At 34.3% G+C, this 72089-nt stretch overlaps 2 protein-coding genes across 2 annotated transcripts; both read right to left on the bottom strand.

Moving 5' to 3' along the window:
* Nucleotides 1-5676: 5676 nt before the first annotated feature.
* On the bottom strand, nt 5677-26491 carry LOC131152681 (uncharacterized). Its single transcript, XM_058104482.1, has 6 exons — nt 26241-26491; nt 26105-26144; nt 25906-25986; nt 11047-11233; nt 6842-7109; nt 5677-6189 (listed from the first exon to the last, which is right to left on the bottom strand). Exons 1-6 carry the CDS (start codon nt 26298-26300, stop codon nt 5983-5985), a joined length of 843 nt encoding a protein of 280 aa, XP_057960465.1. The 5' UTR covers nt 26301-26491; the 3' UTR covers nt 5677-5982.
* Nucleotides 26492-41632: 15141 nt separating this feature from the next.
* Nucleotides 41633-48024, bottom strand: LOC131152682 (peroxisomal adenine nucleotide carrier 1-like). The gene is made up of 5 exons (XM_058104483.1): nt 47753-48024; nt 43028-43259; nt 42627-42773; nt 42325-42482; nt 41633-42226 (listed from the first exon to the last, which is right to left on the bottom strand). Exons 1-5 carry the CDS (start codon nt 47893-47895, stop codon nt 41947-41949), a joined length of 960 nt encoding a protein of 319 aa, XP_057960466.1. The 5' UTR covers nt 47896-48024; the 3' UTR covers nt 41633-41946.
* Nucleotides 48025-72089: the final 24065 nt, after the last annotated feature.

Here is a 72089-nt window from a genome sequence, read left to right on the forward strand (position 1 = left end):
ATATATTAAATTGATATACGCTTAGATTTAAGGTACATTCATATAATTAATCTTATGCATTTATGAAATACATGAATGAATGACCTAATTAAATGTAGATACATAACTCAATCCAAGGTACATGCTCTTTTTCAAGGTAATAAATAAAATAATAATATTATAATACACTTACAATATAGTTAATAAAATAATAATATTAAAATACACTAACAATTCTCCCCCTTATTTTAATATTATGTATGCACCATGCATATTGAGAGTTTAACAATCAAAGATGAACAATTATGCATAATGAAGGTGTATTCTGCATTGAACATTCACTTAATAAACAATAATCTTTACTTCAGAGTTAGTAGTGGTCTCCAACTTGAACTATGACTGCTTAAGGGAAATAAAGTATTACTACTTACACATAATCATTCAAGTGTTGACATGAGCTTTATTAGCCAGCACGTTTTGGCTGTGTGCTAATCCTAATTTTATGAGCATATTTGAGAATAAACCCAACATAGAGAGCGGTCACACTCTTATGCTCACATAGGTGAAATATATCAAGGGTGCTCTTGTAACTTTGACACCCCACTTATAAGAGATACATATTAACATTAAGAGTTTTTAAAACTCAACCTCCTCCTTTACAGAATAAATGCACTTACACCATAGGGATGAGTTTAAAAATAATAATGCATTTCTTACGACAACCATATGATTCGTTCTTCCCATTGAACCTAATTATAAGATCTCTGGTCTTTGGGTTGGGTGTCATCATATGTGGTTCATGATTTTACAAAATTTAATCTCATCCCCCTTGATGTATTCTAGACACTTTCTCTTGTTAAGGCCTTAGTTAATAGATTCGCAAAATTTTTAGAAGATTTTATATAACTCACATTCATGATGCCACTACTCAAATATGATCTCACAGTACTGCGTTTTCTTCTTATGGGTTTAAATTTACCTTTATAATAATGGTTATTCCCTCTACCAATTGCAACAGTACTATCACAATTAATTAGGATAGGTGGTATTGGTTTTTCCCAAAATGGGATTTCATACAACATATCTCTTAACCAACTTCCTTCTTCACTAGCTAACACTAAAGCAATAAGCTTAGCTTCCATAGTTGAGTTAGCAATTATTATTTGTTTTCTAGATTTCCAGAAAATAACACCACCACCTAAAGTAAGAATATAACGAATGGTAGAAAGAAAATCACCTGATAAAGTATTTCAATCAGCATCATAAAAACCTTAAGTACAACATGATACTCAATAAAAAAAATAAACCATAGTTTTGGTACCAACTAAATATTCATTACACGTTCAAGAGCATTCCAATGTTCTCTACCCGGCTTGCTCAAAAATTCTCTACTGCGTATTCCTACTGCATATGCAATGTCATGTTTAAATCAGTTGCATATCTTAGTCTACCAATAATGCTATTATATTCCTTTTGATTAACCACTTTGTTTTCATTCTCAATAAGTGATTGCTAGAATCAAAAGGAGTAGTAACATACTTGCAATTATTATAACCATATTTATTCAAAAAAAATTCAATGTAACGCGAGTGATCAAGAAATATACCATTGCACGATCTTATAGTTTTCATGCCTAAAATGACATTAGTCTCTCTTAAATCTTTCTTCTCAAAATGTTTTTGGAGCATAGTTTTTGTTTTATTTATGACATGTAAATTTGAATAAAAAATGAGCAAGTCATTCACATAAAGGCTGGTAACATGTGAATCCTCAAGTATAATATATAGTTTTAGATTCCTTAAAAGGAGTGTACACCTTGAACCAAAATTTATCATAACAGACATACCTATTAGCACTTGAGTCAGTCTGCCTACCACCTCTCAATAATGTGGAACATATTTATATCATTTAGCATCGTCACAAACGATTCCTCAACTATATTAGCTTGAAGAATATGTCCACATTTTTTTACATTTACAAATTCGAGCAATATGGCCACTTTTGCCACAAACATAACAAACATTGTTGTTTTGCTTTTAAAGGGGTCTGTGGTTCAAACTCTTTTGATTAGGGTTATCCCTATTCATTTTGTAAGGTCTATTGTTATTTTTCATATTTCTCCTCTTAGACTTTAATTGAGGGTTTTTAGGAAAAAAGACCTTTGAGCAAAGTATTATGTTCGGAAGCAATTAAATTTACCTTTGTGGTATTACCATTATTGGTATTACCACTTTCTTGCATAATTGCATCTTGCCCTCTTGCTTCCTCGATATCATACTTATTCTGCAAAACCTTTTAGATTTTCTTAACTTTCCATCTCTTGAAGTGGACTCCTTTAAACTGAAATGGCATGTTAAGATCTCCAATATTTTCACCCGATTTCTCAACTGTAGGCTCCATATATTGAATCTCTTTAAAAACACGGATATGCCACTCTCTTTAAGGAGTTCAAACCCACTATGGGTTTTTAGCTTAGTCCACGAACCGATGCAGCAGAATTTCTCAAGACTTGTCTCCCCCAGGATATAATAGCCGATTTGAATCATATGACTCTCTCTAATTATGCACAAACAAAGAAGTCCAAAACTCCACTAAAAACGCCTTTCTTTGCTTATCAAACTCTCTAGACTCAAAAGAATAATGATTTGATGAGAATGAAGAGAAGAGATTGATGTGTTATGCTAATGCCTCAAGGGTCTATTTATAGGCATAAAATGACTCATCATTCTCCATGTACTTAATAAATAAGATGTGTATATATTAAATATATTTACACCTAGATTTAGAGTACATTCATGTAATTAATCTTATGCATTTATGAAATACATGAATGAATGATCTAATTAAATGTAGATATATAACTCAATCCAAGGTACATGCTCTTTTCCAAGATAATAAATAAAATAATAATATTATAATACACTAACATACATACTGTATGCAATGTGCATGAATTTGTGTGAAGTGTCTCAAAATAGATTTTTCAAGGAGCATGCATATTGTGGCGAACATATATTAACATTTGATAATAAAAATGCACCAACATCATTTGCAAGGAGTCAAAGATTCATTCGACCATGGGGTGGGATTAGGCTCAACCCACGACTTCATTGTTCTTGAAAAATCAATTAATGGACATGATTAGAAAGTTGAATATTGTTCCAATCGTGATTATTATGACAGTAAATCCATAAGTGTTAATCATCATGTTCTTAGAACTTAACTACTTAAGGTCCCAAACAAGGCTTAGCAAAGTCCAAATATTTGACTGGAAAATGAATAGAAAATTAGTGAACTCCCAAGGAAATAAATCGACCACTAAAATTAAAGTCAAATAACCCATTTCATTTGTCTTCTTGAAGTCATTGTGAAAATGAAAATAGAATCTAATGCATGTGCCTCTTTTGAGCCTAAATTTTCAATTTAGTTTAATAAGCATGTACCTTGAAATGCTTGGAATTGTAGAAAAATTGTCACTTGTTAAGAGTTTTATATATATATATATGCGCGCGCGTGTGTGTGTGTGTGTATTTTTATTTTTTTTATATAATATGTGGATTCCAACCACCAACGCGTCACTTTGGACACTATGCTGACCTTGGGGTCACCAAAGTCACAAGTTGCTCTTACCGAACTCAAGTCACCTCATTCAGAAATGTAGGATACCCCTAACTAATAAGGGAATAGTGCACTAGATAAGAGTAATGAGAATGTGAAATCACAGAAACATGGAATTTATGCAATGAGAGAGAAAAGAGGAAAGTGGAAGGATTTAAATTAGAAGAGATAAGGAGAAGGGATAGAAAGAAAGAGAGATAGATAGAGATTACAGATATGAAAGGTAGGAGAGAGAAAGAAGATAGAGTGGCATAGAGGTCAAAATCGGTGTATTGGTCACTTTGCATGTATTTTTGAAGAGGTTGGTCCTTTCACTGTTTGTTACATATCTATATAAACATAATTTGATCAACCATCACCTTGGTATTTAAGGAATTTATCATATTCTAACCTATTAAGACGGGTAACAAATGAGTCCTACTCTTCCATGGTGTTCATATGACTATTTTTAGGATGTAAAATACGAGAAAAATGAGTTCCACTCCTCATGCATTCAATTCTAATAAATGTAAAAACCTCCGCCACATGTTTCACATCCAAAAAACAAGCATTTTAGACAAGTGAAAGGACAGGTCACCTATATAATTTCTCCTATTCTCTTATTAATTCAAATTCAAACATACATTTACCCCAAATGGATAAATCTTGAAGATTTTTGTCATTATTACAAATTTGAGCCCATTTGACACAAGATGACTTTTAAATTAACTATCTCCAACAAAATCCCAAATTATTTCAATTAAGGCTACAAATGAACCAAATTTCTTATGAGCAGCTCAGAAGCTCAACTCAGTACATGTTTGCTCGGATTCATTCATTATGTAAACAAGTGATTCTCAAGCCTAATTTTATGGCTAATTTAATAAATGAGTCGAGCTTAGACATGGATGGGCTTGGCTCGTTTGCACCCATAAGTGGCTTGATTATAGGCTTAATTTGAATTCGTTTAATAGGTTTGAATCATAATCATTTATGTTTGTTTAATAAAGTCGAATTAGGCTTAATAGATTGTAGTCGGCTTAAAAGCAGGGACTATTTGTGAATAAAACTATTTTGCTTAAACTTTATTCATTAATTTAGTGATTAGGCTAATGCCCAAGGCCAATAAGCTAGGTTGGTGTAGCAAAGAAAACTCTAGAGTAATTTTAATAAGAGCATATTTTTACATTTTTTTACCTAACAAAATCTCTCATCCTTCAAAATAAGAGGTTAGAAAAGAATGGTAAAAGACACTCACCTCCCCTGAAATTTGATAAAAAGACAAAAACCTCCGCTGTGGTTTCAAAAATGTCATAGACCTCCCCTATGGTTTTAAAAATGTCACAAACCTCTTTTGAGGTTTGACAAAAAGATACAAACCTACCCTTAAAAAACTTTTCTTTTGCAAAATATAAATAAAGATTTGTCTTTTTGACAAATCTCAAGAGAGCTCTATAGAATTCTTAAAATCTCAAGGAAGATTCTTAGAATTTTGAAACCTCAAAAGAGATTATTGCCTTTTTGTCAAACCTCGAGGGAAGTCAATGGTTTTTACCCTAAAAGAATTAAACTCTTAATGACAATCTTGGTACTTTGACGGGATAAGGGCTTATGATCTCCTTCACTTGCATAACAAACAAGTTTGAGTCAGTATATTAAAGTTCAATCTGAGCACAACTGGAGTTTGATTAAAAATTTAATGAACAAGTTTGAGCAAAATAAAGCTCAACTCGAAATCAAGTTTTTAGTTAAAAATTTAATGAACAAGTTTGAATAATGCAAAGTTTGACTTATTTATACTCCTAATTTCAATTGCAAGATTTTAACTAGATTTTGATACACATTATCCTAGTTTTTTTCTAAAGATTCATCAATCTTTATGCAATATCTACCATGACAAGGTGATGATTTCACAAGCTTACTGAACTTGGACGATCTTGCATGTTCACGCGATGACCAAGCTTTTAGGTTTTAGTTGAGCTACATTCATTGATTGACATGCAACCAACCAAGGCCACCATAACGATGTTGGAGGACCAATCATATAACTATATGTTCAATACGAATGAATAGAATCAAATCAAGTGGTATAGAATCGAATTTATAACTTCATTTTGTCATGCTTCTCATATAAATTTTTATGTCATTTCTTTCCTACACCTATTCCATCAGCAAACTAAACATGATGTTTGACATTTATACTTCCATGTTTCCACTTTTCAGTCCACTTCATAAACAATGCTTGAAATGATTACATAAGAAGATTGTCACTAGTTTATTTTGCTATAAACGAAAGAATACAAGTAGGCTTTAATCGATGAATGTAAAACCCGAAGGACCAAAAAGCTCTCTCTGTGCGATCTACAATTTGTTCAAGCCACCTTGGTGAGAAACCAAATTTACTTGCTATACTGTGACCTTGAACAAATACAACTTCAGTACCACAGACAAAGCCAGCTGCAGTAGAAAGATCATGGCCACTATGAGGAACCACCTCTCACCTGCTGACTTAATGTGGGCTCGGAGATTAAGTGCCACAAATGTAGCTGACATGAACCCCGCAATGCCTGCAACCACCCAACGAAACAATTCCAAGGGCACAACAGAGAGACACTGCAACCGAATACACAGCAGGAATTATGGGAAACCATCCAATAACCATAGTTGATGTGTCATGACATTTTTCATCAATGAAATGAAATAGGAATGGAATGACATAAAAATTGAATGAAGAACAAGAAAGAAACCAAGTGGCAAGTTCCAATCCATTCCATTTTTCCAAACTAAATGTATAGTTTCCATATCAATGCTTGGACAGGCAGTTTTCATGGACATTTTCTATAGATATTAATCCGGCTGAAGGGAAATATGCAGAGTGCATGGTTAACCATCACTAACTAGATTTCCCTCAAAAACATATTTTACACAAAATATTTAATCTGATGAATGATTTGGAGAAGAGTATTTGATATCTCAAAGTTCAAAATAGAGAGAAAAAAAATCAGAAGGTCCAACAATGAGAACACCAAACATGAAAACTATAGCAATTAGAGCACGAGAATGAATTTGGGTTTGAATTTTTAGTGCAGTTCAAATGCCTGTTGAGTAACTACTAAACCTAAAAGCTTAACTCAATAAATGAGGGCTTATGAATAAGTTTTATTTCTAATAATAGAAATAGTCTGACATGCCTTTAATGGTAAGCCTACCATGCAAAGAAGTGATTTTCGTTGCACAAAACAGGCATATCTGTAAAAGAACTTACCAAGGCTGGAACGAAGATGAAGAGGGAGTAGCCATAAAGACAAAACAACTGGACGAGGCCGGACGGTGCTGAGAAATACTTGAGGATTACATACAAGCCTAGAGGAACAATTGTCACATAACCATAGAACAAACCCGCAGACCAAGTCACCAGATTAATGTCATAGTCCCATTCTTTTTTCTGTAGCTTGTGTGCCAAGTATGTAACAAATGTTCCAATCGAAGCTGCAACAAATATCAAGGTAGTACATATCCAGAATGGTCCATACCTGCTCAGGTGAAAGAGAGAAAATTGTACCGTGCATTCCATAACCATAAGAAAGAAAGCGACGAAGAAAATATAAGGGGGGATGGCATTGTAATTATGACAATTAACAAGCTTGGGAAAAAAAAAACAGGTAGTAAAGCTACCTATGATAAGATGGAGAAAAATGATCCTTACTCCTTAGTTTCCCAACACCTAGAAAAATTATTTTTCAAACCACAATTTCATATTTACTCCTGGATTAAACTTGACCTCAATTTTATCAATGTTATCAAAAGGACACCGAAGTAAAAACAAAATAAAATGCATAAATTTTCATATATCAGGCCTGATAGTATCTAGTAATGGTTGGTACATGCAATAATCATCACTATGTGTCATCTCCTGACATTTACTCCTGACATTGAATCCCATTTCAATTGTTTCTTGCACTATTGTCGCACTTGGGGTTCATGAAATTATATTGTTTTATTTGTTTGGAGGGCAGTAGGTTTGGCCAAACTCTTTTCTGTATCTTTTAAGCTTTACTTCGTTTGGGGGTTTTGGGGGGAACACAACAGCAAGAAGTTATGGATGTCTCCTGCATTTGTGATCTGTGGTGTTTGCTGTAATTTGGGGTGCTTGGCAGCTTCCGAGGGAGGGGAATCACCCGAATCTTCAATGTTCACCTTTGTGACAGCTTTGAGAGAAGATAGGTGTTAATGTGTTATGCTTCCTGGGGGATTATGCTTTTAAGGCTTTTAAGGAAGCGGTTTGACTAATTTCCAGCATGATTGGAAAGCTTTTCAGATTTCAAACTGATGATTCTTGTTTCTCAGTTTTGTTAATGAATAGGACAATGTCTCCATTTCTTACTTTCCTGTTCTTCTGCCTTCTCTCTTTAATAAAACTTCTATCAAATCCTAATCTTCACCTAATCAGACTTGAGGCTTGGTTGTTGTAATAATGGTTTCGATGCAGCACAAGTGTGTGCAAGCACACACATAGATATTTTATTTCACTCTTTTTTTCAACAGAGAAGTTCCTTCAAAAAATGATATTATTTTTTAAAAAAAAACAAAAGCCTTCCTTTTGAACAAACAGTTAAAAACAGTTGCTTGATAGTGAGCCATGTCTGACTCAGTAAAAAAGGAAAATTTTGCAATGAGACTAAATTGTTTAGTTTTTGCTTGCATGCAACTGGGTGTGAGTGAGTGAATTTTTTCCTCCCCCCCCTCCCCCAACCAAAAAAAAAAACCACCTAAGACAGTAATGAATCACTTTTCTGAACATTCCTTTTACTATGAAACAAGTGACAGGGACCCATGTTAAAACTACTACTTTTCAATAAACAAAAAATAGACTTTGAATTCTTTTACTGCATCCCTGATGGTGATTATCAAGTTTGTCACATGCTATTGAGCATCAATGGCAGCATTTTACAGAGCCCATGAACCTCTTCACAACTTGCTATATCTTTCACAGCTCTGGATACTGCCCACGCAAGATATGTTCAAAAACCCCCAATTGCCTGTGTAAATAGCTAAGGAGAAGGCACACTGTTATCTGTTTAAAAGACTAATACTACAAAACTATAACAGTATGGCCAATAACTAAGGATTTTCAAAAAATATTTGAAAACCGAATCGATCCAAAAAACCAAACCGAACAGAACCAAAAATTTGGTAAACCAATTTGTTCAGTTCGGTTTCGATTCAGATTTTTTTCGATTTTCAGTTATCGCTTCGGTTTCAGTTTATATTAATCCTGTACCGACAGTTACCCAAAGTGAATCGATATGTATATATATTTATAATACAACTATATTAATATAAATAATTAATGTCTTTCAAGATTAAAAATTAAAAAGAAACTTGGCTATATTTGATTGGTTGTTTAGGTAAAGATAGTGTGTGCTAACCACACCAAATCATAACTCAAAAGAAAGAAAAATTAAACCCCCAAGTCCCCAGCCCTATCTCACGATTCTTTCTCTTCTCATTCTCTCAACTACTCTCAAACCTGAAGCCTCCACAGTCGCCTCCTCTCTTTTGCTCCAAATCTCTGTCAGGCTACTAAGATCTCCACCACACTGCTCTCAGATCTCCACTGCTGCCTGCTGCCCTCCACAATGCCACCGCCTGCAATGGCGCTGAGCCCTTCCCTGACCACCTCCTCCTCTGCCTCGCAACTCCTCCAACAACCTCAACCTCTCCATCACAACCCTCGAGCCCCCCTTCGCCTTAAAATACTTGTAGATCTAACCTCAGCTCTCCATCAGACTCGGACCTCCCCTTCAACACTCCTTCCCCACTTTAAAATACTTGTAGATCTGGATCTCTTTTTGTCAAATGCCACTTCTTTGATTCTTCAGTTCATTGTGTAGATAAAGGAACAATTGGCATTCGGTTCAGATCAGATATCCGAACCAAACCATCAGTTAACCATGCTTCAGTTAACTGAAGTGTTCAGTTTGGTTTTGGTCAGAAAATCTTAAAACCAATGGGATTGGTTCAGTTCAGCACATTCAGGTTTGGCTTAGATACCCGAACCATGACCAACCCTACCGATAACTACTCAAAACAATCATTCATGGGTGGTTACTGAAGCACGACAGTATCTAATTTTTTTATTCCAAGTCAGACTTTGGCAGAACTTTCCACTTATTAACAAAAACCCTAAGAACATGCTCTCAAGACCAAGGTAAGATGATGAATGCTATCAAAAGTTTTGAAAAATTAATGCTTAAGATATCATGAATGAACAGACAGCTGAAGGAACCTTAAATCATCAGCACTACACAAATTTTACCCATTACAAAAACTCAATATTCCTGCACTAGCAAACATAACACGCACGCAAGCAAGAATAAATTCAAGAACTCTTCTACAGTTTTTTTTTTCTTTTTTTAAATCATGAAAAGAGAAACAGTAGTCATTTTACAGCTTCACTTAATAGGAAACACCTCTCTACGACATGTGGTCTTATTCTACCTGTAACGCCACTCACAACCACAAGCCCACACACAAGCTGTTACACTATTTGTCAGCTATGGTATAAATTCCTTATTTGTTTCTTTCTTCTTAATAGATTTTAAAAATGACATAATTTGTAGCAAGCTTCAATCTTGCATTAATCAATGCTTCCAGCAGTCTAAAATTTTAAATTTTCATGGTTCAGTTTACACTTTGAGGGGGAGGAGGCTGAGGGAGGGGGTGGATGCTAGGAATTACAGCTAGCAACCCAGACCTGTAAGATGCCTTGCTGTGGTTCCTATTTTGCCTCTCAATCATTCATTACTGGGAAAAATATTTCATTTAAAAAGCATATGAGTTTATGCCCATAGAATTAGAAAACAAAACGTGAATGTTACCCTAAGATGGGGCAAAAAGAAAATACAGAAGAAGCCACAATAAAAGTTACAACTGCACACTGCACCATGTCACATGCACACACACACACATATTGTCTTCATCTGTAAAACTTGTGAATTCTTGAGACCCCCATGGTTCCCACGCTACTAGGGATCTATGGAGGGCAGAAAATATGCAGTCTTACATCCATGCTTGGGCAGACTGATTCAGTGATTTGAACCTCTGACATTCTGGTTTGGATGTAACACCCTGACATTATCTTAATTTAGGAAGTCTCAGTATACACGTACGCCAATCTACTAGCATCTGGGAGCCAGAAATAACATGGCTTAAGGGCCCCAATTGTGGTTTAAAAATATGCAATGTCTCTATTTATGTTTTTTAACAATTCTCCATGAATTTCACCCTTAAAGACCACAAGATAATTACATAAATAGTGATATCAAATTTTCCAACCAGATAAGGAAATTCAGTCTCAGGCCAAAGTTTCCCAGTTAAGCATACTATTGAAATATTTAAATTTTCATAAAAATAAATAAATACGCATTCAGTAAATAGAAAATTGGGAATTACGGCAAGGCATCTTACAGGTCTGGGTTGCTAGCTGTCTTTTCAGAAAAGCTTCCACTGAATGGGAAGAGTGAATCTTTAATCCTCTCTACAACATCTGAAGTGTCAACATCAAAGTAGGGCTTGTAAGCAGCAACTGTGAATGTCTTAAACCAACCACTTTGCTGAGGCTCCTCAGAACCAGATACAGGTTTGGAAAAGGTATCTGCATTAATAGAAAATTAACTACATACCATCTGCAGAACTTAAAAAATTCAATATGACTCAAGTAAGTCATGTTATAGTGGGTAAAACTAAGTGAGAACGTTAATAACTTCAACACCTTCTAGTGAGCATGCCTCCATCCTTCATCAAAATTACATAATAAAAATGGTATAAAGAAAATCATCCTGAGCCTTGTACCAGTTGTTTGGAAGTTGACATACAGAACCTGTTCTGCCAATGACAACCCATTATATTTCAATTCCACTTTGACCGGTGGTGTAGGATGGGGAGTCAGCCATTGGGTGGATCACTTTGACCCTTTCCAAAGAATAGGATCAAAGGCTTTTTCAGTCTTAAAACCAAATGTGTTGAGCTTAACTATTAATTAGGTTTTTGCGTATGGGTGGGAGGGGTTCTAAATAAATGTGTCTTCAAGGATTTATTTGTAATTTTCTGTATTTCGTCTTTGCTAAAAGTTTCTTGTGTTCAGGCCAACTGTTGGGTGAATTTGATATTTGGAAGCTAGGACCCCCACCCCCTCAAACGACAGAATCTTCTTCTTCTTCATCATCTCTCTCCTCTCTTCTCTCCTCTCTCCCTTCCCTACTTGATGCCATATCATTTGGTATCAAAGAAAAAATTTGATCTCTTAAAACTTCTAACCACCCATCTTCCCTTCTCTCATTCTGCCTCTTCCCCACTCTTGTTTTATGTTAAGTCTTCTTTTACCTATAATACGTCTTCTCATCAGCAAGTTCCATCATAAAGCACTATACAATCTTCAGCTTATGTCCTTTTCCCTTACTCTTTCTTCACTGGCCTCAGCCATCAAATATCAAATATCCTTGGGCTCTATTTGGTATTGCTTCTATTTTGTTTCTATATAGTGAAGAAACAGATTATAAAAACATGTTTGTTTACATTGTCAGTTTCTATTTCTGTTGTCAATTTTTATCTGTTTGCAAAAAACAGAAAACCAAATTTTATAGTTTTCAATTGTTTGGCAACCTGTTGCTAGAATAGTTAATATCCAGAATTTATTTTTTTTTAGATTAATTCATTCATATTTTTAATTAAAATTAAATGGCTATGTGAATTTAAAATATAATTAAAATAAAAAATGTCCATAAATTTTCAAAAAAATTTAAAAATAATAAGTCATTTAAAAAAACATTTTTAAAATTTTTCAATCGTCATGTATAATAAATAAAATTATTCTTGTAAAGTGAATTTTCAAATATAATAAATTAAGTAAAATAATTATAATAATTTTTAGTTTATTATAGTATTTTCAATTTTTATTATTTTGTGCTTTCATTATTTTAATCATATTTTTTTATTGTTATTTGATTCAAGGACAAAAATGAACAGTTGCTTAATCAAGTATTTAATTTGTTTTAGCTCTAGAAATATTACCCAAACAAGTTGCTAGTTTTCGGTAGATTTTAATTTACTTTTTGGATTTTGTTTGCTTAATTTTTTACAGTGATACCAAAAGGCCCTTACATTACCAAAGTTCTTTTAAAAATGATAAAATGCCTAGAACTATCACAAGTCCCCTTGTTGTTCCCCTTCTCAAGCCAACATCACTCCACACAAAATTTCCAACACCAACACAATCAAAGATCGCCAATTGTCCCAAATCAAAGCCATTGCTGCCTGCCACTACTCTTCTTGATTGCACCGCCAACAAGTCCACCTGCCACCACTCTTCTTGGTTGCTAATTTTGTCAGAGTTTTCAGGACACACCATTGGCACCACTGAGTTTCCCATCTTCCAATCTACCATCTCACCGAATGTTGTCGCCAGAATCCACCAGAGAACCCTGCATGAGCCACGCATGCCAGCATCTGCACATGACCCCTGTGGTAACAGATTTCGCAGGTTCCCTCTCCTTTTCATTTCTGCCCCTTTGTTTTCTCTCCCTTCCCAGCCAACACATTCATCCAGGCCAATATCACCCAAAAAAAAAAGGCCCTTCCCAGGGGGCAGGGAGGAGCAACAGCAGCAGCAAAAAAAGAAAAAGACAAAGTAAACAAAATTGAAGTGTCTGGAAAGCTAAAAGGTTATCCCAGCCAGTGCAGAACATGAAAAAAAAAATGCTTTGCAACTATTACTGACACTTTGGAAATTCACATGGTGGGATCCAACTTATTCAAATAAAACATAATTATTAAAATATTTATAAAAAAAAAAAAAGGAATTTCTTACAAGGGAAGTTGAACCTTGCATGCAAATGCATACAAGACTTATATTTATGCATTACTGGGGACTGGTATTTCAAAGGCGCACATGGTTAACCTTTTGTAGCATGGCGGTTATCTTCCTTGAAGAGTCCTTATAGGATAATGTGCCTGGCTACTCTTCCCATGACTGCAAGAACATATTCTCAAAGCCATGTCTTGGCTTTGGAGACAATGATTGTCACTCGTTATTTTGGTCATTTAACATTACTACTATGGTAGTAAGTGTGAGTCAATAGGGTATTATGGTCATCATAAACATATATTATAAATAGAGGGAGAGACTTATCATTGTGGTCAGGTCTTCTGATTTACCCAATTTTTCTACAATGTATCAGAGCAAAATCAGACCTAAACCTAAGGGCGTAGCCAACTCCAAACCAAGCCCTAAACCTCATAATCCTATGCAAACCTACCACTATTGTAGGATCATCCACACACTAGAGACCAGAAAGAACTCCAAGAGCATCGGAAAACATTGTAGTGGCCGACTGGACATTACTGTCATTTCAGCATCTCAAGAACCCTTTAAATTTTGCAAAAACCAACCGCACATACCAACACTGAACCTGCTGATATAAGTCTTTGAAATTTCATCACTGGAGGGGCCCCCATGCATCACCACATGTCAGCCAAATGCCAGCAGCTCCAATCACACACACTAGTGTGTGAGAGATTTTTTAGCACGGTTTTCACTCAATTTCTTCCCGAATTCCTTAAATACTTCCTAATTCCATAATATCAATTTGTTGGTCATGTCTTCTGTTCAAAGATCCAAAAATTTCTAGTCGTCTCTCATGGCACTTCGTTAATGGTTGTTTGGTAACATTAAGGTTGCGAGTTAGTTTCTTAAGCCAAGGTAGTGTTATATAAGTTTTTTTGTGACTCATTCATGGTCATTTCAATTGTTCACCTTGTTTATGTTTGTTCTAGTTGTTCCAGCTATTGACCTTGTTCATTATTGGTCTCTTTTGTGGATGTTGGATGCAGTCCATGAATCCCAAAAGCATGTTTTCTCTATCAATGCCGCAAATAACAACCAAAAAGTTATATGGAAAGAATCATGTGCACTGGCCTAAGGTTGTCAAGGTCTATTTGACATGCTTAGGTAAGGCACTTGTTTCAATCCGAGCCCAGAGACAACAAAATAAAAGAAGCATGGATTCAGGAAGATGCACATTTTTCCTTATTATGGAACCCAAATTACACATATTTGCATGTATCTAGATGTATGCAAGAATATTTGGGATTATGTCAAGCTCTCATGGTTGAGAAACATTACGTGTGTGTACAATATATCCCTTGAGTAGTGGAGACACAAGTGTCGCAAAACACTTGCAAAGATGAAGTGCATCCATGAAAAACTAAAAATCGTGCAACCTATACTATTGATGTCCCTGAGATGCTAAAGCAGAGGGAGCAACTCAAAATTCTTCAGGTCCTGGCAGTTTGAAACCCAAGTTTGAGGCAGTCTGGTCCAAGATCCTTAACCATGCTGAGTTGCCATCCTTTGTGGATGTTTATTTTCGTGTTCTTCATGCTTCCTCCAATACACATTCCTCAGCAGCCCCTATCCAACACTTTAAAATCGATCTGAGGCTAGCAATGGCAACTATCAACCAATAGCAGCTAAATCCTTCAGTTTGTCAAGTTGAATGCTTGACTCCAACTTCTCAATGGACTGCCTCCTTTCTCAAGAAAGCATAGCCACCTCCCCTTCTCTCCCTCTCCCCTGAAAAAAAGTAAGAAATGGGGTACCTTAGCCAATTGTGGGAAACCAGGCATCTTCCCTTATGACATGACTCGGGAATGACTCTTTTCTTTTTTGTCAAAGGAACCAGTTCTTCAACCTCTGGCTGGGACAAGACTGCTTTCATTACACTAGGTGATTCTAGTTTTAAATCTAGTAGTCACAGAAGTTCTCAGGGTGGTTCAAGTGATTATGGTGGAAAGAATGGTTGTGGTAAAGGCCCCCTCGCAAGTGCGCACTCATTAGGAGTTTACAATTTTTCTTGGTTATCAACTTGGTCCATTCAACAATGGCAGTTAACCGAACCGAACCAATATATTATAAATATAAATATATATATAAATATATATATATATTAGATTATATTTAATAATTTAAATAAGAAATTGTTTTCCAACAATTTAGAACTTGGATCAGTTACTTCTATGTTATTTTTTAAGATTTAAAACTTGGATTATTGATTTTGTTTACTTCAATTCATAGGTAGATGTTTTAAGCTTATTTTCAATGCTAATTTAAAATTTATAATTTTTATGACTTCTTATTGATGCTTGAATTCTTAATGTTCGAATTTTAAAACTTCCACTTCAACTACAATAGAAAAAATACTAATTGGCAGTGACTTTAAAATTTTAAATTAAATCCGACAGTTCAGTTCGATTAACCATTGGATATTGGCCTAAAACATGTTAACCAAATTATAGTTAACTGTTTGTAATGGTTTGATTTGAGTTCGCATTTTCTATCAAATCGAAATTTTGCTTCAAGTTAACAATTTGAGGCGTATGTTTCAATTAACCAAACCATGCCCAGCCCTACTTCCTCCTACCCATTTCTTCCTTAGTTTAGAAAAGGATTTGTGAATTTTCACAAATTGTGAGGATTAGTGGTTGTGTCTTCCTAGCAGCCCCGTTGGATAATAACCTACTAGAAAATAAGCATTTGACAAATTCTTTTTGCTGGCCCGTCCATTTCCAACATGCTTATGCTTGCAACTACGTTTTTCAGCAGTGAGTTCATCTTCTTTAATAGAACAACAACAAAAGAAATGAAATTGTAACAAGCAAAGACAAAACTGCAAGGAAAACAAATTTAAATCGCCATGACACAATAAATTTTTGGCCTATTTCCAAGGGCAATCTAACAAGAGTTTTCATTACTATCAAGGTGTAGAGAAAATACAATAAAAAAAATTCCCCTCCCCACAGTTTGTGCTAATCCACAAACCCTCCTAACCCAACAGCAAAAGAAACCCATAAGAGGAAGAACACAAGATGAAGCCCATACTGCAAGCTCTTTGGCTTGTACTTACTCTCCATAAACACATTATAACCTCTTCTTACACAGCCATAAGACACCAACCCTTACATAGATCCAACATGCAATAGATGTTGAGCAACCACCCATTACATAACCACACCACAATTGTTCCCAAAGCAAAGATATGGCTTTGAAAGTATGCTCTAGCATGCTTAGGAAGGGTAGCCATACACATTATCCTATAAAGAGTCTTCAAGGTAAAACACACTATGCTAGAAAGGGACATGCACACCTTTGAAAAACAAGCCCCCTTCTAATGCATAAATAAATGTAAGACAACTTAATTGGTCTCAAAAAAAAACCATGCATATCAAATCATGCCCATTTCAACCAAAAATCTAAGTCATGTATGCATTCCCCATGCAAAGTTCAATTTCCCATGTAACAAGCTCCCTTTCTCACCTTCTCTTTTTTTTTTTTTTTTTTTTTTTAATGGATCCCACTGCATGGTTTGGGTCAACCCAACAAATCCTCACCTCATGCACGTGTGGTGCCATCGCTAAGCCTAACCTCCACTTTGACATAAAACCACCACCTTGCCACCTACCAATAGCACCAAAATTACCATCACTTGAAAAATAGAGAAGTTCCACATGCCCTATCTTTCTTTACAGTTGTTAGAATCTTAAAATTCGCGTTTTGTTTCACACTATTATATCATATTCCAGACCAAATCGATTTGAATCTTATTAGTGAATCTAAAATCAGCTGAATCATTTCCAAATCTGTCGATTCACCTCATAAATCAAGCGAATCAATATGAATCTATCGATTCGCACCATTCTAGATCTATCATATTTTGACATACACAACTGGTTTAAAACATCATTTCTTTTTTTTTTTATTGCTTTTACTTTTACATGATTACCTTCCATTCCTTGTCCGTGTCAATTTTGTGCTAAAGAATCGGAGAAAATAGAAATTTAGGTCTTACATTGCTTTCGCTAAACCATTCTTCACTCTTAGAGGAGTATAATATTCTGCCATTATGAAGGGCAGAACACTCATTGGCTAAGGTGGTACTCAAGTTTTGTCATATAGTTAAGATTTAAAATTTGGTTTTTTTTGTAGTTCGTTCAATTATTATCATTTTTTTATAGTTATTTTTTTTTTTTATTAAGAAGATTGTGTATGAAGTATTATTATTTTTTTAATGGTTTATTAAAAACAAAAGTTCAAGGCCTATTTGGTATCATTGCTGTTGTCTATTTTTTATTTCTGTTTCTCCACAATGAAGAAATGGATTATAAAAACACATTTGTTTACGTTATCAGTTTTCTGTTTTTGTTGCTAGTTTTCTACTATTTGCCAAAAAACTTAAAACCAAATTTTATGATTTTCAATTGTTTTAACAACCTATTGCCAGAAATTTTAATATCCAAAAATAGTTTTTTTCGATTAAATTATTCATTTTATACACTTTTAAATTAAAATCAAAATCAAATAACCATATGAATTGAAATATAATTAAAATAAAAATATACATAAATTTCAAAAAATAATAATAAAGCCAATTACAAAATACCTTTACTATTTTTCAATTGTCATGTCCAATAAATTTTTTATGGCAAAGTAAATTTTGAAAGTAGAACAATAAAGTTAAATAATTATAACAAATTTTATTTTTATTATAGTAATTTTTTTAATGTATATTATTTGTAATTTTATTATTTTAATCATATTTTTATAATATTATTTGATTTAAAGATGAAAATGAGAATTTTTAATTAAGTTTTTAATTTGTATTAGTTTTATAAATGTTAACCAAAGAGGTCACTGGTTTCTAGTTCTTAGTTTCTATTTCTAGTTTTTGGTTTTCGTTTCTACTTTTCGTTTCATTAATTTTTGACAGTGATACCAAACGATCCCTCAGTTTCTTAGTAGTTTTCTTCTTGATTTCTTTCCCTTAAATAGCATAAATTTCACTTTTTTTTAATATTTTTTGACTCATTCCCTGCCTTTTCATTTTTTGCTAAAAGCATACACATGAAATATCCATTTTTTTATTGTTAAAATTTAAATATATTGTACTATTTTACTTCTTATTTATATATCAATATATGCATGTCATTTAGAATTGATTTTGGAAATTTGTACCGAGTCTCAATTCAATTCTCCATCCTCAATTCCAAAAGTTGGAATTTTGATCCATGATTCAAATCTCAATTTGACAATTACGCTTCTTTATTGGAAATCTGTCACCCTTAAAATGGAATTTTGGATTCTTGCTCCCACCAACATCACTTCTTCCTTGGAAAGCACTTTTTCAATGCTCTCAAACCAAAGGTTCCAACTCAAGATCCCTTTAGCTTGTCAAAGTTTCCAACCATGGTTATTAAAATCATAGCAATAAGGATCATAGGATCGTACAATTCTACAATCCAAATTCACCCAAACAATCCAAGTCACAACAAAAATTGGAATCAAGTAGAATTGTGGTAGAATCGTAAAAGAATCGGTAGAATTATAGAATCGGAATCGTAGAATCATAAGTAGAATTGTACAGGTCCTACTTTGTTACCTGGATTGGATTTTTTTCCCTTCCCCTCTGGGCTTCAATAATGTGGGCCAATACATGTTTTTATTCACCCAAAGGCCCCAAAAGGTTTATGTTTGGTCCAAAGTCTTCTAAAACTGGGGCAAAATGACTCCCAGCCTCCCATCAATGAACAGATTCAGCAGAATCGGCACCTGACTTCCCTGGAGTTCAACACCGCAGTCCTCTACTCATTGAAATTCAGCAACCCAGCACCCGAATTTCTGTCCTGTTTGACAACCAGAGAGCCCTCCATCTGGTGACTAGTGTTTGATCAGCAGCAGCTAGCAGTCTTGCTGTTTGATCAAAAGTTCTTTGGTGTTCAACAACCAGGGTTCTTGGGGGTTCAACAAGAACTCAGTCCTCAGTCCTCTTCCTTCTTTCGTGTTCGACCTGAACATGTCAGTTCTCTTCAACACAGACTTCTTGTTTGATCAGCAGCAGCCAAGAAAAGAGCCAAGCCAGCAGGCCCAGCAGAGCTACAGAGGTATGCTTTGAAACAGATTCGCTACTTGAAAAGACTCAATATTGAGCACTGTTTTTCTCCTCCTTCTCCTTTTCTTGCTCTTCTTCTATTTCTTCTTTTTATTGTTTGAACTTTTCATTGTATTTTTAACTTCTTATACTTACTAAGTTAGTTTTTAGTCTTAAGACTTGTCATAAAGTTCCACATATTAATATTTATTTTACATTGAAAGTAGAATCTCACAATTCTTGATCTGATTCTACGATTCCATCCTAGAGACCCCTCCAACGATCCCACTTAGAATCCTGATTCTAACAGCCTTGTTTCCAACACCTACTTTGACTGGTAAATTACCCTCTTGAACCTAATTCTAAGATCGAAAACGAGTTTTTTTTTTCAAGTCGGCTAAGTGCATAACATTTCAAGAGTTCTCCTAACACAATCATACATTTTTATCCGTACACTACCAACTCCCACTACATAAAATTTTGAGTTGTTTCCCATTGTCATTAAAACTATCCTCCCATATATCATAAAAACAAACTGTGATCTATGCAAGTGCATAAGACGAGTTGCGCCACTATCAAGAATTGATTTTTTCACGAGTATTAGAACCTGGCAACATACACTTCATTTTTACTACAAACGACAAAAAACCCTACTGAATTTGCTTCACCTCCATGTTTGTTATCTTAATTCTTTCTATAAGGACATTCCTTCTTGACATGTTCTTTCTTTCCACAATGTTAACAAACAAGTCTACCATTCCTGCCTTTTAAGTAGCTCCTTAATGACGCCCATGTTGACTTGTCCGTCCTCCAGTCTGGTAGCAAGAGCTTTATTTACACTGAACTCAAAACTATTTATGATTGCATTCATACAAATTTTATTCGCCAATAATGCGATCATCACAACAACCAATTTGAGTTTATTTTCATTGGAGTACCCAAAAGACATGATCAAACCAACACTATCCACCAACACATAAAGCAAAAAACATCACCTTGTCTTCATCTTGCACTATCATACCAATACTCTACCATTGAAAATTTGATTGAAGAGATACTTAGATTGATACAAGCTTTCCAATCTTTCCCATAGATAGGATTTCGTCTTCTAAACTTTCACATTGAACATGATATCATCCAATAGACACGAACAAGTTGTAGAAATTGCTCTCATATCTATTTCTTCCCAATCCTCATCAAACATATTTTCCGAACTTCTTCGCCTGAGCAAGGTTTTGTGTTGCTCAAATTATATCAAATGTCATAGACTTTCAACTTTCATCATTCAAAGTTCTTTTTGCTGACAAATTTCTCCACCTCAAACAAAACACTCACAACCTTCTCCATCTTTCCTTTCAATCAATTTCATCAAACTTCACTCCAATGAATTATATAATAAATAATTAAAAAAACACATTTTTTATTTTTATTTTTTTTTTAAAAAAACAACTAGCTATGATACCACTTTGTTAGGCCACAAGGATCACCTGCACTGCAAATGGCAAAGATAAAATTTAAGAAATAAAAAGAATTCAACAAACCACAACACAATAAATTTGTGTGATACAGCAACAAGGCAATATAGCAAGAGTTTAATTAATACAAAGGTGCAAATAAAATACAATAGGAGAGTTTAACAGTTCTCTCCCCTACAATTTGTGAAAACTTGCAAAACTTTCCCAAGTGTAAGAAAAAAAATGGGTAATTGGAACCCTTTAAAAATTCCTTGTCTTCAACTTAAACTTACACTCCACAAAACGCACTCTATCTTCCTCTTCTTATAACACCATAAGCCACCATTCAACCACCCAATAAATGAAATGCTACAATATCTATGCAATTGTCTAAGTCCCCAAAGCCAAGATGTTGCTTTGAGAATATGCTTTCACATTATAGGGAAGAATAGCCATGCACATTATCCTATAACAAGTCTATAAGGGAAAAACCACCGTGCTACAAAAGCAAACCATGCAAACCTTGGAAAGACAGGCCCCTCTTAATGCATAAACAAACCCAAGACAACTTATTGGTCTTGAAAAAAAGCATGCCATGGCAAATAATGCCCATTGCAACAAAAAATTTTAAGTCTTGCATGCATTCCCCATGCAACAAACTCCCTTCTCAACTTCCCATGTAACTCCCTTCTCAACTTCCCATGTAACTCACTTCTTCCTTTTCCCTTCTTATATTATCTTTATAATCTAAAAAAGTTGGAACTCACCACATGAACAAAACCAACCCAACACTCCCTTTGGGTAAGAGAAAAATTGACAATTCGACACTCCTACCACACAACGGAGTGGCATTATTACTCTCAGTCCCCACATTTTTTAGTTGCATGAAGACAAAGTCATCATTCAATGATTGAGTGTATTCTTTTGTGACCTACTTTCAGTTGTATAACAAAAAATGAAGCCCAAAATCTATATTAGGTGGAATCCAAATTAAAAGGAACTCAAATTTGGTGGAGTAAACAAGAAGGGATCTTTAGAAGAAGAAGATATAAATCAGAACAGGGGATGAGATGAAGTGAGTCATGTGGGTACACTTACTGCCTCCCAACTATGTGCAGCATGTTCACTTACGACTTCTAAATTTCAAGCAGGAAAGAAGATGAGGTGACTATTTACAAAGGAAATGATTGAAGGCAACTATTGCCTCCAAGCTGGCAAAAAGTTGCCTCATTGCAATTGGAGATAGAGGAGGATATGTAGCATAATCCTCCAATGGCTACATTAACCATTTGGTTTTAGAAGACTAGCAGTGGAGCTGAGAAAGCCAAGTCCATTATGAAACTAGTTAAAGGTGCTTAAACTAGTAAACTACTATCCCATGGAAGACTCCAAAGCACTCTAAAACTATGTCTAATGTCCAACTAGCAATTAGGTATTTCAAGTGCCAAGGTTTAGGGCATCAAGTTACACAATATCCTAACCAGATAATGAAAATTGCAAAAAAATAAAATGACAATGCCACCAACGTAATTGAAGCTAATATGGAAATCCAAGTGTCTTAGACGAAAATGTCAACATGGGAAATTGTTTAGTAGTTTGACCAACCTTATCTTCCCACAAGGTTGAACACAAGATGAACCAGCACTTTTTAGACTCATCTAATTTGTCACAAGCAACTTCATACTCTAGTTACTAATCCCAACAGTTGTCCAATGTGAAAAGATTGAATTTGACAGTCAAGGTCCATCATGATTCTTACAATGTTGCCTAGGTAAACAAGACCAACTTGAAGGTCCATGATTGTTGCTTGCTCAATTGGTTCGACCATAAAGACAATGCAATATGAGATCCTTTCCTTTTAAGATTCGCCACATTCTTTCCGGGAGTCCATGGTGATTTGATACAAGGATTAAGCATGCTGCGTATGAAAATTTCTATACCATTTCCATAACAAGAAGAAATTCAAGTGAATGCCATCTCACGACCTTCCACTAACCAAGTTGAAATGCAATCTCTTTCCTTATGAAGCGGGATGCTTCCTCTCTTCGTGATGGACTCCTTGGTGATTTCCTCTACTCGACAAAGTCAAGTTCTTTTCAATAGGGGATAATTGATGCAGGCTTGAAAATAGCCATTGGGTGGATCACTTTGACCTTATTTGGGTAGTCAATTCCAAAGAATAGAATTAAAAGCTTGTTGGGTCCTTAACCCAAACGTGCTTATTTTAGTCACTAGTTAGGTTTATGTCTATGTGGGACTTGTTACTGCAATATATGTGTCATTAAAAGTTTATCTGCAATTTTCTTGTGTCTTTGTTATAAGGGTTGAAGCCAAACAAGAACAAGTTGGTTACTTTTGTGGATTTGAAATTTGAGAAATTATATGTGCCCGTATCTTCTTCATCCTCTCCCTTCCTCCTCCATGCTACATCAATTTTTAACAGCCTTTTAGAATTTTTAGAACATTTGATGAAGGAAAAGCCTAGCAGCTAGGGAAAATTTGACCGCAGGCAATAGGATTGGTCAACATAGCTAATCATGGAATAACTCAATGTGACCAAGCATTGCACTTGACTAGAAAAGGAATGACTCACGTATAACACATAAACATGTATGTATGTGTACATGTGTGTGCACGGGGCACCGGCACACATGCACCTAGACACCACTCACTTCTTGAGCACGAGATCTTGCTTGATTCTCGAACAAAAAATTACAAGATCTCCCATAGTTAAGACATCTTAAAAGATACCATGATTAATGGTAGGCAAATGGTTTGAACTATTGAGCTTCCCCTTTTGGGTTGGAAATAATGGCTGCACCATCATCACTTCCATCCATGTTCTTTCCAATCATCCTTCAGATCTTTTAAATATTTCTTGTGAGAGGCCATGCCAAATCACCTGTCATTGTCACCGTCAAAGACATAGCACATACTGCTAAATGCTGCCTTCAAATATCATCCCAGGCACATTCTCAAACCATTTAAGTCACCCCTCCAACACTTACATCCAGCTAGGACAAATTCACATGTATACCCATCTTAAAGCTTTCAAATTGTAACTTCGCAATCTTAACATCCACGTTTAAGGTACAATCAACTGTGTTGAGTTTCAAATACATCTTTCAAGCTGGTTGTCTTATATAGTTTTCTCAAACATGTTCTATACTATCACCTTTCAAACACAATTCCAATAGCAAATCCTCACTCTTAACGCTTCACCTTTAACTCTATGAACACCATCCAATCCAATCCCACATCATACTCAATGATATTTGTTCTCATGTTCGCTTTTTGAGCATCAATTTACAAACAATTATCCCACTCACCAACATCATTGACAAACTGGATAGCCAGTATGAACATTCAATGATAACCAAATATCAACCCAAAAACCAGGAAATAGGTGCAATTTATTTTCTTTCTTAACATTGTAAGGGCAAGATAACAGCTCAAAGCTAACCATAATATCAACCAACAAGCAAAAATGATTTGATACTCACATTTAGTCACACTAGTTGCTTTCTCTTCATGCATGACCTACCCACAACAAAACATTAAATTTCAACCCCTTTTCTTTTCTTTTTTTCAAACCACAATAATAAAACAAAGGTTATACCAAATTCCCAACACTCAAGTTCCACCAACCAAAAACAAAAAAACAAAAATATTTTTTTAACAAGTAAACATTGATCATCCATATAAACGATATAGAACTAAAGACTAAACACATCTAAGATGTCATGAAGCATAGTGTCATCCATTTCAGGGGTGGATTAATGTAACTTTGGCCCCCAAAACTTATTGAAATCATAATTGTACTAGTGCATTTTATTACAATCTTAATAATTTTATTGTTCGGACCCTCCAACTTTGTAAAAAATAAAATACCACGTTTATCATTCACTACAATTAGAAAATTGTGCATCTTTGGCCCCTCAACTATCCTCAAATTCTTGAATGATTAGTTAACCAAAGTTTGGCAACTTCATACTTACATAGTTTGGCTCCACTTTTAAAATTCTAAGTGCCCCTGATACACTTAAATATAGTACATGAGAAAGTCTTTAAAGCATGTCTAAGGCTTTGATGCAGCATTTGGGAGAAAGCGGCTCAAGCCTGAGATTCAGAATCATGCAGATTTGGGCAAAACAGTAATTCAAAATTATATATGAGTTTTGTTGAATTTCACACAATTGGTCCAAGACTCAAACTCATGCTACCAAATGTTGCACGAGTGTATTTAATTTTAATACAAATAGTTTTGAAATTGAAAACTTGAGATGGTTTTTACTATCAAGTGCAAGCAACATTCTTGGCTTGCAGTAACGCTTAATGATCTCAAATCCTTCTGAAGTAACATATGAAGATGATGACCATTTTTATCACCGAAAAATTCTGTCAAAGAGGACTTGGTAGAGTGGAACAAACATGAATAGCATGCCTTCTATACTGTGTAGGTGGCATAACTTATTCCAGCAGAGAAATCGTATTGACTCCAATGCTTGATTAGATTCAAGGATTTGAGGTAGCACAAAAGAAACTCGGTAGTATAAGTGATGTGCGGTTAAAGTTTCGTGCTGTCCAATCAGCATTTTGAAAGTACTTCATTGCCTTCTAGATACAAAATTAATACAATTTCACATTTCAAATACATGTGAAGTCAATCAGAAATGTCTCAACAATAATCCACGTCTTTCCAAATTTCAGAACAGTTTTAAACATCCACTTAGATTTACTCTTATCTACGACTCGATCTAACCCTACTAGGAATGTCCAACACAGAGTAAAAGCTTAACATCTCAAACCAGAGCAGTTTCACGTTGCCATGATGTATAGAACAACAACAAAAAAAACCAAATCAAGCAAAATTGAAATCTCATAGCAGAATATACCATCCGCATCACGGGGCGGGCGCGATCTGCCCGAAATCTTCCCCTGCGTCTCGGACGGTGGAAATGTCTGAAGACTCGAATCTGAACAAGAACGACAACAGCATCGCATTCATGAGTTCTCACAACAATTTGAAGAAACAAAAAACAGTTCATTCCAAAAACAAAAGAGTGATCTGAGACCGTAGAAAAAGAATTGTACCGGAGAACTTGACGGCGACATGACCTGGATCTGAGACAGCCTGGTAGGTTGAATCAGGAGTATTAGAGATTGAAATCGGGAAATTAACGTAGTAGGAAAAAAAAACAGAGAATTAAGGAGAGGAAATGATGATTACAGGTACGGATCCAGAGACTTTCTGGTTGTCGAGGCTTGTGTAGTTGCCTCCGGACATCATCCTGTAAATATTTTAATTTTCGAACACGTTGAGAGCTTGCTCAAGCTTTCTTCGTCTTCTTCTTCTTCTTCTTCAGCTTGCACGTCGCGTTCCCTTTCCTTCTTTGTTTGGTGTTTATTAGGCTTCTCTCTCTACCGATCAGGTGGAAAGCCCAGCGGCTGTGGCTGATTGTGGCCCAAACTGTGGGCCTGAACTCTCGGCCCATTTCTTGTACTTGCCCATTTGGGCTTTGGTCTCGAACTACTAGTATTTTTGCTTGGCTAGCAGATGGGAGTGCTACAAATAAAAGACTGTAATTCCAAAATAATAAAATTATAGCTTTTAAATATAATACTAATATTTAAATATTAATATTATATTCATATCATTAGGAAAATGAACAGTAAGATAATGACTAGAGTTAAAACTATACGTAGAGAATGGGGAATTTCCATTTACAAAAGGTATACAATAAAGACCTGACGTGAACAATCTTTTGCATTAGTAATTGATGAAATTGTTAGGAGTACTAAAATGAGGTTTCATGATATATGTTGTTTACAAATGGTATTATCTTAAATTGTAAATTAGAGGTAGAGTAGAATTTAAGAGGATGTTTGTTTGCACTTAATAGCCTCTAAATAAAGGCTAGACTCTTAACATACTAATATTAAGTAAATTAGTATTGGCTTGGGATAGGCTTGCTTGCTTTCAAGAGTGATCGGTAAATGACAGCTAAAATCCTACTTTCTTGCTCGAAAAGACTAACGGCAGAGACAGAACGAATCATTACACCAATCGTCCTACTGCACTAGGGAGAAAAATAACCTTTCCACCTTCATCACAATATGCTCCCATCGGCCAGTTAGACTTTTGAACTACGTCAAGTAGTTTTGGCTTGAAGTCACCATGGTTTTCAACTTTAGCCAAGCTCTCAATAGGATACCTCAATCTAATTCCAAGATTTAGTTATTTGTTTAGATTCTAAATGGATACTTCTAAACATTAAATGTGCTCCAAATGAACTAGCATCTTTTCTCTATAGTGATTACTTCAGCAACAAACTCATGTCCTCTTTTTTGACACGTTTACCCTTAAAAAAGTTCAAATAACATACAAATTATAGTAGCTCTGATCTTGTCAGAGTTTAGTCTAACAATCCTACCCCCTCCATCAACAAGCAACAGCTCTAGATCGGGGCTTGCACTCATTGGCACAAACCAATAGCAGTTATGAGCGACTAGAAGCAGGAGGTAGGAGCATATTCGAGTTGAGTCGAGCCAACACCATAAAAACTCTAAGCAAGAGGTAAGAGTGTATATCTGAATCAATTCAAGTCGAATCGACACAGCAAAATACTTGAATTCAACTTGACTCGAAAAGTTACATTCGAAACTCAACTCAAACTTGATGGATTTCATAATCGTGAAACTCGAACTCGACTCGACTAAAAGTTCAAGAAACTCGAGCTCGACTCAATTAAGTTTAACTCAATTATAAATTAATATTGAATGCATATATATAATATACATGAAATATTAAATATAATTATAAAATATATATAAATGACATAATATATAAAATTAACAGAACGCGAATTGGGTAATTAAGACCTTTAAAGTTGTTTAAGTAACTCACAAATTATAAGCAATATTTTAAAACTTAACTCAACCTTTCAGATAAATTATATTTAATACAATATTCAGGCAAAGTAAGCACAATATCAATTGCTAAAATGATTAGAGTAAAACACGATATCAAAACATAAAATATAAAAGAGATAAAAGTGGCACACAAGATTTTATAATGACTCGATCACTTAACCTACATCCACTCATTAAATTAACCAATATGACCTTTTTCACTAATATATTTGGCATTATAATCATTAAGACACACATCCTACTATTGTTAAACAACCACCAATAACCCATGCTATAGCACCAAAGACACCACAACCTTCCAAGGTCAACCCAACCTCAATTTCATATAGCCCTTTAGCCAACCTTAGTGTTTTAGTACACTGGACCCACCATTCCCACAAGGATATTACCCAAAATCACAATACCTTGACCCTCAAGAAACAATAGTCCCACCAAGTTGACACCCAATACACATTACAAGTAACACTAGCCTTTATGAGGTATGTTTAGCTAATTTCTTTTGATTAAAAAAAAAAAGTATCACTAGCCTTTAAAGTTTTTTCTAACTCACATACACAGTTTGAATATCAAAATCTATGAGCATAGAGAGTATTTGTTAAGAACTCAACCAATTAGGCAGAATATAACATTAAAAGATATCGAATCAAAATTTTAAATAGACAATAGAATAAATGCAAGGTAGCATGATATTTCTTTAGTGCATATAATTTGATTCATGTTCAATCTTGCTGATCATGCTTGTATTTATAGATGTGATTGAGTGGTTCTATTTATATGATAATCCATGCACATGGGATGAGTGTTGTCGTTCATCAAAATTTAGGAACTTTTAGTTGTCAAATCTTCTTTGGTTCTCAATTTAAACCATAGACATTGGAATGCTTTGCCAAGGAGAATACATGTTTAAGATATCAATCAATTTAATTAAGATAGAAATTTAAATTGTATTAGTTCAATAAGTTGACTAAAGAACATCTTAAACTAGATTTAGTTTGTGCCTCTGTTTAAGCATTTATAACTTTGTCTATGAATGCATCTTTAAGGTCATTTGTAAATGCATATATACTTATGAAAGGATTAAAGCACAATAGATATACATCAAATGTAATCAATCAAGTTCATCAACCAATTTCTATCATACGTTAAAACTTAACTCCAATAAAAAATAATTTCATACACTATATGAGGAATATTGGGAAAAAGATTAAACACTATAAGAGGAATATTAGAAAAAAGATTAAACTTGTTGATCAAGAAATTAAATAATGCTAGTAGATTTAATTATCTTGGATTTACTATGCAAGGTCAAAAAGAAACTAAAAAAATGTTATATGTAAAGTTAAAGTCACGAAAGTAAAATGGAGATGTGTTTTGGGTATATAGTGTGATTATAGAATACTTGTAAAGACCTGCCTATTTTTCCATATTTATTTTTTTTTATACAACAACAAACATAATAACCCTATTAACCTACTTATAAACTGGACTAATCATGATCAACCTGGACTCGTGGGTACCGAGGAAATACCTATCATACATCTCTGATACCTAAGCAGCGGAAAATATAAATTACATACTTACCATCCAACCAGTCATAATACCAAAGTTTTACTAATTCTGTCATATAAGTGCAAACATCCCAAAAGGACCAAAAAGTCAACCTAGGATCATAACCCAAAAATAATCTGACCCTAGTTCACCTACTTACCCTCCAGACAAGGTAGTTCAGTTAATCTCTACTGTTGTGGAGCTCGGTCTGTCTACCTATTTGGATTTCCTAAAATGTTTGCAATGCTGTGTAAGACACCTCTCAGTAAGGGAGATAAACTAATATCAATGTGTGGCAACTTGAGTATTTTTTGTGATATACATATAAATAGTACATAATTCATATCTGGTAAAAACAGTTTGTATCATATCTAAATTAAACATGATTTGTCATAACATAGGTTAACATACAAAATTTTTGTACAGGAAAATCATCTTATAGGACTATATCATACTTGAAATATTACTCAGTATAGATAGTTAGCTAGTCATGTCTTACTCCACACATGAAAGGGTTGTGCGGCCCGCAGGCGGGACCCAACAATGGCTGACCAACCATGCTAAGCCAAACATAGGTGTGTAAGTATGATGGGTCTGTTCCACTTGTGACGGACTATCGGGGAACTACGACACTCCCATTAAGCCACGTTGACTGCCATCTCCCACACTCTACATAAGATGTGTGGTAACACTAACATTAACATAAACATGAACATATAGCTATGGTACCGTGCTTCATAAAACTGAACTAAGCTATCCGGGTTCAGATAACATATAATACATTCCATATAGTTGTTTCATATTTTAGAGTAATATTTGACATAAACATATTTCATAATTTCTTACATATTATACATAATCACAGTATCAACGCCGGCTTAATTCTTAATGTAAAAATCATGGCATTTACGCTGACATAATTTATAACATAATAAACATAAATTCTTGCATTGTTTAACACAATCTTAAAACCATAGTTCATGTACTGTTTTTAGGGTTTTTTCTGAAAACTACTATAACATGCTTATCTTGGAAAAAATCATAATATTTCAATATAACATAATTTTCATGAAAATATTATACTCATGTCACACAAATGTAAGTAGTCTTATAAACTCATAATTTGTTATGAAATCATATTTTCTCATAAAATGTGTTAAAATCATTTCCCTATTCAACAATAGTATTCCCAAACATAATTCTATAACATACATATTTTCTTGAAAATAAATACTGTATAATAATAAATAATTTCATAAAAAATTCGGACTTAATTTATTTCATCTAACTTACTAAGAAGCCTACAAAAATGACCAAACCTACTCCTGTGGTGTTCCCAACTCAACACCCTGAAATTACATTTTCCCCAACAAAATTTCAGAATTATTATATCTAAAGCATTTTCCTCAGTCTAGAAATATCAAATACCTTATAAAGTTTAAAAAAACCAACTCACCCATATTTTGGGATGGTACCCAAGTTGACCTAACCAACAAACTACTCCAGCAGACTTGAAGAGAATCATCTCAAGAGTAACGTGGTGGCTTCCAATCGTCGAACCAGCAAAGGACGAAGCAAGAAGCCTAGAAAGAAGTCATAGGGGCAATTTTTTAGAGAGAGAAAGTGTTTGCACGCAGGTTTTCTCGCTAGAAATGTAATTTGAACCTATTTATAGAGTGTTGTCCGCGTGGCCTCGTCGACGAGCCACCGCGCCTCGTCGACAAGTCCAAGAAGAAGGTTTGTAGATGAGCATTGACCCTCGTCGACGAGTTTCAGGCCCTGAGAATAACCCTCTAGGTGAATTCTCGTCAACAAGACATGCGTCCACATCGATGTGCCCAAGAAGCCTGTTCGTCAACGAGCACTGTGCACTCGTCGACGAGACCTTGCTCAATCCCTTTGAAAAATCATTTTCTCTCATTTATTTTATTTACTTAATTACAATAATTCTTCAGGTTTCTACAATACTATTATAATACTATTATAATTAAAAGGAGATTTTTATAAGACCGTTATAAGACTAATTATGTTATGTGAACCTTAAAACCGGGTAATGGTGAAACAATATATTCAAAAAGTAAAAATTACAGAAATGAGAATGCTAAGGTGGTTAAGTAGTATAATGTTAAGATACAAATTAATCAACAAATATATTCACAAGGTAGAACACTTATAACATATAAGATAAGAGATGAACGACCCAGATGGTTGGAGCATCTACAACATAGGGTAAATAATACACTAGTGAGGAGGAATGAACTACTTAATGTTAATAGCAATAGAAAAGGTAGCGTAGACCTAAAATTATTCAAAATGAGATTGTGAATAACGATTTAATAGCCCTTAAGTTGTCACGACCATGTAAATTGGTGAAAATAGATTCATGTATTCAATCCCACCTAATGGGAATCAAGATTTGGTTTGTTATTGTTATTGTTGTAATAAATATCTTTAATTTGCAATGATTTATAATGTTACACATATTATTATTGTAACGACTCGATTTTACATGCCATTTTTTTTATATCTTATAAAATAAGATACTATGATACCCCTGATAATGACTGTTATAACATCTTAGGCCTCAGATGGGCATTGAGGAAATTCCTATTCACGAAATAACATACTTATGCAGCGGAAAATATAAAGTCATACATCCATATATACAATACCAGAATCCAATATTCCAAAATATATATATATATATATATATATATATATATATATATATATAACGTGAACATCCCCAAAAACCTTCTAGTTGTTCTCCTAGAGACCACTCGAAATACATCCCTCTTGAAAAAAAAACTCACCCTACAGATAGAGCAGTACTGCAGTCCCCTCTACCTGCGAGCCTGATCTGCTTGCTTATCCGGTTCACCTGAAAAAAAAAATAGATTACTGGGATGAGACAAATTCTTAGTAAAAGGAAATATGCTATTATTAGTGTGTGGTAGATGAGTTTACATAATTGTAAAATCTGATTTAAAAGTAATGTAACCAACTGAGTCTGAGAAAACACATATAATTAATACACAGTATAGCTCACACCTATGTTGCTTAACTTTTTCTGAATATTCTATTCATAATACTTCTAATATTTATAGGTACGTCTACAATTTCTGTAAATCTAGATATATATAATAATTGAGAAAATTTCCCTAGATGGATAACTGAAAGTCATGATTTAACCCCTTATGATAGGGTTGTGCAGCCCACAGGCGGGACTTACCCTGGTTGGCCTACCAAGATAAGTCAACTGAACTCCGATAGTCAGATCAGCCGCCTCAACCCTAACTAACGAGGAGCCTGTCCACAACCAAGGCACAATCGACTACTAAAAATCCACATACTATCGAAGATATGTGATTGCACTTTGAACTGAAATAGCTACAATACTGTGCTCTGAAAACTGAACTGATCCATCAAGGTCTGCTACTATATTACACTAATATATAATTATCTTATTGTTTCATCATGATTCCAAAATAACCATAACACTGAAAAACTGATCTGAAAATACTAAAATATCTTACTAAAACAACTGAATTATTTGACTGAATAAATTGAGATATCTATCTAAATAGACTAAAATATCTGAGTGTTATGGTTTTGAAATTCCGGAAAATCATGGTATTTTACAAATGCTGTAAATTATTTGTTTGTAAAATATCTGTCTTGTGAAATATTTGTCTACAAAATATCTGACGGAAAATATACTGTAATTCATAATTCAGTAAAATCTGGTAAAGCATATTCTTGTACAAAAATAATGTAAATCATGATATTCTGAAAGACTATTATAAATTATGAACTGTTCTAAGATTAACTCATGCCACACAACTAAATAAATAGAAGCCCCTATACTGAAATCTGTATTTTCTGATAATGAAGATAATTTATACTCCATAAAAATTTACCCCAAAACACATATATATATTACAAATAAAATTTTTAAGATTCCTAGCATAACATATTTCCCTTACCTAATTAACTGAGAGGCTCGCCTCCAACTCTACCCTCACGCCCTCAGCGTACCAATCTCTAAATCTTGCAATAATACATTTATACAATTTTTTAGTGAATCACTGAATTTCCCTACAAAATTATCCACTCATATTTTCTAAACCTGTCTATTCACAATTTCTTAAACTTTAATACACCTGGGTTGCTGGAAAAATATCTATTGAGGTCCTTAACCCATGCCTGTAGGGTCCCAAAAACACCCTAACCCTGAAAATATAACACCTTAATTTTATTCCACAAAACACCAGTATATACCCTTAGAACACAAAATCTGAGCTCAAATAAAACTGGTAATACTCGAAATACCTAAAAATCCACTTACCCTGATTTTGGGATGGTTCCAAACTTTTCAAATCGAATTTCTGCTCTAGTTAGGTTGTATAGAATCTTCCCAAGACCACCATGGTAGCTTCTAATCGTCAAACTAGGGAAATTCGGAACTGTATTTGTAGAGAGAAGTGAGAGAAACCGAGTTAGAGAGAGAAAGAAGAGTGATAAAATGAATTCCTCATTGAAAACCGATTTCGGGGCTATATATAGAGTGTTGTCCACGTGGCCTCGTCGACGAGCCACAACACCTCGTTGACGAGTCCAAGAAGGGAGTTCATCCACGAAGACTTATCCCTCGTCGACAAATTTCAGGCCCTGGAAACACCCCTCTCTGTATCTCTTCGTCGACGAGACACGGGTCCCCATCGACGTTACCAAGAAGCCACTCGTCGACGAGCTCTTTGCATTTGTCAACGAGATCCTATTACACCCCCCTTGAAAAATTTCTCTTCTCTCTCTTTTCTTAATTATTTAATTTCTATAATTATCCGGGTTACTACAATTATAATGTATGGATGTTGTTGACACCAAAAATTGATCCCCAGTCTCTATATAGATTGTGACGATCATTTTCAACAAGAAAAAAATAAAAAATAAAAATAAAAAAAACTTCAAAGGGCAAGTGATTGTCATGATCTGGACTCAAAAATCAGGGTTCAATTTTGGCGTCAACAAATTGGTGCATCAAGTTGGGAATTTTTGCTTCCCATGTAACAATCCTTACAACTAGTGTGAGGGGAGAAGTGGAACTGCAAAGCACCTTGATTAACCCCCCAAACTTGAGGATCAACTCAACTTGTGGACCAACAACAAACCAAGTCTTAAGTCCCACTAGGTGGGATTGGTTATGTGAATCCTTTTCCTCTAATTTATCAATCATGGGTAATTTCCTCCGCCAAATCTGGGCTATTAAATTCTTACTCACTATTTCAATTCCATGTTTTAAATTTACCCCTAACCCTTCTACTACCCCTTACAATTACTAGCTCACTCCTCCTCACTAGCGCACTTTTTATCCTACATTATAGATGCCCAAACCATCTAAGTCATCTATTCATTATCTTGTCTTCTACAAGAGTTATACTTAACTTACTATACAAATATATTTAATCCTCCGTTTATCTTTTAATGTTATATTACTCACTCAGTTTATCTTTTGATGTTATATCACTCATCCACTTAGCGTTCTCATCTTGACAACTTTTGCTTCTTGAATATGTTGTTTCTTAGTGGCCAACATTTTGATCCATATAGCATAACTAGTTTTAAAGTCATTCTATAGCACTTTTTAAAAAAAATTTAAGGGTATTTTACTATCACAAAACACACTCAAAGTACTTTTCCGTTTTACCCAACCTACTTTAAATGTATACATTGTATCTTTTTCAATTTTTCCTTCATCTTGCATAATAGATCGAAGGTATTGAAAATCTAATAGTATTATTGATTTCTTGACTATCCAGTTTAACCTTTTCTCTTATATTCCTCCTATTATAACTGAAATTACATTTCATATATTTTCTTATTTCTACTTTTCCCAAAACCTTAAGAGTCTAAAGCTTCTCTCCATAATTCAAACTTAGATTCCAGTCCACCGCTAGTTTCATCAATCAAAACCATATCATCTGCAAACAACATAAACCATGAAACCTCGTTTTGAATACCCCCAGTAAGTTCATCCATCATTAGAGCAGAAATATAAGGGCTCAAAATATATTCTTGACATACATCTATTTTGATTAGAAATTCCTTAACCTCTTCACCTCTAGTCCTAACACTAGGCATTTCTCCATCGAACATATCTTTAATAATGTTAATAGACCTACTATACATGCCCTTAATGATTAAAATGCTCTTTATGTTCCTTTAAAATTGAATTGTAGACATCAATGTCATCCAAGTATACAACAACAAACTTGTCGAAGGACTCATGCATACCTGGTTTATAAAGGTGCAAAATGTCAATGATGGATTTATCAATCCGAATGGCATCATCACAAATTTACATGCCCCACACCGCGTCACACAGGTTGTCTGAGAGGCCAAAAGAAAAAAGTTTGGAATACCTCAACTGCAATTCTAGAGGAGGCAAAATTCAAAAAAAAAAAAAAGTGAATAACACCTTGGCTCCAATTTTTGGGGAGGGCAAAAACTAAAAAAAGAAAAAATAAAAAGAAAATGAAGAGCACATAAGCTCCAATTCCCAAGGAGGTCAATAGCTCACAAAAAAAACAAAGGTGAGGAGCTCCTAAGCTCTAATGCCTTGGGAGGACAGAGCCTAAAAAAGTGATACAGAGAAAAAGAAAATGTAAATTGAGTTTGGAGAAGCCACACATTTTGAAGAATTTGATTCAAGAAGGGAAAGGGAATAACAAGACCCAAAATTTTGTGTTGATAGTAGATATTTAGGCATCCAACTTCCATAAGCACACCATATGCTCAACAAAATGCACAAGTTGAGTGTCAACGTCAGTTGCTAAGTTGTGATTATAATATTTTTTTTTATTGTCCTCATATCTTCAAATTCCTTGTCGTAAAGGAAACATATATTTCTAACCCATTTAATTTTAATACCTTAAAGCATAAAACATCCATTTAGCCAAGAATAACACACATGCATCCACGTAGTAACCTAGTAGTTGTTTTCTAAAAGTTCTTTAAGGAGAACCATGAAGTGGCATGAATTTACATCCTCTACATGGCAAAAATTAAATATATAGTTTATTGTCCACTCATTGTGGTGAATGCCACATTTAATTGATAAATAATATATAATCATATGCATGAGCATTTTTATGGCGAAAAAAAAATCCTCAAAAAATAAAATACATAGGCTTAATTCAAATAATAGGCAAAAAAAAAAAGATTTCGATCCTAATATTATCTATACATCGAGAATCGCCTACTCTGTAATTGTAAAAGAAACAATGAAATTGCAAGGAATAAAACTGAACAATCACAACACAAGATATTTACATTGTTTAATACTATGCCTACATACAAGAGTAACATGACAAGAGTTCAATTTTTATCAAGGTGTAGAAAGAGATATAACAAAAGAGTTTTATCACTCCATTCCCATAGTTGTGAAATCTTACAACCATTTCCTAACCTAGAAACATAAATTTGTAGGGGAAGGAACCAAAGGGTGAACCATCTATGCAAACCCACTCTCTTTGGCTTAGGCTTATACTCCAAAAGGCACAAATTACTTCTCACTCTCTCTACCCGTGTGGCAATGAGACCCAAAGGCCTACACACGTATAATGAACAACCACCCAATAAGTAACCATGTACAATATCTAGACAATTGTCCCCAAAGTCAAGAAATGACATTAAAAAACAATACTCTTACATGCTTAAGAAAAGAAGGCATACACAGCACCCATAAGTACTTTTCAAGGAAGAAACCACAAAGTTGTAAAGTTAACCAAGCATGTTTTGGAAAGATATGCTCTCACTATGCATAAACTAATCCAAAACTAATTGATTAGCCTCGAAAATAAGCTTGCATGGATATTTTGCCTATGTCAACCAAGCATTTATGGCGCATAAAAGGATTAGCTTCCAAACATCCTTTTCTCCTTTTTATTTATTTATTTTATTGTTTGTATAAGTTAGGTCCCACCACATAGGAGAGATCAACCTAACAAATCTCCACTTCATGTACATGTGGTGTCATTTTCGAGCTTATGTCCTCTACCCTGATAAAATCTCTACTTGTCGGCTAGCGAACAACCAAATTCACCTTGGCTTGAAACATAAAGAAATCCCATGTAAGCTATCCTTCGCTACTATAAATACTATCATCCTTCTCCCAAAGTGAGCTTTTAGTTTGTTGGCCCTACCACCTTTTACTTTCTTGGAAAGAATTTTCCTTGTTACATGCACTTGAAACACCCGCATTTTTTATTAGCATAGTAGCAAAGTCATTGTCTTTTTCTACAACGAACAAAGCAAAGTCATTGTCTTCTCTTCATCTTGTAACCTCATACCAATACTCTCCAATTAACTTAGAATATCATGGAAAACATTTAAGTAATCCAAGACTTCATCATTTTTAGTCATCTTCAAGAAACAAAACTTCCTTTTTAAGAAAACTTGATTGTAAATATATTTAACTTGACACAAACTTTCAAATCTTCCCAAAAATTTGCAGGCATCATCTCACTATTGATATTGAATAATTACAGATGCCACTACCATGCTCATTTTATCTTAATCATCATTGGATATCTTTTTTGGTTTTTTTCTCTTTCCCAAGCAAGACTTTGTGTTACCTAAGTTGTGTCATCACATAATTTTGCGGGGGATAAATTGGTTTTAATAAAACTTAAAATGTTTGATGCCAAATTTGAGGATCTATTTGGTATCGTTGTTGTTTTCTATTTTCTATTTTTGTTTCTCCATAATAAAAAAACATATTATAAAAGCACATTTGATTATATTGTCAGTTTTCCATTTCTGTTACTGGTTTTCAACTATTTGTTAAAACAACTGAAAACTAGATTTTGTGATTTTCAGTTATTTTGGCAACCTGTTGCCAAAAAATTTACTATCCAGAAATAAATTTTTTTAGATTATATTTTTCATTTTATATACTTTTAAATTAAAATCAAAATTAAATGATCATATGAATTAAAATAAAATTAATATATATATATATATATATACATAAATTTTAAAAAATAATAATAAAGCCAATCACAAAATACTTTTACACTTTTCAATTGTAATGTCTAATAAAATTTTTAATGTAAAGTATAATTTGAAAGTAGAACAATTAAGTAAAATAATTATAATAAATTTTATTTTTGTTATATTAATTATTTTAATGTGCATTATTTGTATTTTTATTATTTTAATCATTTTTTTTTATAATAGTATCTGATTTAAAGAAGAAAATGAGCATTTTTAATTTGTATTAATTTTATAAATTTTAATCAAATAGGTTGCTGGTTTTTAATTTTCGTTTCTCTAATTTTTAACAGTAATACCAAAGGGCCCCTAAGTTAATAACATAAATTTTAAAAAGTTGTATTGCACTAAGATTGATGCTTAAATTTTTAGATGAATATTTTAAATTTATATGTTGATTATTATAAAAGAAAAAAGATTATCGTAGTGACTTTAAAGTTTTAAATTGTATTTAATGGTTCAGTTTGATTGACCATTGGATAGTGGTCTAAGAACCGATTAAATAAATTCCAATTAACTGTTTTAAATAGTTCAATTTCGGTTTGCATTTTCTAACGAACCAAAACTTCGGTTTAGTTAATGGTTCGAGGGGTATAATTCGATTAACCAGACCATGCCCACCCCTAACAATTGTTAGTTATAGAAATAACTGTAATTTGTGTATTTTTGAAAACAAAAATACTCGCTTGCCAGCTTTGGGTGAATTCCCATCGTAATTTTGGCAGGTTGATAGATGTGAGTTAGGTGTTTTACATTTATATTGTTAATAACTATTTTTTTATTTAAAACACGAGAGAAATATTATTTAAGGCCAATTATAAATTTTTTAAACTCAACACTAAAAGAGAATCTCCTTTATAGTAAAGGAGTAGAGACAATAATAATAATAATAATAATAATAACAACTGTAGAAATACAAAGACAGAGTGCAAACTATTTGTAGACTTATCATCGCTTAAATTAAAATGAAGATTCAAAAAAAGTCGTGACTCGTGAACAATGTCTTTATTGGAGTAATGTTTTATTATGACAATGCTAATTATTAAGGCATCAACATTTTCTTTGTTTTTGGAACAAAAAGACAAAATAAAAGAAGAGCAAGTATAAAAAGAAATTAGCACTACCACCAGTCCTTTGAATGTGACAATAAAACAGCCCCTTTTCATATTCCAAACCTAATGTTTTCTCATTTGATTTCAAACTCCATTATCATAATGCATGCCTTTAGTTGTACCTACAACTGTAGGCAATTTTTATATATAGTCTAATTTAGCCTTTAGGGTAGGCTTGAAAAATTGCAACGAATTATTTTTATGACATTTAAACCAAATTTGATGCCCCACTCTTTCAAAGTTCGTATTTTTTTTTTTCCATATGTTTTGTGCGATTCTGAAATTCGTTTCATGCTTTCGAAAATTTAAACTTGAGACGTTGAATTTGAATTTATATGAATTTAGACCAAAAAAATCTAATTATATTGAATTTCTTTCAAATTCATATAAATATAAATTCAAATCTCGAAATCCATACTTTTGAAAAGCTACTTTACGCATTTAATGGCTTATATTTTGAGCTTCAAAAATTAATTTGCATGAAATTAAATTAAATAATTTAAAATATATATATATGTATATATATATATATATATAGAGAGAGAGAGAGAGAGAGAGAGAGAGAGAGAGAGAGAGAGAGTTTCATCTGAATAGGCATAAATTCAAATTCATTTTTCTAGACACAACTAAAGATTGTTTTAAATAATGGTAGCAAAATGACAGCATTTAAACACAAATCACCTCTTAAGTTGCATTTTCATTTTTAAATTTCCTGCAAATGTTTTACAATGTTATCCACTCAAAGCAACTAGCAAATTTTTGTTATCGATGTTTGGAAGTTCAAAATTATAAACCTTAAATGATCTAACCACCACATTCCTCATGAAAAAAAAATAATTTTTGAGGAATCACAGATGGAGCGGGAAACCATTTGGAGAGGTTGCTTATAAACTCACCAAGTAGACAAACTATAATACAAAATCAAATTCACAAAAATTCATATTCAAAACTTGAAATCTAAACTTCCAAACACAATCTTAGATTATTCCATCGCGTTATTAATTTATTTTTGTAAGCATGGACAGTAGTAGCATATCACTGCCAAATACCTAAAACACCCAAAATGCTCCCCTTCCCTTTAGAAAATTGGGAGGAATCCTTTCCTAAGGGACTTGAACCCTAGAGCTCCCCATGCAGGGACCATGCATAGGTGGGTCTACTTATGCCTAAGTTTGGGCTATAGCCTTCACAAATTGAATTAATCTTCTCCTTATATTATCTGTGTGAGAGACTATAGTCCAAATTGCACTCACTCAACTTGTCCAAGTCCAAAGAAAAGAAATGTATGGGGCTATTCAAAATTAAAACAACAAAAAGAGAGAAGGAAATCCAACTGGAGGGAATCCAATGTACTAAAAGTTCGAATTCTTTGTTTTGATTAGAGCTCTAATGCTATGTCTAAATTGATATTATAATATTATAACAATTTTTTATAATTATCGCCCATTAATCAGGAAAGCACCAAGTATAAAAAGGCATAGAAAGAAATTAGAACTGTTCATTTCTTGATTCATCATAGGGTGTAAGTTTACAGATTTCATGTTTTAAGGGATGGTTTGGAACCATTTCTATGAAAGTGCTTATCATAAAAATTGCTAAATTTGACAAGTGCTGAACTGAAAAAGTGTTGAGAGTTATAAGTGGTTTTTAATTGTGTTTAAAACAAGTGGTATTTGGATATTTACTTTCATTATAGGGTACTAAATGATTATTTTTAAACATACTTTAAAGTACAAATATTAATATTTTTTAATTAAAAATTTCACAAATAACTATTTTAATTATTTATAATTAAAATTTTAATATTTATTATTAAATAATAATCTTACTATTAATGTATATTTATAACATATAACTATCATATGACATTATGATAACAATAATATTATTAATTAAATTTAAAATATTAATTTATTTAATGTTAATTTAAATCAATAAGTAGCACATACACATCTGAAACATGGAAACCTAAAGATGATAAAACTATAATCACAAATGATTAACAACAAGTGTCACTTTGGAAGCTACACAAACAGTTTTGCAGAACAGAAAATTGTGCATTCTCTAATAGTAGATCTTATTCTATGGATAAAGCTACAGGAATGCATGTTATTCGTATCCAATGCAGGCCATAGGTTATACCCTAACAAGAACAGCATCTTCTGCTCCCAGAAGGGCTTCCTACTAGAGAAATTCGGTAAATAAACCTGTTTCTCTAAATCATGAAGCCACATTATTATTGCCAAGGAGTTCATGGAAATCGGAAATCAGCATCCATAGCAGTAATTTTTAAGCACTTTTTATTCTACCACGGCTGAGGAATAGATACCTTCTGACTGCAAGTATAAGAATCCAAGTGGTTCTGGTGATTTTCTCTTTGATCATCAGAAGTAACGCAGAGCTCAAAACAGTTTTCAAGATCTGAGCATGCAATCCTTTAAAAAAACCCAACACCCCTTCTTTTCTCCAAATAGAATAAATAATGCCAGAAATTGTTTTCTGTGATCTTCGCCGATCCTTCTTGGCTCCATCATCATTCGAATCTGCAGCTTGAATCATGACCTTACACCTGTTGCCAGTTCAGATCTCAACTGATGCAAGACACCAAAATTTATGTGACAGGAAGCATGATACAATGACTGGAAGCATGATAAAATGACTATGTACCTGATTGCTGGATACGTTAAAATGGTGGCAATGCTCTTTGATATTGCACCTAGCACAAAAGCTGAGAAGGCAGAAAGAGCTTGAGGGGACGACCCCTTCTGTGTATTTTTGAGCTTTTCCTTTAAGAGTCTTTGTTTCAGCTGATCAAAAACCGTATACTGCAGAATAGAAGAAATCCAGTCTCAGCTCAGTTCAGTTTCTTTGTTTACGGAAAACTCAAATTTAAAACTTGAGAAATAAATATTGCACAAAATGTACAATTTGACAACCTTGTATAGTTTCAAACCAGAAAACAAGTTTACCTGAATAGCAGGGTTTGAGGTCAAAAGAAGAGAGATGCCAAGGCCATCAAATGCTTCACTCCAAGTACCTTCGGTGAGGGTTGCCCAAAGCCCTTTGGATTTTCCAAAGGCACTTGTCTGCATCCTCGAGGATGCTGTATCCAGAGGCTAAAGGGTGAAAACAAGCAGTACAACATTAAACTTTAAGAAAGGCAACATATGCAACAAGTAAGCAGTGAGCCGAGGAAACAAAGAATTTGTTTTCACAAAATAGAAGCTGAACTAGCATTTTGCCATGTCAGACTACAAAAATCTCCAATTTGGCAAATTTGATATTAATGACACTAGAAATTCAGTTCTTTGCTTCTGTGAATGTTTCTCAGAAAATCATAGGACCTAAAGAAGATGGCAAGATGACACACCTGGGTAATGATTGCAGTACAAGCCCCAGCAGCAGCAGCGACAATTAAATTTACTTTTGTCCCAATAAATTTAGAACCACTGAATTCCAAATATGTTCTTTTGAAATAGCTGTACCCATAAAAGTAAACAAACTGAGCAATGAACGATTGCAGGTTCTTTGTCCCCAAACCTTGATACAGCGAAAGAACCTGACGAGTTGAAATTGCTTCCAACAGAACATCCGAGAGATTCCTGCATAAACAATGGCAAGGAACATAACATAAACCATAGAAAAATTCCAAAATTAGACTGGTTCTATAAAGAGCAAGTAGCCCTCAATTTTACGAAAAAGGATTGTCAATTGCTAAAAAGCATTGCCTATTCCACTTTTCAGAGGCTCTTCATTTTGTTATTGGGACATTAAATCAAAAGAAAAAGGAAAAAAAAATGGGTCAGCTGACATCCTTTTAAAAGCCTTTTATGTCATTGCTTTTCTAGAAAGAAACAATTAACTCATCTCAACTACTACAAATGGTCAGATGATGCTGAGCTGAAGTCATGTTTACAAAAATCCAAAAAAAAGTGAAAACATAGAATACAGGATATACATTTAAAAGCAAGTTTGATTAGTCATTTTTGAAAATAAGTTTCTAAAATCGTATCCCAAAAAATAAGTATTTTTTTAGTTACAAAGATGTTTTCAATATGGACAAAATTCATAAGCTTCCTCCTTCTTGGCTGCCATGTTCCACCTTTCTCCTCTTCCCCTCACGACTGACAACTGACCACTAGCAAGCAGCTCGAGCCACGGTAGCTTGAGCAGCAGCCATAGAGGTTGAAGCTGACAAAAACAAGAAAGAAAAGCTTGATAATGACAGCCACAGAGGTCGATGCTGGTAGGAAGAAGAAGGTGAACTTGATGACAACAGCCATGGAGATAGTCAGTTGAAAACTTGGCCGGTCAATTTTATTTTCGTGGAAGTGGGGGTAGCCATATTGGCTTGCCCAAAAAATGATGGAAGAAGAAAGTTTTTGGATTTTCCAAACACACTTACAAAATACGCATGATTCAATTTGTTGTTTTCATTTCTGAAAACAAGTACAAAAACTGGATCCTTAAACAAATGGGGCATGAATTTTTGTGCATCACAAATTTTCCCATCAATGAAACAGAGACTCACTTGAGAACAAAACAGAAATAAGAACATGAAAAGATGTGTTCAGAAATAAAAATGGTTCAAAAGGATTCTTCAAGTGTATTATCTGTAGGACCTCTCAGAAACTAAAAAGGACCAAGAGGAACAAGTTGGTTGAAACTATTTGGAGGGCACAAGGCAACAAGATGAGAGTTTTACTAAACCACATATGAATTCCAACCACTCATGGCAAGAGTCTAATTGGTTTTAGTAACTGTATGGAGTTGATTGCTAAGCTAATTAAATGAAACAAAGAACAAGGGTCGGCAAGTATTACAAAAATTAACTACAAGGAAAAATAAAGGAAGTTTTTTTGTGGATTCACAAATCATGTGCATGCTTAAAAAATATCATGAATGGAATTGATATTTCTGCAATTTTAACAAATATCTCACATTACAAAAAAATTAGTTATATCAGCCCCTGTAAGCATACAATGAAGAGCTAGTGACACAATCCTGGGCCCCAGTGAAAAAACAAAATATAATGCAATATTTTCGAATTTAGCAATGCTCCTAGAAGTTGTGCATGAATGTTCAAGGCACAGAATGAAACTTGTTTGTCGGAGTCAAGCCTAGTAAAAAGGTCAATCTACGCCTTCTGAACTGATGTCAGGTCAGTAAAGACTAGAAGGGGAAATAACAAGGCGTACCACAGAAGAGTAAGTCACTGCATAAAGGGGATACAAAATGAGGTAAAGCAGTAAAGAACCCTGAACCTTGACTGAACAGAGGAATCATGACAAAACTAAATTTGTCACCCATATTTTTGTTCCAAGCCATTTACATGCCTCATTTCAGTATGATCTAAAGTATAAACCTCAATATCTGTGAATAATTTAATTTGCAACCTCAAAGAGGAAACTATTTCTTGCACATAAAAATATGATAGAAGCTGATCTAATTCTAACTAGTAACCAAATAAACATATATGAAAAATAAAACCTCAATTTGGAAGGGGCTTCGTTATAAAAAACATTGTTTAACTATAATCAAGATTTTTTTCTTCTTTCTATCCACACAGAGCATATAACTTGGTTTAGGCCACAACCAACAAGCCATGAGAGCAGAACTCCTAAGTTTAGAAAACACCACTAATATCTGGGTGTTGACAAGCATTCTCCTAATCAGAAAGTATGCACAGAATTACATTTCTAAATCCAAAAGGAAGGATGGAATTATTTTACCAGATCGCAGCAACATAATGATCATCACCATGGTTTTGAGATGGAGACAATAATTGCCAGAGACAGAGAGAGAGAGAAACATAACTCCAATAGTCCAATGGTAGAAACTCTATGGTATCAGCAACAATCAATATTGTATTAAGAATATTACTATAAAAAATAACAAATTAAGAATAAAGTTAAGAGATATAAATGGAAGCAACAGTAGCAAAAGAAGAGTGAGAAAGGGATGACTCAGGAATGCAAGAAGCCACTTGAAACAGAGACCATCTGCCTCCAACACATTTTTCCAATAAGCTTTAATAGCATACAGAAGTTTTGAGAGACTAAATTCCAAAAGAAAAGGCTTGGTATTTGGGAACACAATCAGAGTCCAACATATTATTGTTCTTCAACAAGCTATGACTCAATCACACAGACCTAGTCATCACTGAAAATTTCCCACCCAAAGGCAGATCCTAAATCACTACTCGCTACATTAAGAGTTCAAATAATTGGAGAAACAAACCAAGCATTATTGCACTTTTTTTTGGACAAAAAAAAAATGCAATAAATGAGAGAAAAGCCTTACATTGGATTTTTTAAAGGCATTCACAAGACTTCACATGGCTAGGAGAGATCTAGGTTCCACTCTACCACATTCTACCAACAAAGCTCATTCTGAGGATCAAGGATTTCTTACTTGATGGATAACAAACACAGCAATAGAAATCTTCTAGAATCATGGATCTCAAATGACACATGAAACTCGTAAAAGGAGAGCTACAACCTTAACCAAGCAGCTTGCCAATAAATTGCAGTATCAAGCCAGTAGTTGCTACCACAAAATTGTCTTACTGGAAAGAGGTCTTTGTTTTGGAGTCGGCATGAGTGATAGTATTGACAAATTCATATTGACTCCATTCAATTCAAAACAAAAAATACAAGCCCTGAAGAACATGGAATAAATTCTTTTGAATTTTCATGGATTTATTCCAATCTTGGTTTAACTGAAGATAAGAATTAAAAACTCATCCCTGCACCTAGCTGTAAGTAGTTGCAACTTACAAAGAAAATTATTACATTTTTAAGGTGGACAGCAGAGACCAGAACACAAATACCAAGCAAGCAATGTCCTTTCCTCTAGAATGAAGGTGATAACGACATCCTGTTGCTTCTTAAAAAATAAAAAAATAAAAATAAAAATAAAAGATAATGATGTCCAATGCTTCTTAGATTCTTTGTTTTATTATACTCGAGGGTCCTATGGGGACCATACAAAGAAGTAGTAGGCTGTCCATCATGATTTTGTGCCCAACAGATCTTAGAAGCAACTGGTAGAATGCAATAGATGTTTCTCATTATTTTAGTATTTCTGCCAAGTATTGCAAACTTCATTAGACTGGATTCAGTCCACCGCCGCTTAACTCAGGGGTCAAGATAATAGCTTGGTTATCACCCATTCCCTAACGTAAAAGTTTTGAACTCCACATACCATTTTACTCCACATTGTAAACTGCAAAGAATGTAACGCTATCACCAATTCCCTCATGTAAAAATGTTGAACTTTACATAGAATTTTACTCCGCATCGTAAACCACAAAGATTGGAGCATGAGGGTGAAATTTCAACTAGAAGAAATCAAAAGGACGAACAAGAAGGCTAATGACAACGCAAGCAGGCTGTGTGAGAAAATAAACACAACTGCAAATGATCTAACAAGAGGAAAGTGCCTAGACCAAATAGAATTGAACTGCACAAGAAAATGATGCAACGAAACCCAAGCAATTATTACGAAAAAAGAAATTAAAAATATCATTGTTTGGGAGTACTATTTTGTGAGAGGTTTGTGCACTGGGTGTTTTTTTACAAAAAAGTAGTGTTTAATTCTCACAGTTCAAATCCATAGCTTTCCAGTCTTGCTCCAACTCGCACTCACAAGTAAACGCTGACAATAAAATGGAAAATTCACAGGCATTGCTCAATTAGAACATCAAAGTACTCGTCTTGCATCTGAAAGCGAGAATTGAGTAAATTTAACCAGTAAAACCACGGATGATCACTCTCTAAATGCTATAAAAAATAACACTGAATTTTCCTTAAATCTCGACAACAATCTGCATACATACCACAGAATTTAACTAAACAATAGAATAACTTTAATATGTTTTGCACAATTTAGAGCTTGTAAAAATAGAACTCAAAAAATTTTAGTTTTCCCCAACGAATCAAACACCGGATCGCGACCCATGTAGAAAAACATGAATGAATACACGAACACAAACCCAAATGAGAGAAAAACAACACAAACAAAAAGTCAATTAAAATCTAAACAAAATAACGAAGAAGAAAGGTGAACAGAGAAGAAAGAAGGGGTGGATCACCTGTATTTTTGTTGTCCTTGGGCTCGAGCCTCGGCCTGGTACTTGGTCTTACAGGTATCAAGAGGGTACAAGATCGTTGTGCTCAAGAGAGCTCCGACGGCCCCCGAAGTCGCCTCCGACAGGGATTCTAGATCAAAGGCCATCTCACACACCCGCTGCTACCCGTGGAGAGAGAGAGAGAGAGAGAGAGATGGCGGGCAGGGGAATTCAGAGCGGCGCAGGTTGTGGACAAATATAATTAAATTTATATAAAACACATTGTAATTTTAAATATTACAATCAAAAAATATTTTATAGTATTATAATTATTAGACATTTTTATAATTTAGTGAGAAATTTATTTTTTTAATTATATTTTTAAAAAATTAATAATGTGTTTAATTGTCTAATTATTAAATTTATATATTTTAAATTTTAAAATTAAAATTTAAATTTAAATTTAACTTCAACTTTAAATTATATTTATAAGGAAAAGTTATAATTAAATTTATTAAAAGGTAATATTTATTATTTAAATTTAAATTTGTAAAAAGAGAAAATTATAGTCGTAAATTTTGTAGAACTAAAGATTTGCTCGTGCTACGCGTTACCATCCTATTAGTTAGAGGCTTTAAATCTCGCAGTTTCATACTACGAGATTTTCCCTCCAACCGTGCCACATGTCAGTTTCTTATTGGCTGAACTTTTAAATCTCGCAACATCAAGCTGCGAGATTACGTGACCATCAATTTAAGAAATTTTTTCTTAATAAGAGTATTATTTGATATTTTATTATTTTTTAATAATAAAACCGGAAAAAACTCTGCGTCGTCATGTCGAAACAGGAAATGGGGAAGATGACAGAGCGAACAGAGGAGGCGAGGGAGGAAGGCAGACAAATGAAGGCGGGGACGTGGCGTTTTCTCGGTAGTTGAAAACGTGAAAGAGTCTTCCACCGAGTCTCCCTCACGCGCCATGACGCCTGGCCAGTACCCACGCACCTGTGGCCCGTCCCCGTGTCTTGGAAATTTTCACGCGTTAAATTTACTGTGCCTATTTTGGAAACGTTGAATAATTGCCGTGTCTCTCTTTTCTTACTTGTCCCATTTTTACATTTTTTACAATTCCAAGTATCTATATCCTTGCACTTTGATGAATTGACAAAACAAACCTATTCATAGTCATCTAAATTCATAATTGACAAAACAAATATATTCATAGTCATCTAAATTCATACTTTCAGTGCTTGAATTTTAGTGAAATAACAAATTTTAGACCTTATATTTGAATGTGTGCAAATTTACTCAATATAATTTTATATTATTTTTTATTTAAATTCATATAAATCTAAATTTATGATTCAAAATTCAAGTTCCCAAACGTGTTTTAAATTTAGCAAAATGACAAACGCTTTAGTGAGATTTCAAAAAATTTACTGTTCTCCCTTGACATTTGACGTTTTGGATGGTTACACCTCTCATAAGTTTGTCTTGTTACAAACGTTAAGAGAGGTCTAACCCTTTTTACCAAACCTTAAAGTGTTTGGTGTGAAATTTTTAAAATTTGAAGAGGAAAATAACATCTTTTTATTAGATGTCAAAAGTGCTATGTTGAAATGAAGCATTAGAATTAGAAGAAGTTTGCATCTTCTTTTATTGTAATTTATTTTAAATATATATTTGGTTTTAAAAATACTTTATGCACCTAAATCTAGTTAAAACTATATATCATGAATGTTTTCATTACTATAAGCATATAACGTTCATGAAATATAGTTTTCACATGTATTTGGATATGGGTATTTAAATTTGACCTGACGAGAATCTTATCTCTTAACTTGAAATGTTAAGAAGTCGCCCACACAACTTAATTAGTAATTGCTCACTATCACACAATTGTGATCCATGCTTAGCTTAGGAAATTTATTAATAGACATCTTTAGTAATTATGATATTAATATATAATAATTTACTAGCAAGGACCTATGTTATATAAGGGAAGAATATAAAATTAAAAAAAAAACATAAAATAAAGTTCTACTCGGAAGTTTAAGCACATTTTGTAATTTTGCTATCTTTTAACACTATATTAATTGCATAATTTTTCATGAAATTGACTTAGCAATTTTGCATTGAAGAATATCCCTATAGTACAATCAAATAAAAAAATGTTGACAACTGAGCATAAATAATAAATGAAAAAAATTAAAAATAATTGAATTTAGGTTTTTCCTTTTTTTTTCTCTTTTGATGCATTTTTTCAATACCTTGACAAAATAAGTAATTGATTGTATGAAGAATAGGAAGATGATTCACTTGCATGTTTAATTTAATGATTATTGGTCCAGCAATTGCACCCCAAGAGGGGTGTGAATTGAGTAATTACAAATTTTTGTTTAAGGAATTTTGTACCAAAATAAATCTCAAAATATTATGTTAAATTTTCCAAATCACAAAAACAAAATAAATAGAAACAGAGATATCCAAACCACATTCAAGAAGAGTACAAGATTTTATACTAGTTCGATCAACCGTGACCTATGCCAACTTCCTTGAGAATTCACTATAGTCAAATGATTAACTTACAATGTGCAAGTCTCAACACAATCGAGCAAAATGTACTTACAATTCTCTTTCTAAAAGCACATGATTTTATACCAGTTTGACCTTTGTCACTCCTCAACCAACTTCCTTAAGAATTCATATAGTCAAATTGTAACGACCTACTTAATTTTCATAAAATTTTTTTATAATATAATAAAAAAACATAATCCACCTAACCTTGTGGAATACAGGGATATAACAAAAATACAAAACGAAAGCTTACGTGGCAAGAAGCATAAAATCACAATATCATATGTACAAAACAATTCATCTCAATACCAGAGTTACTACATCCATTGTTATTATATTTACAACCCAAAAGAAGACCTAGGGTCATTCCCACAAAAATCATTTGACCCTATCACAAAATACATACCCTTCAAAAAGGGCGGGTCAACCGTATCTACCTCAACGAAGCTTTATCCGCTCTCCTATCACTGGCCCCTAAAAAGTTCATGAAATTTCATGATGAAACACCTCTCAGTAAGGGAAATAAACTAACACTAGTGTGTGACAATATGAGCATTTCTATGATATATATATAATCATGAATATAACCAGTAAAACTATATATATATTTATGGGAAAAATATGTATAATCATAACATGACAGAACATACTGTATTCTCATAGCATAACTCATCTCATATAATAATAATACAAAAACAATCATAGTAGGTTAGCTGACTGTTGTCATGTATTACCCTCACATGACTAGGTTGTTTGTGTGGCCCATAGGCGGGACCTGACAATGGTTGGCCGACCACTGCCAAGTCAAAAGTACAATCCGTAGGTCCGATGAGTCTGCTAGACCAGGTCCGTACACCAAAGGCGCTCACACTTCTTAAAACCACATCGACCATCCAACCTCACGCCACTCCGTACAGCAGCGTTAACACAAATATCATGATAAATCATGAACACATAGTATCGATACTGTGCAAGTGCTAGCCTAGACCAAGCCAAGCAGATTCTGATAACATATAGCATATAACCAAACTGTGATACATGGATATTTCATACTATTAATTTCCAAATCAATATCATCACATCATTTTGCATATTTATACATATATCATGAAAATCATCGGCCCGTACACCGATATTTCATATTTTACCATAGCTCGGCCCGTACGCCAGCAAATCATATCCATAGCTCAGCCTGTATGCCGACAAATCATATCCATAGTTCGGCCCATACGCCGGCAAATCATATCAATAACACAGCCCATACGCCGGCAAATCACATACATAGCATGGCCCGTACGCTGGCAAATCATATCCATATCTTTACCATATTCCTAGAAAATAATATTTCATTATAAATTCCGCTCATGCCACACGAAATAGGTTTTATACATATTTAAACATATCATCTTTTACAGTAGTATTTCCCAAACATAAAGTGTGTATATATATATATATATATATATATATATATATATATATTTCCCTAAAATCAAATGTTGTAATAACATACATACACTTTCATAAAATAACTAGTTTAGTTTATCCCCTTACCTTATTCCTAAAAAGCCCCTAAGAGAAATACTCCTGCACCTGCAGGGTTCCCCACTCAACACCCTGAAAATGATATTCCCCATAACTAAATTTCACTATTTCTACGCATACTACGCATTCTACAACTGAAAAGAAGTCAAATATTGAGTAGAAAACCTTATCCTGGATCTGGGATGAATTCCGAACTCGACCCACCGATGATCCACTCCAGCAGATATACATAGAACTTCCCCAATAGTGTCGTGGTGGCTTCGAATCGTCGATCCGGCGAAGAATGGACCCAAAAACTAGAGAGAAGGTTGGGGAACCGAAGGGAGAGAGAAGGGAGGATTCTACACTGAAATTCTATCAAAAAATCGCATTTAGAACTATTTATACTACGGCCTTCATCGACGAACCACGTCACCTCGTCAACGAGTTCATGAAGTAAGTTCGTCGACGAACTCTATTTCTCGTCGACAAAATTTAGGAATAAGAGGATTGCTCTTCGGTATTTTCTCATTGACAAAACGTACACTTGTCGATGAGCCCAATTGTAACTTCGTCGACGAACACGAAGGCCTGCTACCTCTTTCTTTATCCCTTCCAGTTTCTATTTCCTTCCTCTCTAATATTATTTAAATATTATAATTATTCGGGTCACTACACAGATAATCAAATTACAATGTGCAGCTCTCAACATAATCGAACAAAATGTACTTACAATTATCTCTCTCTCTCTCTCTCTCTCTCTCTCTCTTCATCTGACTAAGAAGCTACTCACATGCACTCGAAGCAACTTGCCCTTTCTTTACCTATGATTTCAAAACATAATAAAAGGAAATAAAAATTCTCAAGCCTTTTCTAGTTCACCCTTAAATATCTTTTTGTGAAAACAAGTAAAACTCGAGAGGTGAATGTGACCTTAGCTTATAGAGAACAAAAATAAATATTACGATAACCATAATGATTAGATAACTATATTATCTAAGTATCTCAATGAGTATTTGGGTCATAAAAGCTTTCAAATGATTGAATATGATATGTTCAAACTTCTATCACTCATAAGATTTTGCTATAATGATTTTTCATGCAAGCACGAGCTCTTTATAAAGTATATGGAATACTTTTTGCTTGGACATCTTGTTGCAAATTAATAAATATCTTAATGAACGAAATAATAAATGCATAACCTTGAATAGGAAATGGTGGAGTTTGATTTTTCAATGAAATTTGTCTCCAAGACAAAGATGAGTTACAATAACTTTTTTGGCAATTCAAAGCTTGTTTTCTCACTGTACAACACACTTATATTCAAAGAAAATTATTTTAACCAACAAATATTCAATAATAGCATTTGAAGATCGAATCAACGAACACCCTTAATTCATCATTTATGTTTAATCAATTGATTATGATAATTGAAAATTTAAGTTGAATATGTTTCCAAAAATACCTAATTAGATCCTTATCTCAAATGGTCAAACTGTAACGCCCCGAAAACACACACATAAATAACATAATATTTCCATATTATGTCCACATCATTCAAAACCATATGCCCTGATACCACGTTTGTAAATTTTCAAGGACTCAGTGGGGTCCAAAATATCACTGTGTATAACTTAATAATAAACAAAGGAAGCAAAATATTTTTCTACAACCATAACTACCAGAGTACTAACTCATCCTGAAAAAAAATATACAGGTCTCAAAATAAACATATGTCCACCCCAAAATATAAACATCTAACATAAACAAAACTGTATCCTACCCACGCTCACCCTTGGTGAGATCGTCTAAGTCCCGCCCTGGAGCTCCTAGGCTCGATTCCCGAAAGGTTTATATTTCGATGGGGTGAGACACTTCTTAATAAGACGAAATACATTATTACCAGTGTGTGGCAGATGAGTTTTATTGTACGATCATTTATATATGCATTCCTTATATTGTCCCTAAATAAATATGTCATCAGTATAAATAATATGTTGCAGTTCCAATAAATCTACTAACGTTGGTTTTACGACATATCACAGATAATTTAATGCAGTTCATAATAAGTCTACTAATGTAGATTTTACAACATATCACAGATAATTTAATTCACGCTTCTATAATACTTCCATATGCCACACAAGCCTTCTACTCCGTTTTGTATGCCACACAGGTCATCTGCTTCTATTCATATGCCACATAGGCTAGTTATATGCCACACAGGCTAGTTATAAGCCACATAGGCTAGTTATATGCTACACAAGTTACTTATAATTTCGTCACTTCATATTTCCCCATTCGATGCAAAGTCTAACTTATCATAAAACAAAATTAAATCGTCATATTCACCTACCCATATCGAACCCTTCGTTTCATAATTTCATAGTAATCCCGATATATATATCCATAAATCAGCATAGCACCACATACTCGCAGCATAATATCGTAGCAGTTCAATAAATCCATTTAAAAACCTATTATTAATTTATCTCATGCACAATTTGAGTGATATTTTATAATTTCATAAAGTACCTAAGAAAGTTTCACAAACATATATTCATTAAATTTAAATAAAAACATGGGCGAGATCAATTTCACCTATTTAATTTAATTCCAAACTATTCCCAAAAATTCGATATAATCAAATCCCTACAGTTTAATTAAATCCCAAAAATATTCCCAAACCTAATCTGATCAAATCCCTGCAGTTTAATTTAATCCCAAAAATATTCCCAAACATAATCTAATCAAATCTCTGCAATTTAATTTAATCCCAAACATATTTATAAAATAAAATCCGAACACAGACGTAATTAATTTCACATACCCAATTTAAATCGGGCATATTTTACTTAACATAAATCTAATTAAATTCACGTACTCAAAATTTAATCGGAAATATTTTTAAAATAAAAACCCGACATAACCTATTCCCCTTACCTATACTAAACTTTAACTGGTTGGAATTTGAAATAACAACTAACATAATACCCCTAGGATCATAAACTCCAGTTTAATCGGTTGAAATTTGAAAACAAACTGACATGCTTTATTTTGAAATTTAAAAACAAATTGACATAATTTATTCCCCTTACCTTAACCTTAGAGTGATGCCTACGACGTCCGAACAATAAAATCTCTCCAGTTAGAACTTTCAGGATCGGAGCCGGGACCCGGAAATGGTGTTCGTTTTTCAACTCGGTGGAGAGATGGAGAAGAAATCTAGAGAGAGAAAAAGAGTGTCAAGAGAGAGAGAGAGAGAGAGGCTTTGAACAAGACTTCCTAAGGAAGTTATTCCCACTTCCTTTGCATATATGAATATAATATATGATTATAATTGTGATGCCCCGATTTTCATGCCATTTTTTTCCAATAAATAAAAAATATTAATCAAATATCGGTCATGTCAAACACTTTGATACCATTTCAACACAACCTGACCCGAAATGGGTAACGGGTAAATGGTAAAACTCATATACACAAGCCTAACAGTGGAAGTCAATATTTACAACCCATCCAGAATACAAATAACCAGATTTCAATATCCATATACATACATTTCTATTTCATACCCAAAAACAATACAATTCTAGTAAAATCACACCTCCCGAGCCCAAAAACTCACCATGTATATCATGGTCCCAGCTCCCTACTATCTTGGAGCTCTGTCACCTAGTCTGTCTCTATTCCTAGAAAAGTTTAAATAATTTGGGTGAGACACATCTCAGTAAGATGGAATAAATTATTTACAGTGTGTGACAATATGAGCTCAATTATAGCACATTTTACTTTTCAAATCATCAATTCATCTAAGAAAATACACTGATATATATATATGTTCATAATCATATAGGTATAAAACACAAGCTTTTATAAACTTTAAGACCATTTCTCAAGTTCATTCAAATACAACCCATATTTACCAGTGAAGTTTCTGAGTATAGGGGAGATTGTACGCCCATGCATGCAACTCCCCTCTGCTCTGATATCGTTTGTAACTTTACCCAATTAACTCAGGTTCGACTACAACTGATACCCATCAGGGCACTCACCTCACTCAGTAAGCCCTCAGGCGGAGAGTTTTACTTCGCCTCAATTATTTATGTTATTAACTCACACATATCCATTTCCATTTCCATTTCACTATCCAACACATGAGTATCCTTAGTACCCAATGCCAATATCATGTCTGTAACTCATGGCTGCCCTAAGGATTTATTTTCCATGCCATGCTTCCCCCCATGGTCAGGGTTGTGCGGCCCGAAGGCTGGACCTAACTGAGGTTGGCCGACCCAATTAGATCAAAATATCATATCATATATCCCACATCTGTAGTACGATTGTCATGCCACACGCTCCAAGAGTCCGTGTGGTTGCACTATCACCACTAGAAACAATACTGTGCTCAAGATCACAACCCATCATTAGGATTTCCATAAACATCCATCAGGGTTATCATTACCACATACCAGAAATCATTATGCGATATTGACATTTCATCAATCACATTTCAATTATCCCATTGTAGCTTTCGCACTTTGTAATGTTCACATTTCCCAAAATTTACAATCAGTATTCTTAATTCAATCATCACATTTCAATTTCAAAATTACAATATTTATGTTGCATTATTCACCTTTCCTTGTTCACGTTTCAGTATTCACAATTAACCTTATATCAATATATGTTAATTCATCTCAATAAAAATATTCCCATCATTTTCTGTACACATTTCATCATCTCATGATAGTATATATCATGTTTCGTGTGTTTCAACATTTCTCGATAAAACATATCTTCATTTCATAATAATTTTCTCGTAAACATGTCAATGTTTCACATATCAGTATTTCTCAAAAAATACTCATTAATATTTATCACTTTTCATCACCTCTTGTATTTCAAAAACCAAAACACCACAATTTAATATAAATAATATGCCACACAACTTTATCTGATATTCATATCATAATAATTTCAGGCAAAATATCATATACTCATTTCCACGTATTAACTAAATCAATAATTCTCAAAATAACTATAATAATTTATTCCCTTTACCTGGTTTCCTGAATTACGCCTGCAGGGATCCCGAAATTATACCCAAGATGCTCACCCGAACCCTGAATTCAGTAACCCTAGTTCAACCTCAGAATGCCCAATATTTTAATATTTCCAAATCTATATTAATTAAATAACAATTAATCTCTAAATAACCCCCTTATCCTAATTTTGAAGCTATGCCTACGACGACCCCACAAGAAATCCGCTCCGCTAGACTTGTAAAGAATCATACCCAGATTCTTGTGGTGGTGTCCAATCGCCAATTTGGCTTAAGATTTAAAAAAAAAAAAATGAGGTAAGAGTAAGAATTAGCCTTTCCCAAGGAGATATGCTTACGTCGCTTTTACGACAAATCCACTTTGGTAAAAATGTCGGTGGCGGAGAATGGAGCCAAGTGGTATTTTTCGATTTTCGATCAGTGCTCTTTGGGCCAATGAAATCGATGTGAGAGAGAGAGAGAGAGAGAGAGAGAGAGAGAGAGAAAAGACGAGGAGAGAGACGAGAGTGAGAGACGCTGTGAGAGAGACAGTGTAACGACCTGATTTCTATTGCCTGATTTTTTTTTCCTTAAAAATAATACTATGAAATTCCACTGCTCTGATACCTTTTAATTTAAATCAAACCATCACCCTATGCAGCAGGAAGCTGTATACATAAAAACATATCCACATATATATTTACAATACCAAGGTGTCAGTATATTCCCCAAACTGTACATACACAACTATTCCCCAGAAATACTCTTAACTGAAACTAGGGCTATACAAAATAACTTCCCAGAATACTCACCTTCAAATAGGATAGTACTGTAGCCCCCTCTACCTGCGAGCCTGATCTGCTCGCCTAACTGGATCTACTGAAAAATATTAAATCACTGGGATGAGACAACACTCAATAAGACGAAATATGTTATTACTAGTATGTGGCAAATGAGTTACATTTATGTAAAAATCTGATTTAAAAATATCATGAACAACTAAATCTGAGAATATAGGTATAAATAACATATAATATAGCTTCTACTTACGTTGCTTAACATATCCGCCTTTATAAATTTTCTATTCATAATACTTCTAATATTCATAGATACATCTACTGTTTCTATAAATATGTATATACATATAATAACTGATAAAATTTCCCTGAATGGATAACTGTATGTCATGATTTAACCCATCATGATAGGGTTATGCAGCCTGTGAGTAAGACTTATCATTGGCTGGCCTACCAGGATAAATCACTATTCTATGAAAGTCAGATCAGCCTCCTCAATCCTAAATGACGGGGAGCCTGTCCACTACATAGGCACGATCGACTGTTATAATCCATATACTATCTGAGTTATGTGGTTGTACTCTGTACTATAAATAGCTATAGTACCGTGCTCTATAAACTGATATGTAATGGTCCATCAAGGTCTGATACTATATAATATATTTCTATATAAAATCTATCTATTTTACCATGATTTTATATTAACTGTATTAACCATGACGTTGTAATAAACTGTATTTGTATCAACTATATTTCTATAATAAACTGTATATTTGTATGTCATGGTTTTGTAAAACTGTATAATCATGGTACTATGAAAGCTGTAAAAACATTTTCCTGTCTGTATACACTATAAAACATGATCCTGGAAATACTGTAAAACATGCTTCTATAAGTACTATGTAGCCATAACTTTGTAATAACTTTATAATCTATATATAACATGATACTGTAGAAACTAGATAATCATAACTCTGTAAAAAGCTGTGTAATATCTTGTACTATATCAATATTCTCATGCCACACAAACTAAAATTCATTAAACAAAATTTATAAAATTATCTAAAGTCTTACTCTGAAAAACCCATGAATATATACTATATTTTTAATGGTAAAATTTCTATTTAGACTAACATAGCATATTTCTCTTACCTAATTACTGGAAAGCCCCTAATATGATTGGTCCTATACCCACAGGGTTCCCTATTAAAATTTCTTCGACTTCTACAATTTCTACAATCACACGAAAGCCAAATTCCCAAATAAAACCCTTACCTTGAATTTAGGATGGGATTCAAGTTAATCCTACCAATGATCCACTCCAGTAGAATTGAAGAGAACTTCTCTATGAAGGTTGTGGCAGCTTCGGATCGTCGATATGATGAATAATGGGCCCATAATCTTAGAGAGAAGAGGGGAACACCGTAGAGGAGAGAGAGGGAGGATTTTGTTGAACAATTTTGTGTAAAAATTCGAGTTTAGGACTATTTATACTCTGAGCTTCGTCGACGAGACACGTCACTTCTTCAATAAGGACACGAAGGAAGTTCGTCGACGAATATCTACTCCTTGTCGACGAAGTTCATAAATTGACATATAGTCTCTCAGTATCTTCTCGCCAACGAGACACGTCCTCGTCTACGAGCCCCTCATCTGTGCTCGTCGACGAATCCCCTATGTTCATTGACGAGACCCTGTTATATTCTTTGTTTAATTCTTTTTTCCTCTCTTCCTTCTGTTATTAAATTATAGTAATTATTTGGGTCTCTACAAACAGCGCAGAGAAACTGAGAGTCTGAGATGCGCAGGGAGGGAAAGAAAGAACCTTCAATTGAAATCTAATGGATTCATTTAACCTGCTTTACCTCCTTTAAATTTTCCTTTTCCTCTTTATATATATATATTGATTGTAAAGACCCGGAAAATGATAGTAATTAAATAAAGAGGAAAAGGAAAATTTAAAGGAGGTAAAGCAGGATTCATTGACGAATGCTTCGGCTTCGTCAACGAACTCCCTTATACGGTTTGTGGACAAGGTTCAGTGCCTCGTCGAAGAAGAGATACCGAGAGGGGAACGTGCAAACCCTTTGGTTCGTCGATGAACTCATTATCCTAGTTAATGAACTTCCTTCCTCGATTCGTCGACCAGTCCACGTGTCTCATCGACGAAGCCACATGGTAGCAGTCTATATATATATATATATATATATATATATATAGGCAAAATTGGATTTTGGGTGAAAATTCAGCTAATTCTCTCTCTCTCTCTCTCTCTCTCTCTCTCTCTCTCTCTCTCTCTCTCTTTCACACACACACACACTAGATTTCAATTTCTCTCACTTCTCTCTATATTTTCGGCGCCGTTTCTCCCCGGTTCGACGATCAGAAGCTACCACGATGATCTTGGAAGATTCTCTACAATTTAGCGAGAGCAGAATTTCGATTTTAGAAGTTTGAAAACCATCCCAAAATCAGGGTAAGTGAAATATTTAAGGGTTATTTGGTTTGTAAGTTTTTTTTGAACCTAGATTTAGTAGTAGATGTTGTTATACTTGTTTTTGGGATGATTTATGTGGGTGTTGTAAATTCAGGATTTTGGGACTTTTACTGTAGGCAGGTTAGGGAAACTAGTGGGTGTTCCCAGGAATCCAGGTTAGATAATGAATAGTTTATAATTCAGTAAATATGAGTATGAAAATTTATTCTAGGGAATTTAGTTATTTGACAGGAATATATATATATATATATATATATATATATATATTTTCAGAATTATTGAATTATGAATGCTAGGGGCATAAGTTAGAACGTTAATGGATGAGTCTATTTTGTCAGGTAAGGGAAATATGCTATGCTAGTAATTTTAGAAATTTTATCAGAAAATATGTGTGTTACAGGGAAAATTTTTTACTGGAAATAAATTACTTTTAATATTAGCAAAATCCATATTTCAGTAAATGGGTTTAATATTTATTTAATTGTGTGGCATGAGTAATTATTAGATTCAGCTTGAAATTTAATTAGTTTAGAGATATCATGTTTTACAGAATATATATATATATATATATATATATATATACGAACAGATATTTTTATAGTTTACATTCAGATAGATATTTTACAGTACTTTCAGATATACCATGATATTCAGATTACATAACCATAACTTTCAATTATTCAGTATTCATGTTGACTTTTTGAGTCCTATCTCATTTTTTATAATGAAAAATACAAGGTATTTAATGTTTGTCAAGTATGTGTACAGGATAATACTAGCAAGATCATATTGATGGCATGAGGCAACTTAAAGAAGAATGAAGACCCCGTCATATTTACTTCTTGTGTTTTCATATTCGGGTCAGCAATATTATTAAAATTCAATGGTTTGTAATAATTAATGCATGTCATACATGGTAGGGACTATAAGCTCAAGACCATAGATGGACCTTAGGGATGGTCGACCAACACCGGATTTTTGGGACAAATTAAAAAGGTAAAAGACCATAAACTGACTTTAGGTCCCAACTTATCACATGAAAAGTCCCCATAATCTTAGAATTAATTATCATGTGAATAGGGGTGACTTCATAAGAAGAATAGGGCTAAATTGCACAAGTTTGGTGTGTTCGGTTGACCGAACCCCAACACACTGAGAACTTCGGTCGGTCGAAGTTCCCATGGGTCAAAAGTTTGACCAGTTGGTCGACCGACCATAAAATGAACTACAATGCCCTGGTCAATCGAATTGACACGTGGGAAATCCCAACGTCCTGGTCGACCGAACCTTTAGGTTTAATATGTCTTGGTCGACCGAACTCATGAAGTTTGGTCAACCGAACTTGGCCCGGTCGATTGAACCTCAGAGGTTCTGAAATCACCTTATGATTGGTCGACCATCTTCATAGTTGAAATTCATCCTAGTCGACTGAACTGAGCACCCCGGTCGACCGAACCATAAAAATGGTCGACCGACCCTCTCGAGTTGCTCAGATTTTACCAAGGTTAAAACGCTGTTAATTTTATTAACCCTCATTAAACATTTTCCAAAGTCCCTCATATGTCCCCAACGGTAATATTTTTTAGGATATCTTTTTATAGCCCCTCATTTGCTTAGATTATGGATTGATTAGCATTTTGATTAACAAAAATACTCTTTATATTTTTGGGAGAGCTTTTTCAAAATACACATCCTATACTCTCTCATACATTCTTTCCTTTGTTAAATCAAACCTTGTGAGAGTTATTTGAATGGTTATACATCATCCATATTTGTTAGGAAACTCTCATTATATTGTGTATTTGATTTTCATATTGAGAGTCGAGCATAAGATTTTCCCCTCGATTTTATTTGATAAATTAGAGTGTGGGAAAATCTAGTGGCTAGTGAGTCTTTGCATATTCATTGCAATACTCATTGAGCTTATATTTTTGAGTGTGCAAAAATCGTTTTACAAACTCATATTTGAATATCTATTTGTGCTTTGATATTGAGAAAACATTTTTCTTGAGATATTCATATTACTTTTGGTAGAAATTTTTGAAACCCTAAATTGTGATTGAGATTTACTTCTTACCTTGTTTCAAAGATTAACTTATTGATACACTCTTGTGCTTAGTTAAATATAAACATTACTTTGAGTGTTGATTGCACATATACATCACTGAGCTTATAGGTCTTATATCATTGATGTGCATTGGTTGATACAGGTACAAATCTGCTTGTTGAAGCATATTATTTGTGCACAAATTGTATTATAATTATTGTATTCCAGGCGTGGGCCTGAAGAGGGAGACTAGCCCCGTTAAATAGTCCCGGATTGGCTTAGACCCGACTAGGAAAGTTAGGTGCACCATCCTGGTAAGGTGCAATTGTAGGTTGAGGTCAACCTCGTTATAACCTGGTTGTAACCCATGTCACTCCACCCGTTAAGTGAGCATTAGTGGAATCCTTGAGCCAAGGCGGGGATGTAGGCAATATTGGCCAAACATCGATAACATATCATGCGTGTACTTTATATTTCTACCACTTTATATTCGTGCATGTGTATTTTACATTCAATATATTGTGAATGTTGCGCATGATTTAATTTCCACATATCATTTGCGCATTTAGATTTATGTGTATATAGAAAGACCCTAGGTTGTGAAATATTGCTGTTGAATTAGCTAAACCTAGGAATAAATTTTAAATACCCAATTCACCCCCCTTTTGGGAATACACCAAAACCAACGATTCAGTTATTCAGTTATTCAAATTTTACAGTTATTTAGATTATACAACATATTCAGATCAGTTATTACAATGTTATGGTTATTTCAGATATATCAGAATCATGGTAAAATAGCAAGATAATATATAATAGTATTATACAGTATCAGACCCTGATGTATCATATCAGTTATCAGTAGAGTACGGTACCGTAACTATTTCAGATCAGAGTACGACCACATATCTTAGATAGAGTGTGGATTTCTATCAACCGTGCTTACGGAGGGATTGCAGGCTCCTCAGAAGTCTAGGTTGAGGAGACCGATTTGACGAGGTAGATGCCAGTATCAAACCTTTGGAGGGATTTTAGTAAGGCCAGTCTGAGGATTGAAGGGTTAAATCATGACTTATAGTTTTTCAGGGTAATTATCACATTTATTTATATGTATACAAATTTACAGAAAAACAGTGGATATACTATAATACTAGAAGTATGAATAAATAGAAAGCCTAGATACTAAAGTTGTATTTTAAACCACATAGGTGTGAGTTGCATGCTATTATATTTTACATGATATTCTGGTTTAAGTTATTTATCAGCATAAAATTTATGTAAACTCAGTTGTCACACACTGGTAATAGCATATTTTGTTTTACTGAGCGTTGTCTCATCCCAGTAACTTAACATTTTTCAAGTGATCTAACTAGGTGAGCAAATCAGGCACGCAGGTAGAGAGAATGTCTACACTACCCTGTCTGTAGGGTAAGTGTTATCAGGGGATTGTATTTTGAGTAGTATTTAGGAGTTTTTGGGTAAATGATGTTGGGATGATGTGATCATGTATGTATGTTTTGTGAGAATATTGGATTCTAGTATTGTAAATATGGATGTATGACTTTATGTTTTCTGCTACATAGGTATGTTATTTTGTGAACAGGAATTTCCTCAGTGCCCACCTAAGGTATGAGGTGTTATAGTAGATAATATAGGGTTATCAGAGTATTTGATTTTGTAGTATATTTTATAGAAAAAAAAATGGTATGAATTTTTGGGGCGTTACAGTTTGGTATCAGAGCCTAGGTTGCTAGGTTTTATAAACTCTGGGGTACAGTGGAAAACAAAACCAGAATATAGGAATGAATTTTGAGGAAAGATAGAAATTGGGATAGAACAGAATATCAGTGAGTCAATGTTGGGGAATTAAGATGAGAATTTAGGGTTTTGTCCTACAGTCTACAAGCAGAAACTTCAGGGTGGTTTTCCCTGATTTTCTTAGGGCGACGATTTTAGGAAAACCATAAAAAACTATCGTCGATTTCTATTTTCATATGGTAGTACTAGACCTTAAAATAGTTATAGGAGGTATGAAGATATTTTAGTTAGAATAGTATTGTGAGGTTTGAATTCTTAGAATAATTTGTTATTATTATAAGATGGACCCTGGAGGTAGTAGTGCTCATGCTAATGGCGATAATGGAGCAGGGCCCTCTAGCATGGGCTGTAAGAACCCGAACCGTGATAAGTGGATTTAAATATTTAAAGAGAGGGGCATTTTGGTAAAAGAGTAGGCCTCATCAACGAAGCCAGATTTTTTCGACAAAGTCTTTGTCCTTCTCATCGACGAAATTCAGAGATTCGTTGATGAGGAGAAGCCGAAGAGTTTCGGGAAACCGGGAATATCAAGATTCGTCGACGAATCCATCGTCTCGTCGACGAGGGCACCATTTCGTCTACGAGTTTGCCCGGGTCAAAGGTGCTATAAATAGAATTTCCATTACTTCTCCATTAAGAAACTTCAAATTCTATCTTTCTCTCTCTAGAACTCTCCCTACTCTCAATCTCTCTAGATTTTTTCACCGATCGTTGTTGGAATCGTGAATCTGAAGTTACCACGAGGATCGTGGAAGGATTCTCTACAAGTTCTACGGATCAGAATCCCATTTCGAGATTTCTAGGTTTTGGCATAAAATCGAGCTATGGCTCGGTTTTCAATTCTAATCTGGTAGTTTTGTAGGAAGCTATCTTGTGAGCATATTCTGTACTGTTAATTGTAGGTTTTGGAACTTGGTTCGCTGTTTAGGGACCTTGGAGTTCAGGATTTGCTATTCGAGGAAAAGGTAAGGGGAACCGTGTTTATATCGGTTATTTTTTAAATCGAACTTGGTGAAACTATGGTTCATGGTCCTGTGTGTGTTTTGGTTACTCATTTGGGGGGATCTAACAGGGAAAACTATGAGTTTTTCATTATTACAGTTTTGGGAAAAAGGGGGCGACGGGTTGCATCCCTGGTTTTGTTGAAAATCAAACTTATATGTTGATTTATACTATGTTATTGAGATGGTCGTGCTTTGACTTGTTTAAACTGTATTTGTTTAGAAAACCATGATTTAGATTACCAAATGGGTGTAACAACGCGAAATTAGAATGGTATTGAGAGGGAAATGGAGACTGGAAACAGAAGGAGGTCGTCGACGAAAGCGAAGCATTTGTCGACAACATTGAACTTTGGAAGAACTAAAGGAAAGGGGGTCAGCAGGGCTTCGTCAATGAATACAAAGGACTCATCGACAAAGGCTTTAAAGATTTCGTCAACGAACACAGGGCTTCGTCGACGAAATTTGTGAAGGACTCGTCGACGAAGAACGGGCTCATCGACGAAATCCCCTATTTTATATATATACGAAAATCCGAATTTTTATCTTATTAAGGAAGCCATCTCTCTTCTCTCTCTCTCCCATTTGGTCTTCTCCCTTTCTTTCATCGATTTCATGCCAGATTTATGTCGGATCGACAATCCGAAGTCACCACGACGCTCCTGGTGAGATTCTCTACAAGTCTGCCGGAGTGGATCGTCGGTGGAGTCAAGTTGGATTCCATTCCAAATCTAAGATAAGGTTTTTTACTCAATTTTTGGATTTGTGACAGTTGAGAGAAGTGTTGTACACATTAAAATATTAAAGTTTAATACTGGGAGTTTTCGTTTCCAGGAGTGTTGATTGTGAATGTTGGGAATCCTCCCTAAGTTGAGGTAAAGCTTTTAAGCTTAATTTGACTTAGTGATAGTTATAGAAAATGTTGTACATACGAAAATACTGAACTTTAGTTTTGGTGAATTTCATTTTCAGGGTATTGAGTCGAAAACTCTACGGGTGCAGGGAAAAGTTTCTTAGGGGCTGTTCAGGAATCAAGTAAGGGGATAAACTAAACTAGTTTCTATCCTTGAGAAAATGCTTATATATATATATATATATATATATATATATATATATGTATTTATCATATGATTTATGGAAAATGTATAAGTTTATATATATGTTCTATATTTGCAAAATACTATGAAAATGATCGTATGTTGAATATGTGGAAAATCTGTTGTGTGGCATGAGTAAAATGTTGGGAAATACTGTTTTCTAGGAATGTGGATGGTATGGATTTTTATGATGGAAAATTGGCGTATGGGCCGAGATATTTTTTTATATATATGTGATTTGCCGGCGTACGGACCGTGTTATATGGATACGTTTGCCGATGTACGGGCCGTGCTATGTGGATGAGATTTGCCAGCGTACGGGCCGAGCTATGTGATTTGCCAGCGTACGGGCCGTGCTATGTGATTTGCCTGCGTACGGGCTGTGCTATGTGATTTGCCTGCGTACGGGCTGTGCTATGATAAAATGTGTAATACCGGCGTACGAGCCAATGATTTTCATGATACACGTATATATGTGAAATGATATGATTGATGTGAAAATAAATTATATGAGATATCTATGTATCACAGTTTTAGTATATATTATATGATATCAGAACCTGGTTGACTTAGTCTAGGCTAGCACTTGCATGGTAGCGTTGCTATGTGTCCATGGTCTTTATGATCATAATATCTGTGTTAACGCCGCTGTACCAAGTGGTGTGAGATTAGATAGTTGATGTGGTTATTTTCAAAAAGTGTGATATTATTGCCCCTGGTGTACGGACCAGTCTAGGTAGACACATCGGACCTACAAACTAGACTATTGACTTGGCAGTGGTCGGCCAACCATTGTCGGGTCCCGCCTTCAGGCCACACAACCCAGTCATGTGGGGTAATACATGACAACAGCCAGCTAACCTACCAGGATTGTTTTATGATATTATTATTATGATATGACATAAGATATGTTTATGAAATGCAGTATGTTCTCCCATGTTTTGATGTACTTATGTTTTCCCATATTTAATAAACAATATTGAATATGTTATGTATGGTATATGTAGAACACAAAATACTCATGTTGCCACACACTAGTATTAGTTTATTTCCCTTACTGAGAGGTGTCTCACTCCTAAATTTCATAAACTTTTCAGGAGCTAACACGACAAATAAATCAATAAATAATTGGCAAGAGCAATAAAGTAATAAAACACCCAAAAACGAAACACCAAAAATTTACCAAATCGAGAAAAAATCAAAAGACCTCCAATCCAGACCAAATTCACTAGATAAGAAAAAAAAAAATACAAGAGTCCACAAGCTTTGCAAGAGCTCTCAATAACATGACAATTGCAACAAATCATAAACAATCTTACTTGAAAACCGATCTCACCAACAAGAATCTAAGATCAATAAAAGACTGTCTCACCAAAAGATAAAATCTCAAAAAGAATATCAGGATCAAAGCCGATCAAGTCAAAGCCTATGTCATCACGATTGCATACCTAAAATTTCAAATCAATCTAAGTTTGTTTGGTCGTTTGATCAAGTACCCAAGTGGGTTTCTTCTTGTCACATCTTCTTTTTCGTCAATTTGTCGTCAACCCTCTTTTTCTTCTTTTCTTTTAATTTCCAGCATACCCACTCACACAAATAACCCTAATTTCCTTTTATTTGATATTTAATTTTTTAATTTAAAAAACTACCCTCCTCTTAATTCCGTAAGGAGTGGTGCTTAGCAATCTCGCCCTCTCAAATTGCGGGGAGAGATCTTAAAAACATGTAACCACCCTACAAATCCCAAGCTTCTTTTGAGGTAACATTTTTGTCATCATGTCAACCTCATTCTTATCTGTGTGATTTTTCTAAAGCTATAACAATTTCATCTTTAGTGCTTCTCAAATCTAGTGATATATCACCTCAATATGCTTCGATCTCGAGTGAATGTCGAGTTTTTGCTAAGTTGAATTGTAATGACTCGAAGAATAATGATATTTAAATAATAAAGAGTGAGGGAAATTGAAACAGAAACAAAAGGATGCAGCAAACTTCGTCGACGAACGCGTAGCAACGTTGCACTTTGAATGTAATAACCCAGAAGATTTACACAAGGCCTTATCGACGAACACAGGGAGTTCGTCGACGAGCGCATAAGGAGACCTCGTCAATGAAACCATGTCTCATCGACGAGAAGATAACGAGAGGGGTTTTGGCAGTCTGAAATTCGTTGACGAGGAAGTAAGATTCATCGACGAAATCACTTAAGAACTCGTTGACGAGATGACGTGTCTTGTCGACGAATACGGGCCTATAAATAGTGAAAACTCGGGTTAATTTGCAAAAAAAAAATGGCATAAATCTTCCTCTCTCTCTCTCTCTCTCTCTCTCTCTCTAAACGCCTCTCCCTCCTTCTCTTTGTATTATCTGTTAAAAACATCTCAGGCCCCATGGGAGCACTGAGGAAACTCTGATCATATTACATTTCTAAGCAGCGGTAAACATAAAACTGTAAACTATATTCACAGTACAAAAAATCTAAAAATTCCCAAAATATACATCACAAAATACCCAATGACATCAATCAAAAACCCTAAAATCTACCCCAAACAACCAGTACCCAAGAAACACTCACCCTTCCAAAAAGGGCAGTGCAAGAACTTCTCTACCCGCGAGCCTGATATGCTCGCCTAGCTGGATCACCTGAAAAATGTTAAGCTACTGGGATGAGACAACACTCAGTAAGAGGAAATATGCTATCACTAGTGTGTGACCCATGAGTTACACATTAAATATACTGATACAATATTGAAACTGTGAAATTGTTAGTCTAGTATACCGTACATATTACATTTATTATAATTTAAAATACAACTGTATATCTGAGTTTTTTAGTTGCACATAATTCTAGTATTATAATAAAACTGCTACTGCACTATAAATCTATATATATAGAAACAACTGTGATAAAACCCTGGGAACTGAATGTCATGATTTAACCCCTCACGACAGGGTTGTGTGGCCCGTAGGTAGGACTTAACTCTAGTTGCCTACCAGGTAAGTCAATCTGAAACTCTACCAATCAATAATTTGACCCACTGCAGTCTCTCCGGGCATGATACTACTCTACCTCATCAAATCAGCCACCTCAACCCAGCTCTCTCGAGAGACTGCAATCTCTGCTAGCACAGTAGACGAAATCCACACACTATCTGAGATATGTGGTTGCACTCTGATCTGAAATATCAATGGTACCATGCTTTGCTGTCTGAATCTGACTGAATATTTCCTCAAGGTCTGATACTATTTAACAGCAAGTGGGCCAGATATTATGTTTAGTGTATGTATGTGTACAAGGTTTCAGTCAGCTCCTAAGGAATCACACCAAACAGCAGTCAAAAGAATCCTTAGGTATCTATTAGGCACACTTGAACTAGGTTTATTGTATCCAAAGGAATCTGGATTTGAAATGATTAGTTATTCAGATGCAGACTTTTCTGGATGTAAAATAGATATAAAAAAAAAAAGCACAAGTGGAACGTGTCATTTTCCAAGACATTCTTTAGTCTTTTGGTCTTCAAAGAAACATAACTCTGTAGCATTATCCACAGCAAAAGCAGAATACATTGCTGCAGGAAGTTGTTCTGCACAAACATTGTATATGAAACAGCAATTAAAATATTTTCAAAAATAATATCAAACTATTCCTATCAAATGTGACAACACAAGTGCTATTAATATTTCAAAAAATCCAGTGTCTCACTCAAGAAAAAAACACATTGATATAAGACACCATTTTTTAAGAGATCATGTGTAAAACGAAGATATAATGCTAGAATTTGTAAATGCACATGATCAATTAGCAGATATTTTCACAAAACCTTTGTCAGAAGAAAGATTCATATTTATAAGAAGAGAATTGGGTATGCTTCATAGTCGAGAAGTACTCTAAACACTGTTTTGGTTGGCAAGTGACTGCCACCAAGGTGTCAGGCGACTACCAAGCTACCATCTTTTAAAATTCCACATAGACAGGTGCCTACCAAATTTAGGCAGGCGACTGCCTCGCGGCGGGAAGGGTTTAAAACCCTGTTTTAAATCATTTTTAAAATCCACCAGGCGCCTAACTATTCATTTTCTCTCTGAAATCTTTCATCTCTATCACTTTCCATACACAAATCTTGCTCAAATGATCCTAAAACCAAGTATCTAAACCTTCCTACTCACCAAATTCCGAACTTACCTTAGGGTTTCCTTGTTTTCCTCCTCTATACAAATATGCCTCGATCCAAATTCGTTGGTATCAATGGATCTTTATCTTCAACAAGGATCAATAACGATGAGGTGGAGAAATGGTTGGTAACTCCACACGCTAAGCACCTTTACTGAAATCAGATTGCTTCAGCTGAACCGATCTTAAGTAAAGTTCTTGACATCACATTCTTTAATTCCAATTTTCCCAAAATCATGGAACTCTTTAAGAACATTGGGTGGGATAAGTTTATTACCTACCAAGCTAAAGGCTATTATCCCAATGTTGTACGAATTTTTTATGCAAACATGGGATGATGCAATAATGGAATCAAAACAAGTTTGCTTGGGCAAAATATCCATCTAAATCCTATATCCTTGGGAAATATTCTTCGAATTAAGCTAGGGGATTTTGAGGTTCATATTATTGAGAAGCAATGGATTATGACTCAAGGTTTTACCCCACAAGAGTTTTTACCTCTGGTCATGATTGAAACTTCTGTTAACTTTGGGCATCCTCCACTTTATAAGCAACTTAACCTGAAAGCCCTAATTCTACATAAGCTCATTACAAACAACATCTTATCACGATCCGGTTCTCATGACCATATCTTGTTTCTAGATTGTTTTGTAATGTGGTGCATTCTCAAAGGAAAGAATATGGATCTTCCAAGTTTGATCATACAATGGATTACATGAAAGTCGATGCTCCTTGTATTGTTCTACCCTATGCTGGAATGTTGAATATGGTTTTTGCTCATTTTAATGTTTTAACACCATTATTCAACTTCACTAGAAAGACTTACTATGATATCTTTTTTGATACCGTTCTCAAATGGATGGGCTATAAGAATTCTCAACAAGGGTGGTTTCATAAAGGACATAGGAATGTCTCAACTGCTCCACCACCTCCTTCATCTTCCATCCAAACACCTTTAGTTCAGCTTGCTCCAGACACTCCTTCATGGTTTGTTCCATTTTTTAACCATTATATGAAGTTCAGTGATGGTATGAAATCTAGCCTTGGTACTCTACAAGACAAGATTACATCTATAGAAACTCATTGTTCACATATTGATAAGAGAGTTGAAAAGATTGAGCAACAATTGGCCAGTTCTTCTAAAGGAAAATCCCCTATGAGTATCAGTTCTGCTACATCCAGTGAGGATAAATCTGGTGACCAAGAGAAAGGAGATGATGAAAGTGAACAAGAGGAAGGAAATAATGAATCTGGAGAACAAGAGGAAGGAAATGATAAGAGTGACAACCAAGAGGAAGGAGATGAGGAGAGTAAATCCAGGGAAGCCTCTGACTAATATGTTTTCATCTATAAATTATTTGTCACCTTTATGTGCTATTCTGTATTTTAAGCTTTATTGGATAGTATGTACCTAATATTCTAAAACTAGTACTTTGACTTACAACATTTCTCTATTTTTTTTTTATCTCTTTCTCCTTTTTTATTGATGTCCAAAGGGGGAGAAATGTTTCAGAGAAGTTGTATGTGCAAAAATATGATATACTATGGTTTGTGAAATTTTATCATGGTTTGTGAATTATCTTTGTCCTTGTATGTATATTCATGGATTATCTTTTGGACTTGTGTCCATGAATCATACGTTTAAAAAATATATCATGCTTATTGATAGGGGGAGCCATGAGTATTAGAATATTATTTTTGCTCTCAATTTGTCATCATCAAAAAGGGGGAGATTGTTGGCCTAAGGCTTATAATTCTTATTTTGATGATAACAAATAAATGATATGCTTAA

Source organism: Malania oleifera, chromosome 4 (assembly GCF_029873635.1).
Source record: "Malania oleifera isolate guangnan ecotype guangnan chromosome 4, ASM2987363v1, whole genome shotgun sequence".
Classification (NCBI taxonomy): domain Eukaryota; kingdom Viridiplantae; phylum Streptophyta; class Magnoliopsida; order Santalales; family Ximeniaceae; genus Malania; species Malania oleifera.

Excerpts from the sequence above, each read along its gene's own strand:
- LOC131152681 (XM_058104482.1), bottom strand. The coding sequence starts at position 26,300 with ATGATGTCCGGAGGCAACTACACAAGCCTCGACAACCAGAAAGTCTCT. Across the intron at positions 25,987-26,104 it reads TGTCGCCGTCAAGTTCTCCG|ATTCGAGTCTTCAGACATTT; the intron begins GTACAATTCTTT and ends GTTCTTGTTCAG. Across the intron at positions 7,110-11,046 it reads ACAGCTAGCAACCCAGACCT|GTATGGACCATTCTGGATAT; the intron begins GTAAGATGCCTT and ends TCACCTGAGCAG.
- LOC131152682 (XM_058104483.1), bottom strand. The coding sequence starts at position 47,895 with ATGGCCTTTGATCTAGAATCCCTGTCGGAGGCGACTTCGGGGGCCGTC. Across the intron at positions 43,260-47,752 it reads CAAGGACAACAAAAATACAG|GAATCTCTCGGATGTTCTGT; the intron begins GTGATCCACCCC and ends TTGTTTATGCAG. Across the intron at positions 42,483-42,626 it reads CCTCAAACCCTGCTATTCAG|TATACGGTTTTTGATCAGCT; the intron begins GTAAACTTGTTT and ends TCTATTCTGCAG.